The following is a 51,101-nucleotide window of genomic DNA, read 5'->3' on the forward strand; positions in this document are numbered from 1 at the left end:
CATCTTGATTTTCAAAATTTTTCCAGGGGGGGGGGGGGGGCATGCCCCCAGACCCCCCTAGTTGCTTCGCGCCTCTGGCGCAACCCACCACCTCGCAGCCATTTCAACCCAGGGGAAACACTGATATATACAAGAAATTAATATATAATTATATGATTTAACTTAATGATTCTGGTATGAAAGTCCCAGAAATTAAGCATGAGCCTATCTCCAAGTCAAATCTAATTAACACAAAAAGATACAGAAGTGGGCAAATCTAGCATTAAGCATAATAACAGTTGAATTAGCCAGACTAATTAAAAAGTAAATAAGTTAAGAATTTCCCCCATAAACACAGATGAGTCTTGTTTCCATGTGCATAACTTTTCTATGTCCATTAATCAGACCACATGATCAGTAAATACAGTTGCATTGACACACACTGTTCTGCTAACCGCTATGTTAACTGCTAATACTGCTCACAAAGTAGTAGCATTAGAGGTTAAAGTATTACCTCATGCAGTCTCAGAGTATTACACAGCAGTTCTCTCACGTACTGACCTCAGACCAGCCGGACTTCGCTGCTGTCGGTTCCTGATATATCTGCTCCGACAGTGAGGGAAGTCAAAGTCAGTCCTGAGACATTTTCTGTCACCTGAATGTCCCGCTGCAGCGTCACTCAACATTTTGCTGACCCGAACACCGGAAGTGAAAATTTACCCAAAAAGTTAAATAGTGTGGGGGGTTTTAGACGCTAGAAGACACAATGAGTGAAATAACTAGTATTTCCACCTTAAAATCGCAGCGTACTGATGTCTCTAAAGCATAAATTCACTTCCGGGATTTCAAGGAGAGCAAACCTGAAGAACCAATCCTGTCAACTTAAAGGATGAGGCTCTGCATCATTGTTCTCCTTCAAAATCAGCTTTCATTTCTAAGGTATGGATGAATTACTCCGGTATTGCAACTTGCTGCTGTGTAGTGTAGTATCCGGTAGTTTCACAGTGTTTGAGCTGAGGGGCAGGTGAGCTGGTGTGCTGGAGCTGCACCCAGCAGCAGAGAGGTTTGTTGAGATCTGCAGAGTTAATATAATTGCAGGTCTTTTTGTATCATAGTTGACATCTGTGCTGTTTTCAGGCATAAAATCAACATGGCTGCCTATAACCAAACACCACATGGCATTTTTAGAGAAAGATTCTACTAAATATTACATAACTGACTAAAATTGAAATTGAAAGTTATTCATAAAGATATCGTAGTAAGCCTGTTGACATGTGATAAATCGACACTTGACTCACACTACTTTATATTAAATAACCAAGAAAGCCTTGGAGTCTTACCAGTCTTTTCTTCAGGAGGAAATGACATCATGTGGAGGAGGTCATGTGATCTGGAATTAACACGTTTCCTTGAGAGGTGGTTTTGTAATGGGCAACTTAGTAGAAAGTGATTTCTCAGGCACAGATACAATTTGTCATTTTCTATTTAAAATGTGATATATTGCCAAAAAAGAAATATCTGTCATGACTATCTCAATTTAATAAAAAGAACACAATCAAAACTATTTTTGAATAAGCTCATTTTATTATTGTTTATCTAATTAGAAAGTGGTTATTAAATTCAGATGGTTATTTAGTTGACATTTTAGTGATATCCAGTTATTTTTTATTAATAAGTGATTGTTTCTATAATAAATAATTATGGAATTTGTGAAGATATGATCACAATGAACAAAAAACATTTTGTTTTTACTTTTATTAAAAATTAATGCAAGATATACCCCATGGACTTCAAAAGTCCCACAATTATATATTGACCATGTACAGGAAGCTAAAAGAACAGTGTGTAATACAACCACTCTAATACAGGAAGTCATTATGTTCACAGGGGGGTATTTCACAGTGGCTTAGTGGTAAGTAATGTCACCTTACAGTTAGAAGATTTTGCAAAAAATTCACATTTTCAAATCACCCAAAAAAATCATTCACATTCATTCATTCAATCCTTATTTAAAGTGTCGATAAACTGAGGTGTAGAAGCTTCATTTACAGTGTAGCCATGTAAAAAAATAGGACATGTAGGAATACAAATAAGAAACTAGGACACCAAAGGCTAAGTTAATAAAAAAAATAACATCTGCTAGAGCATTTAAAGAAAAACAAATTAGCTAAAAACAAGAGCAGCTGGACGTAAAGTGAGATAAAACGAGAAACCTGAATTGCCTGAGGATAAAAGTGAGTCCAGCATCAGATTGTTCTGCAGGTTACTCCAGATTTTCTAAGCTCAGTAAAAACATCGGATACCTACTATGAAATAAATTATTTGAGCATTTATGGTAGGGGTCCACATTAAAAGGCAGTAATGAAGGAATGTTAAAGGAGTAAAATACAATACAATAACACAATACAAGAACTTTATTTATACCTGAAGGTCAATTCAATCGTATGGGAGTCTCATCGGTTTACTTTAGAATTATACAGTCTAATTGCTGATGGTATGAAAGATTTTCTAAATCTCTCTCTCTCTCACTGTGTGTGTGTATACATATATATATATATATATGTCAGGGTAGAGACTGCGATTTGGTAGAGTTGGAGTTTCTACCAGTAGAGATTGCAATTGGAGTCTCTACCAGTAGAATTGGAGTTTCTACCAGTAGAGTTTGCAATTGTAATCTCTACCAATAGAAACTCCAATCCTACCAGTAGAGATGGAACTTTAAATCTGACCCCTACCCTGACCCCTGACCCTAACCTTAAAAGTCTAACCTTAGCCCTGACAAATCTCTACTGGTAGGATTGGAGTTTCTACTGGTAGAGATTGCGATCGCAATCTCTACTGGTAGAGACTCCAATCGCAATCTCTACTGGTAGAAACTCCAACTCTACTGGCAGAGGTTGCGATCGCAATCTCTACTGGTAGAGACTCCAATCGCAATCTCTACTGGTAGAAACTCCAACTCTACCAAATCGCAGTCTCTACCCTGACATATATATATATATATATATATATATATATATATATATATATATATATACGGGTAGATACTATACCATATATCAAAATAAGCAGGTGTTTCTTTGGATGACACTAATGACTAACATCATCGCTGCATTATTCAAAATAAAAGTGCACAGATTAGAATAAACAACCAGCAGTATGTCACAAAATTCCTTCTACACGTGTTCACATCCACCAAGGTTCACGGTCCTTTGAGCAGCACAGAAATGAGTCATCCAAACAGACTGCAGTGTCCAAGTTTAATCATACTTCATTATATCCCTTGGTTTGACATCTAAGATGTCTTGCTTAGTGGCATGAAAACCCCCACCATGTTCAGATTTTAAGGACACTCACTGGCATTTCACTAAGTGCACCTCTGAAGTTTCCTTTGATCTAATTCAAAGGGAGGAAAGAAGTTGCCCTCTGGGGACACACTTCCACTTTCTTCACTAATCTTATTTGGTTGATTACACGGAAGTCAAGCGCTTTGTGCAAAGTGCTCATTAGGTCTGAAGTAAACAGCACCTACTGTTTCTTTCTGTTTTCCTCTAAACAAACTGAAGCTCCAAAGGTTTGGAGTGTTACAAGAGCAGAGAGAGGAAACCTTTAATGCTGTCCGACAAATTCAGAGGTTTGGAAGTTAAAACACCTCCAGCGATTATACATTTTTAACCAATAAGTTTTATTTTATCACCTTCACAACACAATAGAAAAGAAAATAAACAAGCAAGTATTCAGCACAAACATTTTTACTCTTTATTATTTAATTACATGACTTCATTATTCTGCTGTGATATAAAATACAGAAGGGAAGAGAAAAAGAGTAACAAAATGAAAATGTGTGCTCTTGAAATAATCATCCAAGAGTCCTACATTACTGCATGACTTTTTTCACACCTAGCATTTCAGTCATCACACACTGATAAATAAGTAAAAGTTTCCTACTAGAAAGTCAAGAAGAAGGCACTTTTTAAAAAGTTTCTCATTCAGAGTCATTAAATGAAATAATAAATTCCGTTTCACTGAGCTGAAAATATTTTTGCCTGACTGAGACACAGTTAACTAGAAACATTATAGCAAATGTATATATATTTTACATTTGTCTACCTCTAAAGGACTCCTGAGGTGTAGCAGTTTTACATTCAGTTCACATGAATTCCAGTAAATATACAACAGGTGACGATTCACTTGAACATGTAAACACAAATTATACAATCGATGTATACAGAGAGAAACAATTGTCAAATCTCTTAACTGTCAAACCAATAGTTTGACAATGTGGGTAAAATGCTTGTTTGTTTTCTTGTTGCATTTTATTAGAAAACTGATATGTCTGTGTGATAAATACACTTTCTGTCCAAAAATAAAGTCGCCACCTGGATTTAACTAAACAAATAGGTAAGATCCTACCATTGGATAATTACTGCAGTGATGAATATGTTCCAGCTGCAACAACTTATTTAACCTGATGCAGTGAGGAGCTTCTCATTTCCATCCACAACCGTCCAAATGCATTACTAAAACCTGAAGGATGGTGGTGAACCATTAGCCTAGCCGCACTAGACCCAGCTCTTAAGGCACAAGGGTCTAGGAACGCTCGACATGAAGGGAGGCAGGCTAAAAGGTTGTCTTTCAAATCACTCTGCAGCAATTGGGTAGGTATACAACCAATCAGCGCAACGAATAGGCTGACGTAGTTCCTGGAGCGCCGGATTGTGGCTAAGTCCCATTAGCCACAATCCAACTGGTATATTAAAGATATGCCATATCCCGTCGGCATAAGTCCAAATACGTCTTTCTTCTCAATGAAGCACTTCAGTGCTGTCCTTTGTTTATCTTTCAAGTTGAATTTTAGCTTCAAATCTTTAAGGGCTGTGGCCAAAGCCGAGTCGAAAGATAACTGTTTATTATGCGCCGGTTGTTTCTGTCAGAATCGTCGCGCCTCTGTCGTCACTTAGTTACGCCCGCCTTCTGACTCTTCACTTCATGGTGATTGGTCCGGCCAGTTTTAGGAGCATCCAGCCTCGAGCCTTATGGAGGGTAACTAGACCCACCCTGGCAGAGAATTAAATTCGTTGCCGTGGGTTGTCTAGCGTGACTAGGCTAGTGAACCATCATCTTCGAGGAACAAATGTGGTCAGAACAAACTCTTAGATGATCATGATCGGAGATCACTTTAACGTTTGGTGAAGTCATAAAATAAGAATTCAGCAGTAGAACTCACGGCTATGTTAATTAGTGAAAGTAAGAGCATTTCCACACGCACAATACAAAGGGGACTCAGGGGATTGGGGTTAAACAGCTGTCGCTCTAAGAAAACCACCGATCAGTGAGGCTAAATGGGAAAAAAAGGCTTCAGTTTGCTAGGTAGCATAAAGATTAGACTCTGGAGCAATGAAAGAAGGTCATGTGGTCTGATGAGTCAAAATTTACCCTGTTCCAAAGTGATCACAGCATCAGTTTAAGAAGAGAAGCAGATGAAGTGAGCCTGGTGTCTACAAGCCTGTGGGGGTTAGGGTTATGATTTGGGGTTGGTCAGGTTCAGCAACGTTATGGTCCCAAAGAATGAGGTCAGCTGAATACCTGAATACACTGAATGACCAGGTCTTTACATCAGTGGAGTTTTTCTTCCCTCATATCCTAAGATGACAATGTCAGGATTCATGGGGCTCACACTGAGAATGAGTGGTTCAAGGAGCATAAGACATCATTTTCACACATGGATTGACCTCCACAGAGTCCAGACCTCAGCCCCACTGATTATCTTTAGGATGTTCTGGAGGAGACTTCGCGCAGCGGTCTGACTCTCCCATCATCAATATAAAATCTCAGTGAAAAATTAATGCATCTCTGGACAGAAATAAATGCTGTGACATAGCAGAGGCTTATTGAAATGATGCCACAGTGAATCCATGCCATACTCAAAGCTTAAGGCAGTCCAACAAAGTATTAGAGTGTGTGACTTTTTTTGGAGGGTAGTGTATGAAGCTACAGAAAGCAGCAGATAAGATTAGTTTAGCTACTGCACGACATGAGGGTGGTATCTTTTGATCTAACTCTCAATAAGAGGGCAAATAAATTCACAAAAGTTCAAACTATTACTTTAAGGCTAATAGCACAAGTAAGTGATTTTCAACATGAAAATATGGCAAAGAACATCCACCAGAGTAGAAATCTGATGCAGTGTCAGTCAGGTTTTTATATTCTAGCTGTACAGAACTTTGTACCAAGAGGTGTGATGTTACTGTTGCAAAGTTCATTGCACACATTTTACAGTACTTACTTGATTATTCTCTAAAGATGGTCTCTGTAATGCTGTTGGATAGTGAATGACAGTCTTATTATGAAGCTGGTCAAAGCTTCTTCACTACAGGAGCAGCAGGTTGCTGTGAGGTTGTGAACCATGAAATCCATTACTCAAAGACTCCAACTAATATGATGAGTAAAAGCAGTAAACCTCCACACATGGCGAGGAAGAGGAGTTTCTGTCAAACACAGGACAAACCAGGAGTCGGAGTTAGTGGCTGTACCGAAGAAAGAGCTGTTTGTAAATCCTAAACACGGTTCACAGATAAACAAATGAATGGATTAATAATAAATGAATGGATGGATGGATGTCTGCTTTCAGAAATGGATGCTGTGGGTGTGGATGTGTTGTTACCTCACGCAGTTATCACAGTGGGGCTCATATGGGGGGTTTGGTTAGTCCGACAGACAGGCCAACAATTAGTGCAATGACAGCAAGCAGGATCAACAGAGCAAAGGCAAGGATAATGTATTTCTGCCGAATGAAGAACAAGTTGTTATTTGAACTTCAACTAAATATCAGACACCATGAAAAAGGCTGTAAACACATTCACAAGGGAGTTTAATGTGATCACACATTACTAGGGGCAAACCCATATATTTTGTGTAATTTACATGTAGAAATGTTTGCATTAAGAAGGAACACATACCCTCCGGGATTTCTTCTGGTACCTCACTGCTTTTTTGGTCTCTTCTTTTGCACTGCATATGTATTCAGCTGCATTGGAGACATTCTTCTCAATGTTGTTGACCATATCGCCCTGTAAATGATTGAATACAAATACTTTTATTGATCTACTAATAAGTTTGTCATATTGGCTTCATATTGTTACACTTGAGGTGAGAGGTTTCCAGTTGATACCACTTAGATGAGGCTGTTACCTGAGTTTCCACCAGCATCGCCATGTCCATGAACATGGCATGCAGCTCTCTGATGCTCGTCTCCAAACGCATGATGTCCTGGTGTCGGGACTCGATCTCATTTAAGGCCTGACGTGTGATCTGGGAATCAGAAATGATCTGAGGAAGAGAAATAGATGATTTAAAATCACAAATCAGCAAACAGTGTGTAAATATGTGGCAGCAGTGTTCAGGGTTCCATCTAAAATCAGCAAAATTTGATAAAAATTTGTTCAATCCCCTGTGATTTGTTTATATCCTAAGCTATGGATGTCTAAAATTGTATCTGAAATTCAAAAATGGCTGCCGACACACCAACAGCCCTGTTTTCCTCACAATGAAAGCTAGGGCTATGTTTGAACAGTAATATCTTAGGAACATTTAAACATAAAAGCCTGAAATTTTCATCATTTTTTCCTTATCACACCATTTATTCAGATCTACAATATTGGTCAAGTAGATAGTAAATTATCTTTGAATATGGGTGAGTTGAAAAAGTCATGGAAAGTCTTCATTTTTAAGCACATACTAACAAAAAAAACAGTTAACAGTGATATGCTCTGAATCATGTGTCACAATAATACAAAAGAACACATGCAAAACTTTTTTATATGAAATACTTGATGACAAAAATGTTATGTTAGTTATTTTCATTAAACTTTTATAACTGATTGAGGAGGTAAGACAAATACCACTAGATTGTTTAGTCCAAGTAGAGCAGAGTTCTCAAATTTTAAAGTGGTCTTCCTAATATAACTAATAAAAATAATTTTTGAATGCAGGATAATTATGTTGTGTCTTCAGTCTTAAATAGCTCCAGAGATAATGTCATTCAAACACGACTTAAATTTTAATGTCCGAGAAATGCTGAAAGTGGGTCGATGGACAATTTTTTAAAAACAAGAAAAAAAATCACAGATTAGATTTTAAATATGAATCTAATAAAAGTTTCAAGGAAATCAGAGATGGTCAGTCAGAAAGCCCTGATGGTTTGAGATGGAATGACCCAGCACATAACCCCACCCCAAAAGGTTTCCTCCTCCACCACTAGATGACAGCAATGCCCTTTAACCCAGCAACAGCAACGCAAGAGGAAACTTACATCAGACGTGAAGATTGAAGGATTTCCACTTTCTAACATGTCCTCCAGTTCTTCACTGGTGGTCACTCTTCCAGCTAAAAGAATGAAACAATGACTATCTAGTCATTTAATTCATCATGTTTAGGTCAAAGCTAATGTTATAATCCTTGAGAGGCATATTTTTGCACAGCAGTAAATACAGTCATTACAAACAACACATACAACACATTAATAGTTCATACAAAGAAACAATGTGTTATTCAAAAGCCCAACTACAGTGACTTTTTTTAGACAATATGTGTTTAAGTACCAACTTATATTTACTTGAAATTTGATGTTAGTGGTGAATACCAAGGAAAATATATGACAAAACATAAGCTATGTTTTATATTTGCAAGTGTTGTTGATAGAAGACTAATAGTAATGTAGGAAAGCACAAGAATATACAGTAAGTTGCTTAAACAGCTGCCTTTGGATGATGCTGCACTGTGTCTGTTGGGAACTTGTGTTCTTGCAATAATGTGTTTTTATTGTTGTTATTTTTACAACAATAAAAACATAACTGGCATTTAATAAACCAAACCCCGAATATGAATAAAAACTATCTGAGCTTGGCCCTGGTACAGTAGATACTGTACAGCGTAACGGGCTTAATCCCGGTGCAGTAGCCTGGTAGTGAAGCTGCTCTGTATAAAGCCCACTCTTTAACAGAAAGAAGCCTCATTGTAGCTCTATTGACTGAGCTGTCAGAAAAATAATGTCTGTGTTGTTCACCCAGAGGACACAGTTACAAACACAACGTATTGTATTCTTTAATGAAATGGCACATTAAGACTTAATTCCAAATCTAAAGGCTGATAATGTGCTTGACAGTGTTAAAACAAAGCACACTGAGGGCTATTAATTAACATGTTTTTAAGAACTAATCCCCGGATCTGGGTTTTTAAAACAGCCGACATCTGGCCAAATACTCTAAATCTTTGCGCAACAGTTGTTAAAAACACATTAATCAGAGCACTGTTACTTCAGATAGTTCAGTGTTTAATTATAGTCACTTCCTGCTGTGGTTGTCAGTTCATTCACACATGAGGATTTTAGTTGTGACTAAGATAACAAGTGTCTGAGGGACAAAGGAAGTCGGCGCCTTGCAGCGAAACAGCTGCTGAAACTCTATAAACTGAAGCTTTCTCTTCCTGAAGCCATGCCTCCCGTTGTACAACACTGTCCCTGGAGAGGCGGCTCTCTGTGCAGGTGCTCGCTGTGTGTCACACACCTTTTGCAATGTCTGTCCCTCAGAGAGACAAACACAGAGCAAAACACGCCACGAGCTCAGCGCATCAATAGACGCCGAGCATAAAGCGTATCCCTGCTAGTTAGTGCAAATCAACTGTGTGAAGCTGCTACAGCACAGATCCAGGTTGGTGCGGTTGTGTCAAAGACAGGTGAACTACTGTTACACAGGCCGCTGAGCCCTCTGCCCGTTTCCCCGGCAACACAAACACAGCAAAGCGTCTCCAGTATCAGCCTCTTCTGTCTGCAGCGTGGAGAACTGAAGCCTCTCATTAATGCCGGCCACAGGGACTGTGGGAGACGGTCCTATTTTTTGCTTTTCACTACTGTCTCCTGTTACTCATATGCACACAATGCACTGCCTCTGATTGATGGTAACTGTAATTGACAAATAGAGAAGACTGAAGCTGACTGGTCACAGAAAACAACATATTTAACATAAGTTAAAACTAATAAACTAATATGAACGGTATAACATCCATCCAGCCATCCATTATCTATACACCGCTTAATCCTCATGAGGGTCACGGGCGGTATAATATCTATATACTAATTTATATTATTGTACATCTAATGCTAAATGCCAGATATTTAAAAATTAGATTCCATATGTTACACTAATGCTGCTATTTTAACGTCTGTTAATGCCAGATCTGTTTTCAGCACATTTTTATCCCTACAGGTTTATTAGTACATAAATCCTGCCAGTTATGTCTCTTTATGTAACCAGATGGTGCGCTATTTTCTATCAGTTTTACTCTATAAACTCCACTCATTTAGCTTAAAGCTGCTGTCCGGAGTTTCCGTTTGTTTTCAATTTATGTATCATTTTTTAACAAAGCTTAAATGTGTTAGTCTAGTTCGATACTATAATATAAAGTTAGTATAACGCGATATGAAAATTTATTCCTGAGCTCCGCCTTCCTCTCATAGACCCCCATGTTATTCCAAAAAGTGCCGGTCGCTGCCGACCAATCAAGTTCAAGCTTCAGCTTTGTCATGCTGTCAATCAACGGTTACGCGCACAGCAAGCAAGCCCATGCAGAGGTGGGCGAGCTACGCACTACGCAACCGCGCGCACATTTGTTTTGCTTGTGGAGGAGAGAGCATCAGGGATCAGCAACTTCCAGAAAAGTTACCAATCCCACGGCTTGTCAGGCCAAGAGACTGCAGGACGTTTTTTGGCTCGGGGTGCTCGCGTCGCTCCCCAACCACGGCCTCCATAGCCCGCCTGACGGCTTCGTTTAGATGCCGTGGTTGGGGTGCTCGCGTCGCTCCCCGACCACGGCCTCCATAGCCCGCCTGACGGCTTCGTTTAGATGCCCGACCTCTGGAGGAAGATGTTGGGGCGTCTGGGACATACTCTTCGTCAGAGGAGTCATGCAATTCTGAACTCTAGATAGAAATAAATAAACAATGTAACACATATACACGCGTAAATGCACTAAGTTTGATAAACAACGTCATCAAGAGGGATACACGAGTGTAATCACATATTGAAACTTTACTCGTTCGTCCTAGCAGATTCATGTTATTTTGGTATTAGGACAAGTTAGACTCAATACAGAATTCTAACGTAATTCCTTTATTATTTACTAAATGTACTAAATGTAGAAGAGGGGAAAACAGCAAAACAGGCAAGATGCTGCAGCACTCCGGGCACTCCTCTCATGTACTGCGCGCGTGCACAAATAAAGGGGCGAAATCAGAGGGAGGGTGGGACCAACAGTGTTTTGGGAGACGCTGCGATTCAAACTCCGGACAGCAGCTTTAAGGGCTACAACTGACAATTATTTTGATTGATTCATCTGTAGGATTTTTTTTTTTTTTGGATTAACTGATTAATTGTTTGGTCTTTAAAATGTTAGAAAATACTGAAAAATGTTGATCAGAAACTGGAACCAGATCATTTTGACTTAAATATTTAAAAGAGATGAGGATCATGTTATAAGTTGACAACTACTTATTGAACCTATATTATAAGGTTCAATTCAAAACTTGTAAAATACTAAGAATCTAGTGTTTGGATGTGTTTAGTTGTGACATCTTGAAAAAAATCCCATCCTGCTGCTGGTTTGTGTTTATCAGCGGCTCGGCTGGTGTCCAGAGCAGCAGAGAGGAAGCTGGTGTGGTCTGTTTCCTGGATTCTGTCCTAACGCAGCTTTGGGCTTTCATTTGCCACCCTTCTATCTTCCGATTTACAAGTCTTGTTCTCACAAATCTTGAACGTGCAATCAAATCCAAGCCATTGATGTGACAAAGAAGGAAAAGTTCCTGTTTTACTTAAAAGCTTCAAAAACTTGATAAGTGCTTCCCAGAATTCCTGTCCTCATGGAGGTCCAGGAGGTCCACTATTCGTCACTTACTTATCTCTAATTGTCTCTGGATCCTTCCTTTGCTTCTCTCCCGAAAGGACACTTGAGTCTCGTTGTACTGGGTCATGACCTCCACAAACTTCCTGGACAGCACAGTGTGCTGAGGACAAGTGAAAACACAAGGACAGGGTTGAGAAAACGCTGTAGGCAATTCAGACTGAAATCTACATGACTCAGTTTTACAAAGAGGTTCAGATGTTGGTATTAAAAGTATAAAAACAAAAGAAATGGAATGCCAGTCTGAAAACACATCTTGTAAAATAGTGAATGTGGCAGGAAAACTTGGGAATTAGATAATAAATAATAACAATAATTGTAGCCTATAACATGGATTATTCTGTACAAAAACATAATTATTTCCCCGGTGAGGTTTCCATGCAGCTGACAGATGGGTGTTTATGGCCTTGTACGGACAGGACGTTTTATCGTCAGTTATCAGTTTGTTTCCTGACCTGAGTCTTCTGGATCCTGAAGTCAACAGAGGCTCTGTGGGCTACATCATCTTTGGGCATGCTCTGCTCCATGGCTTCACAGGGACAGAGAGTTACGATGACAACATTACACAACTTCAGACAATATCGATTTCTGCAAGGCGTCGTCGGTAAATATCAGAGTGTGACAATGGCGTCATGGTTCAACTCACATTTTAGTTTCGTTCGCACCACATTGGCGTTCCCTTTGATGTCGTTGGTCAGCGCACCCAGTTGGTCCTTTGTTCCTTCACACACAAATTGGAAAGACGTCACATAGGGTTTTTTTGAGGAAATAAAATGCCATCTAGTTAGCTGCTGTGTGTCTGCTTCCTGTCAATATTGGATTTACTCTTGATTTCATCTTGTCACTTGGCAACAGCACCGAGGCAATATTGCAGAGATCAGAGGGCCTTTTGTTTCTTTCCCTGGTGACCATTTACACATCATGGATCTTAAAACATTGTAATGTGTCACATTAAACAGAATCACTTATGATGCCATGGCACTGTAAACACAGAAGCCTTTGTCCTGCAGGTCTGACACTGAAGGCACACATCTGTCTTACTGATCGACTTTCCCATTATTTTCTTCCAAATAATTGGAACTGTACCGAAACTGTTCTCAGTTAGAGTTTACATTACACACTAATGTCCACATACATCTGAAAACAGTCCTTTTCCTGAGAGTTCAAATCACAATAGTTTGAGAGGTTTAGGGCCAAAACAGCGTTCTGTTTCCTTCACAGGTTTCCGGCCAGACAGTCATTCATTTACAACCAGGAGCAACAAAGGAAGAGAGACATCTGTCCTGTGTTCAATCTGTGCCCAAAGACTCACACACTATCCAAACAGTTCTTAAAACAATGCAAAATTACACTGAAATTCAAATGAATCATGTTCTGACTCCATCCGACATTACAGTTTCATGAAGACACAAACTTACTGTCATCTGGGTTGGGTGCAGACAGGATCATGCTGTGAATCTTCCTCACCTCTTCCACGTGGTAGGAGATCTTATCAATGAGTGCCCGAACTTCTTCCACCTGATCAACCAAAGAAATAACTCAGTATCTTCAACTGCCCCCAAAGCAGAGCACATCCTGTAGTACCCACCCTTCTGAAAAAGCTCTCCATGAAGCCATCTCTGTCCACTGTGACTTCCTCCTCTGCTTGTGTGTTGCTCTGTGAGGATGAAGAATGGTGACTTTTTTGTGCAGCTGAGATCTTTCACATGTCAAGAAAAGACACTTACAGCTGTCAGTTCAGCCAGGCGGTCCTTCATCCCACCGATCAGCTCGTCTCCCGGTCAGGCAACTCTAGTAAAACATCATCCTGGAAGTCTCCATGTGTCGAGGAACATTGAGCCGCGGACTGAGGTCCAGATGGCTAGTTTAAATTTTTGTTAGAGATCAGTTTATCCGTGATATCCAGGCCCACATTAACACGGTTACGAGACGGCAAAATCAGGAAGAGAGCGTGTCAACGGGTATAAAGTTTAATTCTATCCAAACCAAGACGTTAAAAAAAAGTAACATCCACACACACAAAAAAACCCTGAAACTGCTGCTTTTGGTCAACGGTGTGTCGATATTTCTCACTGCTCTAGCGCGCAGGTTCCGTAACAGATCCACATCATTCTCTGGGATACGCCTCTTCTCCTACCTCTCTCCTCTCACACGCACAAAGACACACACTTTCTCTCTCAGCCTCAGGAAACAGCAGCCAGCCCACCCTCAATTAAATTTGACGAGACCATGAAATGACAAATACCCAAAATTAAATTAACTCCCGTAATTATGGATCCATGTGAGTTTTGTTTTTTATCAGATGGTGGATTTTTTTTCGTTGGAGACTCGAGAGTTACATGAGAAGGTTTAATGAATAATAGATGGGCCTGTGCACGACTGAGTGGACACTGTACTCACCTGGCCACACAGAGGCGCTGTTTACCTTAATATGGGTGCAAGTTGGCTTTATGAGACCTGGTAACGGGACTGTGGGCGCCTCTCCCACCTGTGGATACTATAAAACTATCTGATTATCATCACACAAAGTTGAATGAAATAAATTTAAAATAAAAAGTCAAGCTGTGACTCGCATCTCATTTGAAACGCCACAACTGCTTTTTTAAGTTTTGCATTCGGGCTCACAGCGTGAAGTAAGGTCTTATTTATTCTTTATTTTATTTGTTGAATCTTTCCTCTTTCTACGTGTGATTTAAATGTCATCAGTGAAAAGTTGCAACCAGTGTTCCAGGCCTGTCTGTGCTACTCCTGTGACTTCAGAGCACAAAACCCAGCCATCTCCAGCACCATCCCCGCGCTTCACCCGAGAGTCCAGGGTGTTGTCCCATGATTTAACTCAATATCCGATGAGACAACATGGTAGTACGCATCTTCTGGATACCTACTAACATGTGTGTGTTCGGGTCGCACGGTGCAAATCCTGATCTCATTCATTCCCCGCGCAATCTCCAATTACGCGCAAATAATGCCATTTACGCACAACTTTACCGCCCCTCCTCAGAGGATCCAAAAATGACATCACGTTTTGCAATTCCCACGTTCAGTCCAACAACTCAGTTCGCCTCCACGGAGCTTCTCTTCTACTTGCAGTTTCCAGATGCAGGCGCAGAAACTCAAAGGAGCAACTTCTAGTTCAATGTTGGAATAGAGATCACGGATTATAATTTCCTGCGTGGAAGTTGGACTTCAGATTTTTACCATGACAGGACCATTTCTGAACTTTTTCTGCTTCATGCCAGAACTCTAAATTGAACCATTTATTATTTTTTTGAGTACTTTTATCATCATTATTTATTTATCTTTTTTTGAGTTTGGACACATGGACTGATCAGAAGTTTCATCTTGGAACAATGTGTGCCTCTTTCTGGATTCTTCTTCATGCGGGGAATTAAGTCATTTTGCTAGATAGTGCATGTGGTTCATTTCCAAAAAGCTATGGAATTTTGTTTGCGAATTCACATTTTTACAGCTTTTGTCTACTGCATTAAGGTAGGCTCATAAAAACAACACTTCTTGACAGTTATAGCCTGATCTTCTGTTTCATGGCAGCCTCCATAAATATATTTGATTTCTTTACAGGTTTATGCTCAAGTGGTGCAACCTGTGAAGCATCCAGGTACTAAGGAGTTTTGGGATAGGTTATGTAACAGTTTTATTTTTTTCTGTGCTCTTTTAAGTTGCCTGATTAAACAATGTGTAGCTATGCAGTGGATCGGAAATACACAATAAATAGTGACAGCATGTTTTACCATCTGCTAACAGCCAGTCCAAGAGGATGTTATTGATTTATTTACTGCTTTTCTCATTAATCAAAGTAGTCAGCTGCATAAACAACTTTTACAGCTGCTTGCTTGATTATTATCAGTCTTTTAATCCACCCAAAATCCAAAGTGGAGTGCCAGGAAAATACATGTTGATTGATGAGACTGAGCTTGATTGGGGGGGGGGGGGGGGGGGGGGGGTAGCTTTTTTTTGTACACTTGTTTACCCGTCAACTCTCCGTCCAGGCCTGCAGGTGTTGGCCACTGCCTCACATTATTGGCCTCTCGATGCCGTGGACGGAATCCATGAACTGTGGGACCAGATTGGAAACAGACCAGGTTATGTTAACGGCACTAACATAAGTATGTGCATACGTAAAGTGGCTGCATGTACTCACTGGAATGTGCCACCTAAATGTTTTTGATTTCTGGTTCTGAGGCTGTTTTTCATCAAACCACCTTCCAGTGGTTCATAGTCATCATGTTTTTTAAATGTGCTGCTGTGTTCAGACTTTGATTGTTTGTGTCAGTTTTTGGACTGAAATTAGAGAACAAATTATCTGATATTTACGGGAATTAATTATCTAGAATGTTAGAATAATTTACATGCAGTTTCTTTTAGTAAAAATGTAAAGAAATTATCATTATTCTTTCGTATGCAAAGTTATCCTGTAGTTAAAGATGAGATAAAGTTGTCGAGGGACCGGGTATAGACTTGAGCATGATGTGTGGAGTCACCCTGAGTTCTCTTTGAGTGCTGCCTTTGGGCACGCAGCTCAGCATCACTCTGTCTCATACCTGTGCATCACGTCCCTCCCGTTGTCTTGCTTTCCACCGTTCTCCTGTGTCTCCTGTTATGTGCCTGTATCGGTGTGAATCACTGTGTTTTCTCTGTTGTCTCTGTCCAGCTCTCAGAATCCACAACCACACTGTGCTCCCCTCTTCCCATAACTCTTCCTATGTGTATACCAATGACTCTGCCTACACTAACATTTCTGCAACAGTAGGTGAGGATCCATCACTTTCTTCTCACTGAGATTCACTTGTGCATCACCCACTGCTCTCTGTTGTCATCTCTGTACCTCCACACGGTCGAGCTGAGCGTTTCACACTCCTCTCCATGTTCAGTCCTTTGTTCCTGCGTCACAAGAAAAGGAATATGTGTGCTTTTAATTAATACATTATTGTATTTTAGCTTTAGTCAGAAAAAAGTGTACCAGGACACTTTAGTTATTTACAGTTTATTGCCTTTTGAGATACAAAGAGACACTTACACTACCATTCAAAATTTGGGGTCACCCAGGCAATTTCATGTTTTCCATGAAAGCTCACACTTTTATTCGTGTATTAACATAATTGCGCAAGGGTTTTCTAATCATCAATTAGCCTTTCAACACCATTAGCTAACACAATGTAGCATTAGAACACAGGAGTGATGGTTGCTGGAAATGTTCCTCTGTACCCCTATGGAGATATTCCATTAAAAATCAGCTGTTTCCAGCTAGAATAATCATTTACCACATTAACAATGTCTTGAATGGATTTCTGATGAATTTGATGTTATCTTCACTGAAAAAAAATGCTTTTCTTCCAAAATAAGGACATTTCTAAGTGACCCAAAGCTTGTGAATGGTAGTGTATGTCCTTCAGTTGCCAAACTATTTGGCTAAACCAACCTTTTCAACAAAAGTTATGTCTATGATTTGTGCTTTGCACAGACATTGTTGAAGGAATGGTCAACAAAGGCATCTTTCTGAATGGAGATAATGGCGGCACCTTTCTTCACTTTGGAAGCTACCAGAACTCTTGTATTAGTGACCCTACTTTGTGCGGTCCTGAGGGTTAGTGCACTGTACATCATGCACTCCATCATTTGTACTGATTTGTATTACGTACAGATGGCTACAAGACATTTCTCATCCTTCTCTAGGCATTACCTTTTCCTTTTTTTGGAAAAACCACGAGGCCGAGTCTCGGTTTGCTGTAGCCTCTGGAGGAAAAGTTATCTCCAACGGCTTCTCAGTCTACACTAACCCCCACGGAGGATATGTGGAGTTTTACACTCGAGGCAACAACCACCGATGGAAGGCAGACATCAGAGTTCCAGGTACAGTGAATGAATTTTTCCTTTGTATTGAACAAGGTTGTTTTAGTTACATTTCCCACAGGCACCAAGGAGGAATGTATTTCGATCTTCATAGTTCCATAAATTGTTAGTTATGTCATTGGATTCATGGTTTGGTTAACTTAAACCAGATGTAGCCACAGGCAGTTGATTTGGCAATCCAGGGATAAATTGCATAAATTATTCGTACGGCACAAAACATACAATTTTATAAGATGCTGTCATCTCCTGTCTTAAGTAAAATAATGTTGTGGGGTTGGTGAAGGTCAGCTTAGATGAAATATGAAACGCAATAAAGGTCAAAGTGTGACCAATATTTTAAAAGCATTCCTGAAAATAAGATTTTCTTTTCAATGAGATGAAATGGTTTGGTAAACTGTTTTGACAAAATGGAATAAACCATGAGCGATTCAACATTACGTGAAGCTTTTACCAGTCAGTTCGTAGTTCTCATATGACTTCTGTCATCTTTGTTTTTGCTGTAGTTGCTCAAAGTTGTGTTCTCCAGCGTCATAACTCAATTTTGATTTAAGCGCTTGGTTACAGCGGATCAAACGTCATCTGGTTCTCATAAAATGTCACATGTCAAACCTTTAGGACATAACATCAAAAACCTGTCAGTTCTCTCTCTCCCATGTCACAGGTGTGAGGAAAAGTTTACAGTGTGATGGACCTTGAGGTGCCATGTGACCAATAATGTAATTATAAGAGCAGGCTAAGAATGTTGCACTGAACAGAGAGAAATCTCTGCATAAAGAAGTGAAGGAGTCAAAAAGTGGGCAGTCTTTTACACATATGGTTTATATTGTAGCCACAACTGAAATGAGTTTTGTTGTTATTCTCTTTTAGCAGATGTGTTTTCACACAGTGAATGTATTGTCTTTTGGGATTTCCTTATTGTTCATTTGTTTCTTTGCTCTTTGTGTTATACAATAGACTGGAAGGATTAAGGCCTGCAGTTTTTCGTGGGCACACAGATATGTGTACATCATTAAATAAAAATGTCAAATAAAACTTAAAGTAATGCTAATGATTATCCCAACAACAACAAAAATGTAGTGAACTGAGTAGAACATCAGTTAAGTTTAATTTTAAAAACTTGGGGGATTCCTTAGCTTTTTTTATCTAAGCTAGAGTAATAATGTGGTTAAAAAAGGCTCTAAAATTGCCCAGTACTTTGGTTTAGGACCAAATACTTGTAAAAGTGAAACATTCCTATTAGCCTCTGCTGTACTTTGTGCTTAGTGCTGATTCATAGGTTGCAGGCTAACAAGCTCATATAAATGTCGCTAATTGTGGCTCACTAAGTCAATATGACCCTCTCTGCTCATTAATCAAACCAATAAAAACATGTTTTTTTTTAATTGCGCTAAAATATTTGATGATAATCCCCACCCCAACACCTCCTGCTATCCTCACCCCCCTCATCCCCAACCAAATCACCCCACCGGTCGAGGCAGACAGCCCCCTCCCTGAGCCTGGTTCTGTCTGAGGTTTTTTTTATTCCTTCCCATTGTCAGTCATAGGGAATCCAAAGGCAACTTTGGATTGTTGGATTTTCTGTTTCCTCTGTATAATTCGTAAGGTCTGTACCTTACTATGCTAAGCACAGTGAGATGGCATGTTGTGTATCTGAGTTATATAAATACAACGGAACTGAACTGAATTGAATATTTACAATTTTTTCAAAGAAAATAATCTGTTCATGTCTAAAACTGGCTTATTAACTCTGTGTTGTTGCTCAGCTCACCTGTGACTCTGTTCAAACACTGTAAAGCTGCTCTACGCTACACGTTGGCAAGTTGTAATATAGGAGTAATTCAGCTCTGCATCTCTTAACCAGCTCTGAAGATGAAAGATGATACAGAAAATCTCATCCTGGGAGTTGACAGACATGTTTATTTCTGTTTATATGTTACATATTTCTGTTACACATTAAACAATGGAAGTCTGAATCTGTGTTTCTGAGATCTGCAGCTTCAGAGCACTGCAGCTTCAAGATGTAAACACTCAGATGTGGCTTAGACTCCTTATTTGCTCAAGATCTAATATGATAATAATTATATTGTTTTGTCCACCCCATCAACATGTATGACGAGTGAAAGATATTAGCAGGACTATTACCACTCTGACATTGTGAACACAAATAGAAAATGAAGAAGCTTTCTAAAAGTTTATGGCAGAACTGTTGTATAGTGTTAGATTTCAGTCGTACCTTATATAATGTATTTGTCACATACGATTCTAATAAGTAAATCATAAACATTGATAACTGATGTTTTCATTCTGTGTTTCCTCTACCAGGGCCTTACTGGACACATGTTCTCTTCACATGGACTAAGAATGACGGGCTGAAGGTCTACATCAATGGGACCTACACAGCTGGTGACAGAGTTGGCAGAGTCTCTGACAACTATGGAGACCCCTACCCCGACCTTGTCATTGGCACTGGCAACAACCGGGCATATGGTCACTACGTGACAGGGGCCTTCGATGAATTTGTCATCTGGGAAAAAGCCCTTTCACCTACACAGATCTGGTACTACTACAGTGCAGCCGTAGGTAGGACGCCGCACTCTATTGGAAAGTATTTCCTGTCACTCTAGGACATGGCGTATCTATTGAAAAGCTTTCTCCCTTTTGACTCTGCTCTGAGGAAACAGGGGTTAAAAAGCAATTTCCGTCCTTGTCCTAGCTACATTCCGTGCACAGCGTTCATGCATAAGAAGATATTAAAGTATACAAATGTAGCCCACCTCCCTGTCAAATGGCTCTTCTTGCACAAAACATTCTCTTGACTTTCCACCATATAAGTGCCATGGACCACATAGTTCTGCCTTATAAGTATTTATGAGAGTGCAGAGGCTTGTTTAGTTGCAGGGGGCAGATCATTTTGATTTAATGTGACAGGTTAAACAGGCCAGGACACAACCCCCAGACTCTTGTCTGTTTTTGTTCTGTTTACCTCCTTTGGTCAGTAGCGTGCCATAAATGGACAAAACGTCGACATTTATGAGAACTTCGAGTACTGACATTCCTTTGTGTGATAATCCATATTAACACATTTAATGGTAGTCTGACAAATATTCACAGTATGATGAGAAGTAGTGAGTTAAATCACTTTTTGTTGTGTATGAATCACCCTGATGAGTGAGGGTGAGGGTGCACGCTGCCTTGGTCCTAGTGTTCATGACAATAGTAGTGAAAACTGGTACTGTGTCCTGATGGAGCTTCAGCCGGTCACAGTATTTGAAGCATAGAGTGCTCACAGCCTTAATTTCTTCTACGAAGTTATTACCAAAAGCAATATATGCCACTGACCATTACCAGACATGATGATCCTGACTGTTATGGTTACAGAAAAATATTTTAACTTCTCCAGGCCACACATATAAAATGTTACATTGAACCAAAGAAGAGCAGGAATGGTTCAGATACACACCTCTAATGTATGTCCATAAATGGCCATTTTCTCTTAGCCAGTTGGTGCTGTTTTTATTAAATGACAGCAAAGACATAAAATATACCTAAGCCACGTACAGAAGCTTGTGGCAGAGTATTATGTGGTTGATTGTCCCAGTTTTGTAGAAGTTGTAATCCATCTCCTTTCATGTCCAGGCGTTACAGTCAAACTGTACGTTTTATGGTGATGAAACCCAGCTACAGCAGCAGCCTTTTCTGGTCACGTTCAACAAAGGACAAAGAAAATAACAAAGTGAAAGGCCATCTAAACTGAACAATTTGGCCAAGGATAAGGAGTGAAATACAACCACACAGGTCAACAATGTTGTTCTTATCCCACTTTAATGGAGCCCTTTGTATTGTCTTTTCTAGGTCAGGCCATTCTTGCTGCCACAACTCCCAGAATCTCCAAACAAGCCACTTCAACTACACCGACAGTCGTAAGTGTGTCACTTCTAACTTTGTAGGGTCACCAAGAGCCAATCTGACAACTAAATAGAACTGTAAACCACATCTGTGAACTATCCAGGCTCTCTTCACAAGTACAGCATCCACACAGAGATGGTTCGGGGAGTTACCGCAGATGTTTTGGGCCAAAATAAGCATCATCACAGAAGTGAGATGAAGGCCTTTTGCTTGAATCAACACTAACAGTTCATTTCTTACTGAGGCATTATTTCCTTTTGACAATAGATGGAAACAGGGGATATTGAGAGCACATGTGGATAGGCTGTTTATTAAAGGGCTTTGGAGGTAGAACTAATAAAGACATAAAAGACAGTGGAGACAGCTGCTCACTACGACACAAAATGGCTCCCTGTAGGGCACCGGGCTTAAAAAGAGCAACATTGAATCACTTGTCCAAAGAGCATTCCCTCAATTCAGGCTATCAGTTACTAAACATCCTGTGTATGTTGGAACTCGGTGCTCCTTCGGAAACTTCCTCCTGATAGCGAACTTCATTCGCTGCCTGATGTTCTTTCTCCCCAGAGAGCCACTGAAGTGAGTCCTCCTGTCGTCAGCAGCCACGGAGAGGAGGTCCAAAGCTCGCCGGGCCCCGAGTCCATGCCAGTCATCGGCTTCCTGAAGGCGCTGCCCAATAGGACCATTCCTCACAACACTGCCAACAACCTCACACAGGTCTCAGTCGTACACACACGTCAAACACAAAAGCTCATGTGACGCGACAGTTCCGTGATGTCCCTTTTCTTCCACGCAGGCTTTTCTCAAAAGTGTGGAAGAAGTGCTGTCCTCTCCGGGATTGCCTGAGGTAAATGAGTTCACACTGTTGTTGCGCAACGTCCAAACATGACATAATACAACATATGCAATTTGGTGATTACTTTAATCCGAGACACTTAAGCGATCCATGAGTTTGAGATTTTAACACTGTATGTTATTGTCACAAGTGGTGCCAGCAGCAGTAACAGTAACTGGCAGCGTACCTGCACAGAATTACACTCGAATATAGCGTTGCAAATTGTATGCGACAGTACTGCTGACTATAAAATGATCATTGTCATTATAAAGTGCTCTCCAACACAATGCCTGTTTGCTGCACTGTACTCTCATCCTGGCCAAATCTCTGCGCTCTCATATACAAACACCAGTGTGTGGTTTCAGCACATTGGCTGCTCAGAACAAGCGTGCTTGTTTTTGTAGGAGCAAACTGAAACAGATGTTCACATCACACTTGGACAGTAGACTCAGTGTTAAAACCAATCGAGATATCAAGTGTTTTTTAGGTTGATAATGTAACACTACATGGCCTATTAGTTTATTGTTTCTGGCATTTTGTATTTAATCTCATTTAGTTCAATTCCATTTTTGAAATTGTGTTTATTATTACCAGCATATCACAGCATTGATCCTCACATTTTACATAATTGTAGTTAATGGTAAAGCAAGACTCTATCATTTTTGGAAGATTGTTCTCCTTACAAATGAAAAAATTTAGTTAGAATCAAATTTTTACTATATGATTAAAAGATTTCACTATAACAATATCACAGTCATTAATAGAAAATTTGAAAAAAAGTCAAATTGTAAGTCAGATTCATCTTTAATTTACTTTATTGTGTGTTTTGTCTGTTTTGTGGCCTTCAAAATATGAATTTAGAGAGGTAAAGACAGAATTACAACAATTACTGTGCTGTATGTTATTGTTATGTTGGAGTATCAACTAGATAATTACATTCATTTAATATTTACAATATTGTCATATCTGCATTATTAACATAAAATCATTCTTAAAATATAATGGATGATTTCCTTACCAAGACTTCACACCTGTTAATAATTAAACTAAATATGAAATTGTGCAGTTCGATGGATCCAGTGATTTTGCTGTTACAAGTTTACATGTTCCTTCTCCACTTGTCATTTCTTGATCAGTTTAGCTTATTCCCTAAAGTAGATGCTGCACAGAAGCAATTTGCTTTCAAAGTTTGTGTCATCAGTTTCAGTTTCCACACAGATTTAGATTTTGACTTTAATTCACATGTGTAACTGAGTTTGTATGTGATGCTCAAACATTCTAGTGTAAAATATATTAAATAATATTTGTGTAAAACGATAGTGTGAGCAATGGCAATGCTAAAAGGTAGTTAGTACCAACCGTTATCGTGTAAATGTCATTTCCCACAGCGGCCACTGTGTAGCAAAAGTTACACAGACAACCTTTAAATGATCATTTGTCAGACATGTGTGTTTTGCTTTTGAGTTGCTGTCCCATGTGAATGAGTGTAAATGGTAAAATATTGTAAAATGATGGCTGGACAGCTCAGATCAGGTGAAACTCCTCAATGAAACAACAAACTGAACTGGAAACGTAACACTGACACTGTTGACAGAGCACACAGCTTAGTGTATTAATGTTGTACATATGCTCCCAGCTTGTTGAGTACTTTTGTTGTGCGTGGTTTATTAATTTAAGTGAATTGTTGCTACAGCACTGTAATTTCTGATTCCCAGCCTATTATGAATAAAAACAGGAGTTATTAGTTTTGGTTCATCCAGAGTTTCTACAATTCTCCTGTGCTGAGATCAGCAGTGAACTTGGCCCAAAGCATTTGTTCCTAGACCGTGAGAAGGTGTTGGACAGATAGTGGACCTTACATGCACTAAACTGGTTCATGTGTAACTCACATCGAGTCATTTGTGACACGGGCTTACTGTGTTTTTAGTGTCAAAACTTCAGTTAAGTTCACCTGTTTTTACACATAGAAATGTTCAGGTTTAACCTAAACTATTCTATATTTGTTAAACACATCTGAGAAACAGTGATGTTCTAAAGATGACACAATGAAGTGGTCAACATGAATCAGTGCTTGTTCCTGAAAAAACATCATGTGTAGTCTTGTTGTGAACATTTTCCTGTTGGGTCGCTGAGCAGCAGTCCACCCCTGTGGTCAGCGGTCTGATCGAGACAGTGGACAGAGTGATGGAACATATGGTGACTAACCTGGAGCCCAGCCCCAACTCCCTCATCTCTCTGGGTGGAACATCTTTTGTTGCAGGTCAGTGTGGTGTCAGCCCTCCATAATGTAGCTCACAGTTTGTCATTCCTGTGGACACAGAGCCTCCAGCTAGCAGCATATGTTTTCTAATTCAGAGGACAAGTGTGGGTCAGATAAGCAGGGGTCAACCTCTCCACCTTTCCTCTGCATGGTGTAGGTCTTTTCTTGCATAATGTTTTGTTTGCCCCTGAGCTTGTTTGTCTCTTTTCTCCCCAGAGTGACTTGATATCTTTGATCCACCCCTGACAAAGCAGATTGGTCTTATTGCGTGCTTCTCGGTTTGTTTTTCCTCAACAGTTCCCACTTTTTCTAACCTCTGACCTCCACAGATTACTCTCTGATGAAATTCCCTGAGAACTTCAACCTGCCCCATTACCGCTTCCCAACGCAGGGCAAGAACTACATCTCTGTGCCTGGAGAGGCGTTCACCATGCAGTGTAAGTGCAAATATTACAACCTACACGTGTTCAGCGTAATGTTGAAAGTGGAACATTCCTATAGTACGGATTCTCTGTATAGAAAATAGCGGCTAGGTTGAGTGTGAATGCTGCACATTAGTCGTGCACTGGTCCTGCCAAGAGTAAATTGTCCAGCTGGGAGGCTCTTGTTATTAGCTGGGTAATTTATTATGCTAAGATTTAAAACTACTAACATAGCATACAGTGTAGGACAGGAGTGCCATGAGAGCTTTTGTGTGGCTTTACAGTGCACCGTAGAAATCCAGCTATGACTTTAATGTTGGCAGTTACCCTTTTATTCGAAACAGAAAGAATGAGAGAGAGCGATTTTTCTCCACTTTCCTCCGTCATTAAAACAAATGGACCCACATAGAGGAGTGAGGGAGAGCAGTAATTACAGCGGGCATTGAAACTCTGTTTGTTTGACTTTGTGTTGAGGTCAGATTCCCTCGGCTCCACCTGGCTGCTGCGTGCACCGTGTTGCCATACAAACACCAGAATAGACCGTTTTAATAATTCATTAAAGGGCTATTATCAGAAATGGAATATATGTTATTGCTTGACCCATTAGAGCCAGGACCACATTAACTTGTAGCTCTGGCTCTATGAAACGCTACAAGAACAGTTTTTATATCCTAATTAAGTACAGAGAATGCTACACATTGGCATGTTAGGACACTTTTTCTTATTCTCTCTTTTCCTCACTGATCGCCTCATGATCTCCCACGAGACCTGCTAGGGGGCTTTTTGTTGAAATATTCTTTTGGAAGGTCGAAAAAACCATCTTGCAGCATATACGCCACACATTTGTTTGACATCTGTGAGCTTTTGTTGTTCTAGTCAGCAAGTCCCGGGTGGAAGGCCTTTGAAAGGAGGAATAGGACCATTAAGGATTTCCTCCAATTTCATTGTTTATCTTGCAGTGTTGAGGTGGGACCGAGCTGAGTGATAGGTCAGACCAGGGGAGGGGAACCAGACCTCCTGCTCTCCCCCGGTGAAGTCATGTAGATGTTTCATAAGCTTTCCCAACATCCACGTGGTTCGCAGCACTCTCCCTTTCACCCTTGTGCGAGTATATGGCTGTCCTATTAGGCCGCCGGTGCCAGCGTGCGGTGGCAAGGCGGCGTTAATTAACTTCCCTTCTTTGTGAGCATTTTAGCAGCGCTGCTTTACATTCCCTGTCCTCTGTATAGTCCTTACACTGTCAGTCTCTGTGTTGTCTTCGTTTCCTCAGCTCAAACCACCATCGTTGGTCTTTTCTACCACAACATGCACAGCTACTACAAAGAAATCAGCCCCGTCAAGACCAGGTAAGAAGACAATGTAGCCCCCAATGTACAAAGTTCCTTTATTACTCCTTGTATAAAGAAAAATGCGGCCTCTCTCTTTGTGCTTTCTGTGGAGTCTGATCTACTGGTACTGAAGCGCCCCTGTTTCCTGAAGCCCAGAACAGCTGAAGCCTGGGGCCAAAGCCTTATCAGTCCTTCCCACCTATCTCTCATCTCACCACTGACTGATACACCCTGCTATTAGCTCCACACATCCATCCAGCCCCCCTCCCCTCAGTTATTGTCTCATCACTGGAACAAGTCTAACACAGCTTGTTCCAGTTTCAGTATTTACGTTTACCAAATGTGACATCACACTGATTAAACATGTTTTTCCCCCTCACTTTTACGCTTTACAGAAATTAAAGTGCCAAATGTAAAATATGTGAGAGTACATTTGGAGATGTTTGTCACTGACTGCCAAGGTGAGAAGGTCCCTTTGTATCATGATGGAGCGAAGATGCTAGTGTGATCCCAATGTCACATATGTGATGATCCTGAAAAACTACTGATGCAATACTGCTGCTTGTCAGTGTGATTCATTATATAGACAGATGGCCAAAGTCCCATCTAAATGCTACTGTGTGTAACACTTATGTGTTGGTGTGAGAGCCAGATAACAGCGATAATTGGTGCTATTATATGATAGTTTAACAGGCTATTAACTGAGGCTCTGGAGCATTTTTTTCTGGTTTATCAGACTATCTATCTTGGCCTAGTTTTACTGTCCCTTTCTTCTGCATGTGTAGCTCTGCTTCTATTTCCTACTGCCTATTTTACCATCTGTTTTTTATTCTGTTCTCCATTTTTTTGTCTCTTAGGATTAATGAAGCAGCTGATTTCAAGGACCACAAGATCCAGGTAGCGAGCTGTCTAATCTCTCTAAAAGTGGAGCCTCTACCGGCCTTGTCGGTGAATCTTTCCGGTACTCCGCTCATCAAGATCGTCCTCACCCATGTCTTGGTAAGAACTGACCAGTACACTGTCCTTGTTCCTTTTTATTTAACCCATGTCTTCATCAGTCATTTTCTTTCTGTGTGACTCAGTAATGCTGTGAAAATGGAGTGCATTCCCAGTTTGCTGGGTGTGGGACACCCACCTTATCAGTGGAAAGAGGGTTATGGTCTGCCTGCAGCTACAGTAGCCAAATCCCCCCCACATGAAATCTATCAGCTCTATTTTTGGTGTTCTCTTGTGTAAGAAGATGAGTGTCTGTCACTGACTGAGGCTTGTGCAGCTGAGTATTCAGCAGAACAAAGAGCAAAGCCTATTTTGGTTTTCATTAGCCTGCAAAGGTTTTCCCTCGCGGAGCATGTGGCTTCCAGAAAGCAAGCTGATTATGGACATTTGAACTGCGAGCTTTGGGCATTTTGAAAGGAACAATAACTTTCTTTTATGAACAACATATTTTTCCTTTGCTGCTTTATGACAGGGACTCTGCCAGTTTTCCATGGGAAAAGCCATTGAAACTCATCATGAAAATTAACTTCAAAATGTGTATTACATTAGCTTGCAATGTCCTGTAAAGTCAGAAATGCAGCAGTGCACTTAACAACCATGTCTATTTTTTAAATATGTTTTTTACATTGATTTGAAGACATTCTTTTCATCTAAATGAATTGTGTTAATAGCTCATTATTTGACCATTATTTGACCAAACCCTCCGCAATGTAGTTCTGGTTAATTTACAAATCCTGCAAGAAGTATTAAGAGAATTAACATTACATTTTTTCATTCGTCACTCATAAAAGCACAAAAATAAACTCCTGCAGCTTTATGAAACCATGGTAATATTGCTTTGTTGGCCTTCATTTCCCTGGTGAAATAAATGTTTATGCTGTAATTATCTGGCCTGGTTCCTGTGACAGTGATTAACTCTGTTTGTTTTAGCAGACACCATGGGAGAGGGCTTTATAATCTCCTTTGTTGTAGGAGTGCTGGAGATGCTCACCAGTTCTGCTGTCTGTTGAGTCAAGGTGTTTCTATTTTAGTTGGACTGCTTTTACCTCTGATGTAAGGATAAATCAGGTTTCTTACATTCCTTCCTTTCTATTCCATTACAAATAAGCTGTTATACTTATTACTAACGCACGCTGATTGGAGCACACCATGCCAGCACATTTCAGCTTAACATAGCTCAGATGATGATTTATATCGAGGAGCTGCATCGTAATTTGGCACGAAGCACTTTTGGCTGTGATCGTGTCCAGAAATGGGTTGTTTTGCCGGTTTGTTGCACAGACCTGTAGGTGGATTTAGTCAAAAAGTGACTATTTTCGGATTTTAAATGTCTTTGGCAGGCGGTGGATTCTTATCACCTCCCTGGCTCGGAGGCAGGGAGGGCGGTTTCACACAGTATGAGGCAGACATTACCCATCGTTGTTTACGCTGGTCTTTACTGTCTGCGCAAGTTAGCGAAACCTCGGATGTCCTCTCATGGCACAAGTTCATGGGGCCAGTGTGAGTGATTTGCAGCTGACCTCTCTGTTTAGTGTAGACAGTGACTTCATTAAAACCTAGCGGGGGAGCTGAATGTGTCTGAAGCAGAGATATGTCAGCTCTCTCATCTGTCTTTTCATGCTGTCATGGCTACAAGTCATGTGTTCCATCTCTAGCACTGGACAAACAGTCAGCTCAGATCTAAATCTCATCCATTCTCTCTATCCAACACCTGCCCTGATAAAACATTCCCTACTATGGATTGATGGCGGTATCGAGCTGTACAAAGCCTTGGGTCATGGCAGGTACCACTCGCTCAAGCCGAGGTCACAGCCGCTGATTGATGCCCTCTGAGGTCAGTGAAGCAGCCCGGTGAGGTCATGCCATTCCCAGCTGACTCAGTCAGAGCTGAGGTGCCTCCATCACACTTTCTGTGGCACGGAGCAGGTTTGATACCCTGACAAGGCGTTATCAAGGCTGCTGGAGGCCCACATGCTTTCTCACGCCATTCGACTGTGGTGTTGATTGGGCCCTGGCTCCATCCGTTATTTATCACCGCTGTCTGACTCCGGTTCAGTTTGAGAGGGCTGAAGAGAAGAAAAAGGAGGCCGGGAGGCATGGGGGTCTGTAGTTAAACATTAATACATGCATAAAAAGGCCAACACCTCCTCCTCGTCCTCTTCTTCCATCAAAGCATCACACCGATGGTATGAAGTGAATGAATGGAAAGATTGATTTCATGAGCACAGTCGATTTACACGGTCAAAACTGGGAGGATTTAAAAAACAGACTTTGACAGGGGCGCTGGACTTTACAGGCTTATAAAGCAGCGTGTTAGTTTGGCGGCATCATAAAGAAGGTCCAAGGTGACGGCTGGAACAGGGTGGCAGGAGTGTGCTGGTGGTCTCTGTCTGTCTCTCACTTCACTCTTATTTCATCTCATTTGGCGTGTAATGTAGAACAGGCAATTACTCACTTTAAATAAATACTTTAACATTTTGTTATTTGAGTTCTGGCAGAGATCGCCACCACTTGTCTCACGTCTGTATGTTAAATATTAGACTAGAGCCAGCAGCTGGCTAGCTTAGCTTAGCTTAGCTTACAGACTAGAAACAGACGGAAACCGCTAGCCTGGCTCAGTCCAAAGCAAAGCAAAAGAAAACTCAGCCACTAGTACCTTTAAAGGTCACATATTAATCTACTTATTCACAGCTCGTGTGGGCATAATGTGCCAGACATTTCAGCTACACATAGTTTCCAGTATGTGAAAGCTACATTTTAAACACAATTTAAAAAAAAAAAATCCAAGATGCTAAGATATTGCAATGATTTTTAATGTGTTTTATAAAAAAATGTTAAATTAAGTTATGAACAAGTTAGTTCATCAGCAAGATATTTAAAATTCTGTATTTAATAGTGAAAAATTATGCAAAAATACTGGATATACAGCATAGTTACTTGTACTGTTTTGTGTACTCTATGTATAGTATTTTATGTATTGTCACCAAGTAAGGAAACTTCACACAATCATGTCATTTGTTGACAAATATTATTAAAAAATACATTCTCCTGTATGTGGGCTCTGAAATTATAGTAGATACCTGAAATTTAATTACAGTAAGGTCACTATAAAAATTACAGTAACTGCCTGGCAACTCTGCTGTCAGTATTACACTGTAAATAAATGTTGTTTTTAAGTTGTTGTTTTTTTTATTACAGTGGAATTGACTTCTAGCTGTGGTCTTAAGGCTTTAAGTGTGACATTTTGTTCACCAAACTTTAAATATTCAGAGAAAACAATATTTATTCCACTCAGGTGACTTCATCATCACCTTTAATTAGTTCAAATATTCATCAGGTGACTGTACAAAATCTCTTAGTGACTAAGTTTTCCATATAGTTTGACCTACTGGTTTTCTCCCACAGACAAAGACAGTTTGGTAGGAAGTGACTAAAGAGGTCAGCAACAGACAAGGAAAATGCACGGCGTGTTTTTACGAAGACGTCTAGACTTGTTGGAGCTTCCTATACGTGTGGAGAATAATGGACTGATTGTTCGGCAGCTTTAAAAAGTAAACACGCAAAGGTTATTTAACACATTCTGGTACCCACGCTCTCAATCATTTAATCATGTAAGCCGATACTGGTATCAGTCCTTTCTGACACAATAGTATCCGTACTTTATTGCCAGTCTTTTTATAACTCCCAGCACACGCCCAGCTTAAACCCTGTGGGTAAAGACTCTCCTCTCTCTCTTTCTCTCTCTCTCTCTCTCTCTCCCAGCCACCCACACCCATCCATACGCCAACACACACATACAAACACAAGCTGTGTGAGCCAACACACTGATCAATCACAGATGGAGGTCTGGCTATTGCTATGCCTCACTTGCCAAAAGAGTCTTTTACAGCTCCTCCCATTTAACGCCCTCTTTCCTATCAACACTCCAATCTCGCGACCAGAACCTCTCACTACATGATGAACAAAGGCAGAGAAAGCCCCATCTGCGCCCACAGAAAAACATCAGAGGCTTCTGTGAGAGTAAAAAAAAAAAACATTAAACACCTTTGTACACCTGTGATACAAGTCTGTGTCAAGAAAAGCAAGTCTGTGAATGTGTAAAAGACTATCTTCAAGGTTTGAAAAGTCTAGGTTAGATTTAATTTAAACAAAAAAGGCCTCAGAAATCTGAAAAATGCTGCCAGATCCACGCCTGCCCGTCCAGACAGTGGCGTTGTCCCTGATATCAAACACAGAAAAAACACGGGGCAGTTAATTTTTACAGGATATAGCAGTTGCTTACAGATTTGGCTGAAGTACCGTGTCAGTGAATACTCCTGAGCTGTGTTGAGCACAGAAATAGCAAAGGACTTCTGGAGAATTTAGAACGTTTCACTGTGTCTGGAAAGTATGTCGGATCAAAACACTTCCAAAGTGGGGCAGCGATTTATTATTAATAATAGTATTAAGTTCTAGATGACAGAGAATCTCCTCGAACAGTCTCTCCCATGAAAAAGGATTTGTGATGAGAATCATTTGTTTTTCTTGAGCATGTGCAGTAGAGGCGCTTGCAGTGGGAACAGTCAGCGTGGTTATGAAGTTTGGACTGCACAAGATGTCCACACAGGGATCCATGTAGACTTCACTGGATGATGAAATTAACAATACACATGTCCATGCAGTTTCTTCCAGACACACGGACACATTTCAATTACAACTGGGACACAACAGAGCATATATAGAATCACCAGTCAAATAAGATTGAAATGAAATCATATTTTCGCTTGGTTAGATCAGCCTTTTTCTGCTGCTTATCAGGACCACATTGATTTCAGTATTTATATAATAGAATAGAATTTCATTATCATTTCAAATGCTAAAAAATGTGATATAATTTCGATGGGTGTAACAAACATACTGTGCACTTTTCTATTCATAAACTAAGCAAATTTATCCGCAGAAAAGATTTGAAGACTTCCTGTCAGCCTTTATAAAACAGCAATTGAAAAAAAATGATCATTCTTTACTATATATGAATAAACATTTCATCCATTAATAGTGAAATTAATCAGTAGACTAACTGAAAATGGAAATTAACTTTACAGCCTTAATGATAACTAGAAATTATCCACAACATACTTTCATACATTGATCAGAATCATTGTGAAACAGACATTAAATTGCATTTTAAGTCTTTGAAGGTATTAAATTTAATGCAAAATCTGTGTTTATGTTTGTCAGATGTTCAAAAAAGCAGTTTTTCTTTGTATAACCTCGTCAACTGTGATACACAAATACACGAGAAAAGGTTTTACCAACAAACATCTTCAGCAATGCATATTATTTACCCTCATTTCATCCTGTGTATTTCCCACCTTTAAACTGCAGTTGCTCTAAATGCTTTCCGCAATGTACAAATACGAACATGTTATTTGTCAGCAACAAACCAGAAATCAGAGGAATATTGCAGTGTGGCCATACGACATCATCTCATGAGAATTTAACACATGAATTCAATCATGGAGTACGTCTCCCTTTGTCTCATGAGTTTAGTTCTGAAAGGAAAAAAAAGATCACTCTGCTGTTATGAACCACAGTAAAATCCTCAGCACAGGATTTCTCTAAACGTCCACCCCTCAACTTCTCAAAAACAACTCTGCAACTTCTGGGGTCATGTAAGTGTCCCCAGTTTTCCTCACACCGTTCACGAATATCAACACGTCTCGTTGTTTTCGGGGTCTGCCTCGGAGACTGAGCTGAGGCCACAGCTGCATGTCTTTTTACATTTCCCCTGACAGCATGATCTCACTCAACGCCAGTTGTGTTTTGCTGCATGGATTCAGACTGTTACTCCGCATGCTGAGAGAGGATCAACGCCAGTCCGGCCTCTGATTAAAAGCCCCGTTACAACAACGATAAGATCTGTGTTTCATCACAGTCACAGGTTGTGTGATGTTTCTGTTGACCTTAAAGCGGTTTAATGGGAGATTTCTTTTCTCAAACTCCAGGCCAAGTTTCGAGCTGTGGTCGGTTTGGAGGCTTCTTTCTTTCTTTTTTTTATGTATTTTAGAGTGCTGGACTGAGTGTTACACTATACCTCTGTGGGCCTTTCCCAGACATACTGCAATAAAGTGTTTCCTTCCCTTACTAAATTTAACAAACGGGAGTGTAGTTTTTGCAGCTTATGCACACACAGCCTGTCTGTTGTTATGCAGAACAGTTTAGCCATTGTCAAACCCCGGTGACATCTTAGCCTGCATTTCTCTTGACTCACATTTTATTAATTATTTTCACCTATTGTACCCTTTCATGAAACCAGAAGGTGATAGTGGCTTTCAGTAATGTCTTGTAGTTGTGTAAAGTGTGATTGACGAGTCTTAGTGTTTTTATGGAGTCTGCTGGCAGCTGTGAATCTGATATCTATACCAAATGCAGAAAGTGCGGTCCAAATTACATCTTGGCGCTCTGTGCTCTAAAATATTTGGAACATTTGAGGGAAAAGTAGAAGATTGCTTCTTTTCTCTCATCCACTCACACTGTTGTGTAATTTTTCACTGCTTTTTTAAATTTAGCACAGCCAAAGCCTTTTTTAGACTCCTTTACTTCTGAAATATGCCTGACTGCTCCTGTGGGTGGATGTTGTTGTACCAGTGCTGGATGCAACAAGCGGTTGTGTGCAGGACTAGTATAAAACTCTGAAGAAAAATCTAAAGTAGTAAATCTAAAATAGAATATAGGCCACACGGTCACTAGATTAGCTTTTGTTTTGTTTTTTCGAAAAGGGCCTGGGATGAGCTTAGATTTGCTTAACTTTAGGGACAGATTTTTCAAATCTTAACAGTCTGAACTGGTTTCAGCATTGTTATGCTGGTTAGTTAATACAAAGTAAAAAATTACTTTGACAGTTTTACCTCAATAAACGATGCTTCATTTCAGCGCGTGTTTGTCCGAGTGTGTTTGTTTTGAATTGGCTGTTGAAACCAGGATGATGGGTGGAGTGTTGCTTTCTCTATCCTTTCTTTATGTGCGCCTCGCTTGAGAACCAGCTGTCAAAAGCTAAGATATAAATTGGCCTGGAGTTGTCCAATGTCCTGGGATTTCCAGCGGCATATGCTGTCAAAGTTTGCTGAAGCTAGTTCGACCACAGCGAGGCTTCCTCTTCCAGCTCTGCTACTTATGGAATGTCTGACAGACACCACAGAGGACAGAGAGGCTTGCTTTTCTACAAATTGCTGGGTTGAGTGTGTCATCTAAGACTTATACACTTTGTGATGCATGAGAGTGTTTATTTTCAACCCTCATCATTATGACCCAGAAGGCTCAACGCAGTCAGTAAAAAACGAAAGGACAAGGTCTGCTTTGAGTTAAGGGGATATATGCAAGTGATAGCAGCTGGAGGTTCTCATGTTGATGTGGAAGGTGGAGTGAATGCCTGGGAGAAGTCTTGCTATATGCAGACGATGCAATGATGGGACTACATTGCAACAATACATTGTTTTCTCCTTGTATGTAAATTGGCACCTTGAAATAAATAAGACTTGATTAGAGCTTCTACAGCTGGCCGTTACCATCCAAGATCATTTCCATACATGTAGGCCAGTAGACACCTCCTCCACTTTCCAATTGGTTCAACAGACTGTTATTACACCATTTAATGGAGCTCTGTTATCACTTCATTTATGGTCTCAAACTATAATTAGAGTTGTATTTTTTCGCCTAAATCTCCTTTTGGCTTTCGCTTTCATTTGCTGTTTTTTACTCTGTTTTTTACTTGAGTTTTTTAGCCTGTGATTGATTGCATTTAGAAACCAAACTACTTGGTTAGGTTTCAAGAAGGAGCATAGTTTATCACGTTACAAAGCTCCACTTCAAGGGTGACAACTTCACCAGACATTTTACATGCAGTTATTTTCATGATTGTAAGGGTTTTCCTACATTATCAGTGTTATTCTCTGTTTATCAGTAATCACACTAGATGATAACGCAGCTACTGAGCTTACTAGAAGTTGGGGAAGGTCCCTACTGACTCACATGTACTGAATGATCTGCAACAATAATGGCCATTTAATGAGCTGATAACATCTGAAGTCTCTGTACTGTTAAAATAATAGTTAGTTAGCTGAGTTGGGTTGAGGTTGACAGATCCCTGTTTGGGATTTTTTTTTTTCCACCACACTCTCAATGACTTGTTTCCTTTATTCTTGCCTCATTCATCCCAGTTTTCACAGAATCAGGGAGGTTGTTGTGTTCAAAGACGCCATTACCATTAATATTCAGACAGCGACATACTGGAGGGGGGGTAACAATTTCATTGCGTCCTTTATAATAATATACTATAAAACTTATTTTGTTGTTTCATAGTTTCTTATTTGCTTGTTTATTTTGTTGTTTTGTGATGATTGTCACTGGTTTGTCTTTGTCTGTTAGCAACATTACTCAAAACCGGACTAACGGATTTGGACGAAATTTTCAGTGAAGTTCAAAAATGACACAAGGACCACTTGATTACATTTTGGCAATGATGTGGATTACAGTCTGGATCCATGAATTTGTTATATATTTCTGTATCATGGTGAGATAGCGGCATGGCGTCAGTGCAACTATGTGAATGCTACGTCAGCTGCTTGCTGACGATCACGTGATTGTGATCCTGCTACAAATCAACCACTGTGGACTTATCAGGACGTATCAATCGGAAATGATACAAGAAACAATTGATTGAACTGTGGGGGTGTTTCCGAGTCCCATCAATTTCTGCCGCCCGCTACATATTTATCTCACACAATTCGGTATCCGTACATAACGTACACATGCATAACACACGCCTGTGCTCAGCACAAGGTCATTTTGTTTGTAGGTACATCTATGTTAAATGGACACATTCTGTGCTGCTGTGAATTCTGTCACGATTTTTTTCAACATTTCAGCTGTCAGAAATAAGATGACGTCTGAGCTGCCTTGGCGGAGTACTGCGCTATGAGTGCTTTTCTTGTTTTGTTTATTTAAAAATAAGTTTTTAAGTTTAAATAGCAGCATTTGGTCTCATTTGGTTTCATTGTGATGGTGGCACAACTTGTGACCAAAACAAAAAAGAAAAAAAAATACCATATGCTAAAAAGACACTCATGCACAAGACTGGAGGACTGGACAGTTAGTATTATGTAATCCTATGCATACTTATCTTTAGTGCAAATGCATGAATGTGATACATAAACATTACTTGGTCAGACCTATTTGATAGGAATTTGGCATAAAAGTGAGCAGAGTGTTCAGTCAGACATGAATCTGTTTACATTCAGACACCATGAGATTAATGGAATGGAGGGAGAAGAATGGTATGTAACACAAGACATCAGCTGGCACTGAACTGTGGGCGTTGGGGTTGTGTAGTGTGTGGTAGAATATCACAGCTCCATCTCCTTCCTGTTTATGTCCAGTCATGGTACAGCAGCCCCATTGGGCATACTTATCCATAATCACACTTTGCCATTTTTAGTTGTATGATTCAGAATATGACAACCAAGTTGAGACAAATTGTATTATGCTTTGGAGAAACAGGAAAGAATCTGCATTTATTTACATTGAATTTAAATGTGTAAACTTAAAAAAGAAAATTTAAGGATTCCCCAAATCTGTTATCTGTTTTGTTTCTAAATGATCCCTTCCCTTGACGAGAAAATACACAAAGTAAAGAACTGAGCTCAGCTGGTAGAGTGGGCTTTCTTTTCTGATTCACTTGTTTAGTAAATGCAACAGTCTTCTATCGTTGCAGTCAAAGCAAGCGGACTAAAAATGACAACAGTGTGTTTACCGTGAAGCATTCAGAGCCTGCAGCTTCGCCCAGCGGAAAAAAATAGCAGCCACAACTGTTCCAGGCATGTTATGATGATGACTCCAAAAGAGTTGAATCAGGATTTACAGTATTTTTCTCTCCTGGCAGCTGTTTGAATGGAAATTCTTCTTGTATACTCTTTGTCTCAGACTCATTCTATGGATCAGCTGCCAGTGGTTTCACACATTAAAGCCTACTTCTACTTCACTATAAAGTATAAATTATTTTTTACTCAATTTACTAAATTGACTATTTATTTTAAGATAAATTATATTATCTATAATGTTTTTGGTTTGTGAATCACATCTCAGATATCTGTAAGTTGTCAGGAGGTGTGATTTCTCCTCTAATATTTTCAAATGGTGTCGTTTAAAGACACCAACCAGGGTAAATCAGAGTTTTCTTTACCTTCTTCACATCTTCATATTGTGCTTTTTTTATGCCACACTTTCTATATCACTTTCCATGTCTTTATATTTAAGAACCTGTTTGAGATCAAAGACGTGTGGCTAAATTACTCCAACATTACAGCTTTCCATTTTGTAGCATGCAGTAGTTCTAGGTGAGCTGCTGTGCTCCAGCTGCAGTAAGTGGGGAAGGTTGCCGATTAATATGCCGGACTGAGTTTAGCTGCATTTGAACAATTTTAGGCAAGAAGAGATTAATTTAATTTTAAAAAAACACTTAAATGTGACTTTTATTAAGACAAATTTGTTTTCAGAGGTTTAATCGATGACCAGAGAGGGACTATACACTATTTTAGTCACAAAAATGGTCATTTAAAAAAAAAAAAAAATCTGAAAAAAAAATCATTACAGAAAAGTACACAATATTATGAGTATAGAACTTTGTTTTTCCAGCATCCTTAACTATCTACCAAAACTACAGTTTTAATTTGTGACCCTTTGTTGACCACATGACTCTTAGTTTGGGAACCACTAAATATCATCAAAAGGCTGCTTATACGCCGATGCATCAAATCAAAAATTTTATATTGTTGTATGAGCCAATCTGATTGTCTTTACTCCAGAATGGCATTTCTTTGAAATTAAATACTTTAAATCTTTTATACTGTTATTTTAGCTCATGTAATGGAATCTATAGCCTTTCTCCACCACTGATAGTTGTTGTTGAATTTGGATGTTAGACTTTGCCATTATTGAACTCTACTGCTTTGAAATCCAGCGGCCAGTGAGTCACAGTTACAGTACTCGCTGTCCAGATGAAGCTTTGCTTGATAGCAGGACAAAGTAGGACATTGTAACACAGAAGCAGCAGGAACACCTTGACTATGTAACATTTATCAGCCTGTCTCTCCGTCAGACTCTTCTCCTTTATCAGCCTGTCACTCGGCATCACTCTCCTGTCACCGGCTTTCGCTCTCCTCTCTTCTTCTCTGTTCTGCTTTCCTTATGAGCTCAAAGTGATTTCCAGGGCGGCGTTTTCTGGCCTTCTGTTGTTAATAAAGAGCTGGAGCGCCAGCTGCAGTCTTGGCTGGTAGATGCTGAGGCCTCGGGGGCACTGGGGGAACAACAGCATGCGCACGAAACTCGGCCAGAAGTGCATTTAAACACTCACTGGTGACTTTCAGGTTCCTGCACCTCTCCCTAAATATCAACTGGAAAACTGAAGCTTGACATACCACAAACAGACAGTTGCTAGAGAGGAAGCATGGCCAAGCAGTGGCCCTTATATATGTGATGGTCTGTTAGTCAGTGTATATAGTTCAGCTTGTGTCTGGTACGTATCAGTGTTTGGTAATGGTGGATTGTTTCCCATGAGGCAGTGTTTACATTTTGTGCTTAATATGGATAATTAGTCTTCCTTCATTGCACAGGAACATTAAATGCTGACACTGTAATGCAAGGCGTACAGTATGCCGGTCGCAGTTCATCTCTCTTCCATCTGCTTTCATTTACACCCAACAAGAAATGTGAGTTATTAAAGCCCACTTGAGACCAGTAAATTCACCCACAGGGTTGCATGCAGTTGCCCAAAGCTGGCCCTGGGTTGATGACGACGGGGTGCATTTAAGGCGGCCTCATGCCTCTTGGACCCTTCGTCCTGAACGCTCTAATGGGCCACATGAATATCTATCTGTTGCATTCATCTCGAGGGTCATAATACATGATGACTAAAGAGCTGCATGTGCGAAACAGACAGAATGAGAGCAGCGATTTGATTACACAATGAAGTCAAGGTATCGTGCTATGCTTTGTAATATGAATCACTGAGCCTGTGGCCAGGAAACAGACAGCCTGACTGTCAGTTTCACTCTCACTCTCACTTTTTCCAGAAGGAAATAGCGCAGACACAGTCCATCTAATCATATACTTATTCGGTCTGAGAGTCGAGGCTCGGGGAACGAGAAGAGGTGTGCAGTCTCACAGTGTACACCCAGCCGGCCAATGGAAGTGTTGTTTTCTTCAGATGACAGATTGAGGAGGGTAGTGGTTTGACCTGAAACCAGGGCCAAGCCCCAATTACTGCATTTTTGCTCTGTAGCCATTAGCTCACTGTCTCTGGAGACGCCAAATCTCATATTAAGGAATGACATGGAAAAAGTGAATTATAATCAAATAAGATTCTTGAAGACAGCAGGGATTTTCGCTCAGTGTATTAATCACCTTTGCTGAGTGCAGATCTGAAAAATGTGAACTATTAGGCTCCCCTTGTCTTTCCTTGAGTATGTGCTCAGATCTTGCATAGTTAGTCTTATTTTACTGTCGCTTAGGGAACAAAGAAGCATTGTATTTCATTATTATTATTATTATTATTATTTACTACAAGTAAAAATAAAGAAGCTGTTACCACTCCTTTAAGTTGAGAAATTAGCTGTGCAGTAGGTTTTTCAACTTTAATCTATTCTCTTAGATGCTTACGGATAAAAAAGTAACTTGCTAATTTCTGTTAAAAATATGGATCAAACAGCATTTTTAAACAGGTTGCTACTTAATATTTAATGCACCTTTACAATCCATAAACAAAATTTTAGTCGGTGTTACACTTCTCTTGCAGTTCAACATCTGAATTTTTTTTTTTTTTAACTTTTCTCTTTCAGACCAAAGAACAGCAGGATCAAGTACTGAACCAGAGTAATAAAGTCTTACTCTACTGTGCCTTCCTGGACTACAGGTGGGTCCATGTTTCTGATTTAGATCCAGAAGGTCTCATCCAGATGTCGAGCCAAACAGATTTTTATCTTGATTGTTGATTCTTTGCATGTTCTTTGCTCAATTCTTTCAATCATAAGAAACGAGCAGTGATTTGGAAAGCGTGTATTTCCTTTTACTCATTCAGCTGGAAAACATCCACATGTGTTGCTGTTTCGGTTTGTTGTGTGTTGAGCAACGGCCCACTGTAAAAAAAATAATATGATCTGAAAAACGGAGCCAAGACGATATTTAGAAAGCATAAATCATTTTAAAAGGGAGTGTGTTTTAGTTGGATTCAAAGGCTTCCTCTTCTTTACTCCTCTTTACTCTGAAGCTTCAGAAAAATGTGAATTATTTGGAGGTTGCCCTGTCACATTGACCTGGCACAGTCAACAAGGACTGTTTTTCTTTTTTCTGATATTGCTTCTTTATGTTTTGATGTTTAAATTGAATACACTTTCCTTTATGAATAATACATAATCGTCATTCCTTTCAGTTCTAAAGAGGGAGTGTGGTCCAATGAAGGCTGTGTTCGCTCAGAAGGGAACATGACGTATTCTGTGTGTTTGTGCAACCACCTGACCAACTTTGCCATCCTCATGCAAGTTGTTCCCTTGAAGGTAAGATGTTCTGACTGCTCTTTAAAGCTTTAAAGAGCATTCATTGAAATACTTTCAAATTCAAAATTTCAACCCTACAGTAGAGTTTTGTTGGAGGACATGAGACTTTTCTACTTGTGACATTTTTCCAAATTTTAACTTTCGTGTTGAAATTGAACGTCAATGAAGTTACTATATATAGTTCTTTGCTCGTTAGTAGCTAAAAAAAAATTCTAAGAAATGTAAATGTCATCACTTAGCACCACTTGCCCAATAAAGGGTTAAAGCTTTTCTATGGATTTTAAGATTTTTTTTAAACTGGGTGATTCAGGTGGTCACTTAAAGAGGTTAAAATGTATGCAGTTGACTTGGTTATTGCTGTACGCAAAGAGCTACATGTGGCCCTGCTGCCTCTTCATCACAGTCTTCCTACAGTACTGCTCCTAAGAATCCTCTGCAGCCCAAAAGCATCTTCCCAACAGATCACCTTCATAAAAAGAAACACCTGTAAAGCTTTGAACAGGTTGAACAGACAATTTGATAGTTCATTATGGCTTCCTGGAAGAATAGTATTTTAAAAAATAGAAAAATACAACTCCAAGCTGTGGCAAATTGGGGAGGGGGGGACACAAATTTGCATGTGCAGTAGGATGTATAGTGCCAAGGCAGGAAAACTTATTTGGCTAATGCACTTGGCAAGCAAATTTAGTTGAAGTGAATGGGCAGCATCTTTGAGTCCAGTGTCCAGTTCTCACAGTACATCAAACTCACTGGAATACGAGACTTCAAAGTGTCTGCAGTGAAAAAGGCATACACAGTTAGAGAAGGATCTCTCTCTCCATACCATCCATATTCAGAAATATATCCTTCCTTGTATCTTCTCTACAAACTAAATAGATCTGTAGGGACATAAATGGACAGGAAGCAGTGGTTCACCACAGGGCAACCCACCAACCAGAGGCCCTAACTGCAACGTGTGGACAGTTTACTGTCCCTCCCTGTGGGTCACTTGTAAGCAGACCTTCATAATCACAAATCTTTAGTTTTACTGGTGGTTTTGTACAGCAGCACTTGCTACAGCCATGATTTCTCATGATTAAGTGCGGTTCTTCTGGGTCACTGCACAGGTCAGTGGTCCATTCCTCTAGGTTACAATCTTTCAAGGCACCAGAAACTGTCCCCTTAAACCGACCTACATATAAAACATCTGGAAAAACATCCGTTCTTCTGTATTCTGTGAACACTGTCCTGCATAATGTTTTACATTTACATCAAGTCAAGCATGTAGAACAATTTAAGATGCCAAACCTGTGTACAATCTCACCACAATCTTTGTTTTCCAAGAATATGTGCCATGGGAGAATGGTTAGCATCCACAATAGCCTCTTTAAATAGAAAAGCGGACTTCTTATTGCAGCTAAGTGGACCAATGCTGTATTTAAGGCTCAGAAGTCTATTTGATGCTATACTTTCTCCTACCAAGCCTCTAATTAGTGGGCTGCCTCATCCCTCAGCTGCAAGGGAACATCCCACGTATCCCTTTTCTGGAAGGCTAAGACTCCTCTGCCCTCATAATGACAAGGCACATGTGTAGACAGTTAATGGAGAATCAAACCCAAACCCTCAAAATAGCTTGAACTCCAAAACAACATCAATGCACTCGGCCGTACGCCACAGATGTGCATATATGGAAAACACAATTATCACTTTTATTCTTTACTGTCTTCGACAATATATATTTTGCTTTTGAAAACACCATAAAAATAAGAACTTGACTCGACTTTTAGATTGCTCAGGTTAGAGGAAAAAAACTACTTTGCGTCAAAATTAATTAAATGATGCAAACAAACAAAAAAATGAATGGAAATAAATATGAGTACTGTACATCTGTGTTTCATCATTTACACAGAGTGGAATAAACAGTTTTGCTGAGGTTATGACAGTATGACCAGTTTTGGAGAGGAGCCTGGTGGAGAAATGCTGAGAAAGTTTGTCTTGTGTTCATCATCTTGAACTTTCAAGCTGATGAAACAGGCTGCAGGAAACAGGCTACGCTAGCTTTGGATGCGTCAGTGCATTTTGGCACAAGTACCGACCCACCGTGCAGGCCAAAATACTCTTGTTGAGCTGTCTTTTGTTGATGGTGATGTTGTCTCTGTACATAGCTCACGGCTGGCCACAGGGTGGCACTATCAACCATTGGTTATGTTGGCTGCTCCATTTCTATCTTCTGTCTTGCCATCACTCTGGTCACTTTTGCAGTTCTGTCGTGAGTATTGTCAGTTACTGTCATGTAACTTTCCATTGTAATTTCTATGTGCCTAATTTATTACATGCTGCATTTTTATTTTGTGAATCTACTTATGCATATACTTTGCATCTACTTGTGTGTGTTTGACGTTCTGACAAAGACAGTGTGATGTTGTCATTTTGCTGCTCTGCAGGTCAGTAAGCACCATCCGTAATCAACGCTACCACATCCACGCCAACCTTTCCTTTGCTATCCTGGTGGCTGAGATTTTATTGCTCATCAGCGCGCGCTTTGACCCGGGAACGGTAGGTGCACATGATGATGATGATGGTGGTGATGATTAGCAGCATAACAACCTAATAACCAGGAGTGATGGTGGTTGTAGTGGTTCATGATGTAGAGAATAAGTCAGTGATCAGGACTTTCTAGTACCCCAGCAAGATTATTAGTATAGATAAAAGGAAATTACAGCAAATTTGTGCAACAAATGATGTACAGTTTAAAATTATAAGATGTTTCCAGGTGTCAGACAAAACAAAAAAGTGGACTTTTGAATGATGATGTATGACAAATCTGAGATAAAATAGACATTAAAGGAGACTGTTTTGATAGTAAAAAGCTGCTTTCGTCCTCTGCCCCAGCTGCCTTGTAAGATCATGGCTGTCCTGCTCCATTTCTTCTTTCTGAGTGCCTTTGCCTGGATGCTGGTGGAGGGTCTCCACCTCTACAGTATGGTGGTCAAGGTGTTTGGCTCTGAGGGCAGCAAACATTTCTACTACTATGGCATCGGTTGGGGTATGTGTGCTCAACAGTTTTTATTTGCAGATGAAAAGCTCACATAGCAAAAAAACGCGTCTTCCTTCTGTCATGTTTTCTTGATTTTGCTTCTATTGTTATCTTATTTTATTATTCCTAACTTGATCCAGTGTCTTCCCTCTATGTCATCCCAGACCATTACTGTAAAAACGATTTCAGTATTTCTTTTTTTAGTTAACCTTTAAAAGTAAATGTGTAGGACAATATCAAATAAATATGCTATGAGTTATGGCACATTCCAGTATAACGTTTGTCTCTCTTGATCTCAGTGAAGTGGAGTTTGATGGACAGATAAAACAAATCTGGGACATACGTATACTGTCTTTGGCTGCTGGTAGATGCATAGTCTCTCTTTTACATGTTGAACCCATTAGTGGAAAAACGATCCCTTTTTTATGACTTCCTCTCTTCTGGCCAGAGTAATTTTTCATTTTGTGTGGCCAGCTGCAAATTACGTGCAGGAGACTTGTCTGACAGCGAGAAGTATAGCTGCATGTGTATAAAAAGTATATAAATACTCCTCTTATAATTAATTGCTGCTGTTATTAGCTGTGATAAAGGCTGCTGACTACTTTATCTTTCATTTCCTCCCTCAAAGTAAAAGTTTCCTCCTAGTGTAGCGCGCTAGAAACCTTTGGGCTTGGAAAGCCAGAAGATCAAAGCAGCGGAATGGAAAGGGCTATTTTCATGGAAATGCACAATTAGCAGCATAAGAGGATAAATAAAACCATGACTGGGTGGTGGTAATTCTTTGCCTTGGGCTCGCAGATTTTGAGTGCTGCACTTTGCTTTAAGGTATCCTGTGGAGTTTTGACCACAAGGCAAAGGAAATAAACTACAAAAAAGAAAATATCTGCTAACAAGCAACCTTGGATTTAAGTTTGCAGACTTTAAAATACTTTGCAGATATTTTTCTGGCTTGTTTGCCTTCATTTAAAAGTTGTACAGTAGAGATACAATATATGTTGCTGTTCTTTTGAAGGTTGCACTGTCTTTACAAACTATTTTTGCCCTCTTTGACTGTTTTGTTGTTGTTTTCTAATGCTTTTATGTTACTGATCTGAAAATACATTGTAACTATGGAAATAAACTTCATTATTGTTGTTTCATAAGATGCATATTAACTACAACCACAGTCCATTAGAACAAATTGATATTCATAAATAGATTTGTGTTTTTTTATGCTGTTATTACATAAATTAAAAAGCCTAGCAAATCTACATAAACTACCATGATATATGATATATATTGGCACAGTACCCGATTGGTAATTTAACACAACAGTGTAAACAGTGACTGTAAAGAGAGTTTAGAAACAAATGGCCACTAGACTCTACATCATGTGTTTTGCCCCGATGTGACAGGCCAGATTAACCCCCCAGCCACAGTATACCCCTGGGTATACTCCGGCCTAGGCCAGTTTATACATGTCGACACATAAAGATTAGTCATTAATCTTTTTTTTTTTTTTACAAAGAGGTATGCTCAGCAAGCAGATCATTATGACTAGAATGGTCTTAAGCTAACAATTGAAATCAAAGGAAAAACTAAACAGCAAATTAAAATAAAAATTATGCTGTAAGCAAATCATTGTCAAAGAAGATCAAGACTGGCTCTTGTTCGTTTCAGTTGCTACTTCTTCTTTTCCTTTCGGCTTTTCCCTTCAGGGGTCGCCACAGCGAATCAATTGCCTTCATCTAACCCTGTGTTCTTGCTACTGTATAACGGATTTCAGTACATATCTATTTATATATCCGTTGTATTGTGCTTAAATTAAGATTGGCTTGATTTGTGCTCAATAAATAAACCATTAATAGATAGGCAGGCAGGCAGGCAGAGAAGGCAGGCAGAGAAATTTACATCAGCATATCTCATGGGTTTCTTTTTCCTAAAATGTTTGATGTAATTTCATTTATTTGTGCTTAAATTAAGATGAAAGTAATTTGATTGATGCAATCTCATATTACATGGGATGTATTTTTGCATGGAAGGATATATTCTGGGCTAGGCTATTTCAGTCACCGGGGTGTAAAGTGACCCAGGTCAGTTTGGCTGGGGGTTTAATCTGGCCTGTTACACACAGATCAAATCAAAGACATAAGAGATATTATACTGAAATCTGCTATACATACACAATTAAAAGTTACACCAGCCAACGTGGATGTTCTTTGATAATATTTTGTTTCCAGCATTTTTTTTTTTTGGTTTTCAATTCAGTTCTTCCTTTGATTTGAACTTTTTTTCAATTTCAATTAGCTTATGACAATTCTAGTTATGTTCTTTTATAATTATTAGCCTGCTGTGCATACCTCTTTGTAAGAAGAAAAAACAACCTTATCAACTAAGAGTTTAACTTGCTTAACCTTTATGTGTCAACAGGTATAAACTGGTCTAAGCCAGAGTAAACCCCAGGGTATTCATTGGCCAGGGGCTTAATCTGGTCCAGGTCCCTAATTAGGTAATTCCAGTCACGACTGCTATTCCATCAGTGAATGTGTTTCTGTTTTTGTTTTTTGCATCAGGTTCGCCATTGGTCATCTGTGTGGTGTCCATGACATCAGCTCTTGACAGTTACGGTGAAATTGACAAGTAAGTTTGACTTGCACATTGCATTTTATGCATCTATATGATGTTGTACTGAATTCGCTTTATTCCATTAAAACTCTCTGCCGAGGCATGACAATGACATCACCTGTGGAAGAAATTGGAAACAACTGTGTTTAATGTCATGCAAAAGCTTCTAGGTTAACAGCTTCACTTTTGCATTACAGCGTTAGAGCCTTTTCGCTTGCGAAGGAACACGATGTAGCTTTCTGTGTCCTTTCTCTTACAAATATCCTTGTTATTTCAGCTGCTGGCTGTCACTGAAGAATGGAGCCATTTGGGCCTTTGTGGCACCAGCTCTTTTTGTCATTGTGGTGAGAAAACATTTGCATTTGTCATTGTTCTTGGTTCCCCATTTGTGTGTTAATTTACACCATAATCTGTAACCTTTGTGTGCTTGTATTCTGTGCAAGTAGGAAAGAGATAAAATCACACCTCCTGTGGCCCCGAGTTTAACTGTATTTACCCGGCTTTCTTGTCTCCAGGTGAACATTGGCATTCTGATATCTGTGACCAGGATCATATCTCGAATCAGCGGCGAGAATTACAAGGTTCATGGAGATGCCAACGCAGTCAAGTGAGTGTCTTTGTTTTAATAATCAACCTAATGCTCTTTTAATGATTAAATATAGTTATTTACTAAAAGCTAATAACATCCTTGTCTTTTGATTTGTTTCAAGGCTGACTGCGAAGGCCGTGGCTGTGCTCCTGCCTATACTGGGCATTTCATGGATCTTTGGCGTTCTCTCCATCAACACGCACTCTCTGCCATTCCTTTATATTTTTGCTGTATTCAACTCATTACAAGTAAGTTCTTTAATATAGGATCTTTTCCTTTCCAAAATGTTTGCAGACTTTTGTGAAATCTTTACTAAAAATGTATATTTGTTGCTTCTCTTTAGGGATTCTTTGTCTTCTTGTTTCACTGCCTTCTCAACTCCGAGGTATGATGCTAAATCAGATATTTTATTTACTTGCCAGGTCTGGTAGGAGAAAATTGTCCATACACAAAAAAAAAACAGAATTTCAGAGTTGTAAATTTGGAGTACATTTATTCTAATTGGCACAGAAGGAACAATGCTCTTTTTTTCCCCTAAGGACAACTCACATGAATCAACATTTCTGTGAATATTCTACTATTAGTCAGCTGGCTCATTTTCAATTATAGTCCTTTTAAAACATGTTGTAAGAACCATTTTTTGTTGCAAGAATTTCTACTAAGTGTGATGAATGTGTGTTTTGCCTGATTTAACGTGACTCCACTCCTCTCTGTAGGTCAGAGCTGCTTTCAAACACAAAACCAAAGTGTGGTCTCTTACCAGCAGCTCCATCCGCAACATCAATGTGAAGCCCTTTAACTCAGACATTGTGAGTATTAAAAAAAAATTTAAACAAAAATGAACCGTGCAGCTCTTAACTGTTTCACTCTAACTGCCTCTGTTCCTAATTCTTTCGATCCTTTTATATAGATGAATGGAAACAAGGAGGGCGTGACACCGACCAAATTGAACACATGGGACAAAAGCACCAACTCAGCCAACCGTATCGACCTCTCTGCTGTGTAGCGGACCAGATCACCGTCTCTGTTTGTGGTCGGAGAGCAATTTAAAGCTCACTCGAGTGGAATGGCAAACACTGGCCAGCCGCATTCTAACGTTATGTAATGAATTGGACACTCATCCACTCAAGTGAAAGCAATACCAAAGGAGGCGTTTTGTAGCTGAACGATAGCTTCACCTTTAAAGACAAACAGACTCTTAGGACTGTGCCTTACTAGTCTCACACAGAAACATACTTTCCAAGTATAAAAGCAGGAATTTCAGAGGAGAATTTGGTGAAGTGATAGACGGAAGTGTAGTTCAGGCTCAGGCAATAATGCTCTGTGCAGCAGAAGGTCTTGATTTGTCTGTGACATGGTCTATAATGCCTACAGGCTTTGTGTCTTCTTGCAGAGAGTTAGATAAAAGGTTGATGCAACTTTCATGTCTGCTAAGTGTCTAAACTCAAATTAAAAAGTAAGTAAACTGGACAGTAAGCTACATACAAGAAAACCTTCAAAAATCTTTCAGAATGGTGTAGAGTAATGCAAAACTTCTGATTTACTCACTTACTATTCTACAGAAGAGTATTAGAACCACTTATATTTTTGCTTAACAAATGATTTGAAAAGCATATCTTCCATAAGAGGGTATGCAAGTATATCACCCTCATATATAGGCAGTGTGTTAAAGAGAATCAAATGTTTGCTTGTCCAAACATACGAACAATTTCCATGAGATGGTTAGCATAGCTTAGCACAAAGACTGAAAACAAGGGAAAATAGCTGGCCTGCCTCTAACCAAAATGACAGAATTCACCTGCCAGCACTTTTAATTGTAATTAATCAACACTTTATATCTCATTTATTTAATATGTACACAAAACGAAGACAACAGAGTAGCTAGCCAAGCGAGTTGTTTCCCCTTTTGGCAGAATTAGTGTTAAGCTAAGCTAATGCTACTGTCATATTTAGCATGCAGACATGAAAGTTAGTGATTTTTTTTTCATCTAACTCTTGGCCAGAAGACAAATTAGCTTCCAAAATGTCAAACGACATCTTTAAATCACACTTAATTAATTAATCTGTCTCACAGTTTACAGTTGTGTGATTTTCTTCATTTAACTGCAAAAAATTCAAGTAATTTTCGGGTATGTTTGGACACAAATTCATAACCTTAAGCAGAAAAAAGAGCAAATATAAATATAGTGTTTAATGTCACTACACGTTAACAGCATTCATCATTACAAAAGAAAAACTGCAAATTTCAGATCTGAATGAATTTCTTCAATATTCACAGGATCCACACAGATTTCTCACATTTTTAGGAACATCACTACACAATAACTGCATAATAATCATGGATGATGTACCAGTGAATAAGATTCTGATATAATGTATTTATTTATTTTGTGATTCTGAGTTCTTCATCGTGTCTTCTGCTAAGTGTCACGGCTCAACAATCAGTATGTTCTCATGTTAAATTCTGTGTTTATTTGTGTTTTCTCTCTCTGAAATGAACTGACTGGCATAGATGCAGTACCTCACATCTTAGTAAGCTGCCATACGTTATGCTCTTCGAGGAATAGTGAATATTGGTTGTGTATTGAACACAATTCTGTGAACTTTTACGTTGTCTTTAGCTATTTTTGTTGCTAATTTCTTATAAATTTCCAAGCATTTTTTTGTACAATAAAATATGAAATGAAATGTGTCCTACAACAGAGGGACTTGGTAAGGTTGTTGCTTTTTTTTTCTTAACATACTGTGAGAATGGAGGGAGATGACATTGTTCAAAACATCATTGATCTTACACTGTACCAACATTAGGTTTCCTATAACAGGATTTACTGTAAGTCACTCTGCACTCACTTTTCATGTCTGATTTAATTATTTCAGTATTCCTAAGCTTGTATATGGCCTTTGATGATTGTTGTCTTACGGTACTATGGTTTGCGCTTCCAGTTATCTTTATTAAAAACTGTTTATAACAAGAAATTTGTGTCTTTATTACATGATTTTCACCACCATATTCACATCTGAGTGGGTTGTAGACCAGCATGTCTGATGGTAGCCCAACTGGTGGATTTTGCCACCTGTGATTTACGTTAGCATGAATCCACTTTTGCCTAGGACAATTTTGAAGATTAAGAACGCCTCTAAGTTTCTTTTAAAATGGCTGATATTGACACAACCTGCATTACACAAACAACTAGAAGCAAAAAATACTCGACCATCAATCAAATTATTAAATGTGATAAAAGATAGGGGCAATACAGAGCTATTCTGAGTGATCACCTTTAGCCTGTATGCTGATGGGAGTGGTCTCTTCCAGCATGACAGTGCTCTCATTCATATTGCAGAGGAGGTCACTGAATGGATTGATAAGTATGAAAATTATGTGAATCATATACTATGGTCTTCTATGGCAGTTGGTGTCTTCTTGTAACAAAAATCTCCCTTTGTGTTTAGCCCCCTCTGCTAAAATGCAACACTGTGTGGAGAAAGACAAACGTATTTTTGAAGATGAACCACCTGCTGAGTCCTCATCTGAACTTACCATAAACATTTGATTTTTTTAAACACATTACAGGGAATGTTCATTTTGTACACCCATCACTTACACTTGAAGCACATTATGACATGGCCGGAATGAGAATGATCACAGTCAGCAAAACTTATTTAACTAAACACTTGATCTGTTGTTTTAAACCAGAAAAATTATTAATCTCTTTAAACACACAACAAAAGAAGCACATATTGTCTGCAATACCACAGTTGTAGT

The 51,101-nt window shown here is 39.5% G+C and overlaps 2 protein-coding genes across 5 annotated transcripts; one reads left to right on the forward strand and one right to left on the reverse strand.

The window, feature by feature from the left end:
- Window positions 1-3,715: 3,715 nt before the first annotated feature.
- Window positions 3,716-14,077, reverse strand: stx2b (syntaxin 2b). Of its 3 annotated transcripts, XM_022193156.2 has the most exons (11): window positions 13,659-14,077; window positions 13,520-13,588; window positions 13,350-13,449; window positions 12,578-12,652; window positions 12,387-12,460; window positions 11,926-12,034; window positions 8,291-8,364; window positions 7,171-7,308; window positions 6,939-7,049; window positions 6,644-6,763; window positions 3,716-6,467 (listed from the first exon to the last, which is right to left on the reverse strand). In XM_022193156.2, the coding sequence occupies exons 1-10, from the start codon at window positions 13,686-13,688 to the stop codon at window positions 6,668-6,670; spliced, it is 876 nt and encodes a 291-aa protein (XP_022048848.2). In that variant the 5' UTR covers window positions 13,689-14,077; the 3' UTR covers window positions 3,716-6,467; window positions 6,644-6,667. The 3 variants fall into 3 exon arrangements, with proteins under 3 accessions (XP_022048848.2, XP_022048849.2, XP_022048847.2); XM_022193157.2 differs by lacking the exon at window positions 6,644-6,763; XM_022193155.2 differs by having other exon boundaries at window positions 3,716-6,763.
- A 756-nt stretch (window positions 14,078-14,833) lies between these two features.
- On the forward strand, window positions 14,834-50,314 carry adgrd1 (adhesion G protein-coupled receptor D1). 2 transcript variants are annotated; one of them, XM_051951236.1, is made up of 26 exons: window positions 14,834-15,420; window positions 15,511-15,547; window positions 15,939-16,055; window positions 16,601-16,699; window positions 17,411-17,533; window positions 17,623-17,799; window positions 20,122-20,379; window positions 21,652-21,719; window positions 22,270-22,419; window positions 22,499-22,549; window positions 24,674-24,797; window positions 25,127-25,234; window positions 26,490-26,565; window positions 27,405-27,546; window positions 40,416-40,489; window positions 41,006-41,129; window positions 43,274-43,377; window positions 43,553-43,664; window positions 44,001-44,154; window positions 46,698-46,764; window positions 47,027-47,093; window positions 47,265-47,356; window positions 47,460-47,586; window positions 47,682-47,723; window positions 48,055-48,147; window positions 48,249-50,314. In XM_051951236.1, exons 1-26 carry the CDS (start codon window positions 15,367-15,369, stop codon window positions 48,342-48,344), a joined length of 2,736 nt encoding a protein of 911 aa, XP_051807196.1. In that variant the 5' UTR covers window positions 14,834-15,366; the 3' UTR covers window positions 48,345-50,314. The 2 variants fall into 2 exon arrangements, with proteins under 2 accessions (XP_051807196.1, XP_022048850.1); XM_022193158.2 differs by lacking the exon at window positions 16,601-16,699 and having other exon boundaries at window positions 14,836-15,420.
- Window positions 50,315-51,101: the final 787 nt, after the last annotated feature.

Source organism: Acanthochromis polyacanthus, chromosome 7 (assembly GCF_021347895.1).
Source record: "Acanthochromis polyacanthus isolate Apoly-LR-REF ecotype Palm Island chromosome 7, KAUST_Apoly_ChrSc, whole genome shotgun sequence".
Classification (NCBI taxonomy): Eukaryota; Metazoa; Chordata; class Actinopteri; family Pomacentridae; genus Acanthochromis; species Acanthochromis polyacanthus.

Coding starts and splice junctions, on each gene's coding strand:
- adgrd1 (XM_051951236.1), top strand. CDS start 15,367: ATGGAATTTTGTTTGCGAATTCACATTTTTACAGCTTTTGTCTACTGC. Junction 20,380..21,651: donor CTACTACAGTGCAGCCGTAG/GTAGGACGCCGC, acceptor TGTCTTTTCTAG/GTCAGGCCATTCTTGCTGCC. Junction 25,235..26,489: donor AGAGGCGTTCACCATGCAGT/GTAAGTGCAAAT, acceptor TCGTTTCCTCAG/CTCAAACCACCATCGTTGGT.
- stx2b (XM_022193156.2), bottom strand. CDS start 13,688: ATGAAGGACCGCCTGGCTGAACTGACAGCT. Junction 7,309..8,290: donor CTTCAATCTTCACGTCTGAT/GTAAGTTTCCTC, acceptor TCTCTTCCTCAG/ATCATTTCTGATTCCCAGAT. Junction 6,764..6,938: donor ACCAGAAGAAATCCCGGAGG/GTATGTGTTCCT, acceptor TTCATTCGGCAG/AAATACATTATCCTTGCCTT.